Raw genomic sequence first — 72,089 nt, forward strand, 5'->3', positions numbered from 1 at the left:
CAACCTCCCACCTCATGAATATGAAATAGCAGCCACCATCCCCTGGCTACTGAGAACGAGGTAGAGTCCCTCTTCCAGCTACTGAGAAGGTAGTAGAGTGTTTTCGCTACCGAAAAGGAAGTATAGCCCCTCTTCCCACTACTGAGAAAGATGTAAAGTACCTCTTGCCGCAACTGAAAAGGTAGTAAAGGAAGAAGAGTCCCTATTCCCATTACCGAAAAGGAGGTAGAGTCCCTTTTCCCGCTATTTTGAAGGAAGTAGAGTCCTCTTACAGCAACTGAAAAGGAGGTAGAGTCATTCCCCTTGCTAATGAGAAGGAGGAAGAGTCCATCTTCCCGCTACTGAAAAGGAAGTAGATTCCCTCTTCAAACTACTTTGAAGGAGGTAGAGTCCATACCTACGCTACTTACAAGGAAGTAGAGTCCCTCTTCCCGCTACTGGGAAGGAAGTAGAATCAACTTACTGCTACTGAGAAGAAGGTAGAATCCCTCCTCCCACTACAGAGAAAGAGGTAGTGTCCATTCCCTCGCTACTGAGAAGGAAGTTGAGTCCTCTTCCCGCTACTGAGAAGGAGGTAGAGTCAGTCCTTCCGCTTATGAGAAGGAGGAAGAGTCCCTCTTCTCGGTATTTAGGAGGCAGAGTCCTGCTTTCTGCTACTGAGAAGTTAGGAGAGTCTCTCTTCCCGCTATTGTGAGGGAGGTAGAGTCCCTCTTCCCGCTATCGATAAGGAGGTGAAGTCCCTTTTTTCCGCTATTTTGAAGGAAGTAGAGTCCTTTTCCTGCTACCGAGAAGGAGGTAGAGTCAATCATTCTGCTAATGAGAAGGAGTTAGAGTCCCTCTTCCCGCTACTGGGAATGAAGTAGAATCAACTTACTGCTACCGAGACGGAGGTAGAGTCTCTCCTCCTACTACTGAGAAGGAAGTAGTGTCCATACCCCGTCTACTGAGAAGGAAGTAGAGTCTTCTTCCTGCTACTGAGAAGGAGGTAGAGTAAGTCCCCCCGCTTATGAGGAGGAGGAGGAAGAGTCCCTCTTCCCGCTACTCAGAAGATAGAATCTTTCTTTCTGCTACTGAAAACGAAGTAGAGTCTCTTCCTGCTCTTAAGAAGGATGTTGAGTCCCTCTTTCCGCTACTGAGAAAGAGGTAGAGTCCATCTTCCCGCTCTTTTGAAGGATGTAGAGTCCTATTCCCGCTACTGTGAAGGAGGTAATGTCAGTCCTCCTGCTAATGAGAAGGATGTAGATTCCCTCTCCCCGCTACTGAGAAGGAAGTAGAGTCCCTCTTCCCACTGCTGAGAAGGTAGTGTCCATACCCCCGCTACTGAGAAGAAAATAGAGTCCTCTTCCCACTACTAGTGAGAAGGGAGTAGATTCCCACTTCTCTTTAGTGAAAAGGAAGTAGATTCCCTCCTCCCGTTACTTAGAGGCGGGTGTCCAACCCACCGCTACTGAGAATGAAGTAGCATCCATTTTTCGCTAGCGAGGTAGACTTCCTGCTACTGAGAAGGTAGTAGAGTCTTTTCTCTACCGAAAAGGAAGTATAGCCCCTCTTTCCACTACTGAGAAAGAATTAGGGTACCTTTTCCCGCAACTGAAAAGGAAGTAAAGGAATTAGAGTCCTTCCCACTACCGAAGCGGAGGTAGGGTCCCTTTTCCCGCTATTTTGAAGGAAGTAGAGTCCTTTTCCCGCTACTGAAAAGGAGGTAGAATCAGTCCTCCTGCTAATGAAAAGGAGGTAGTGTCCCTCTTCCCGCTACTGAAAAAGAAGTGGAGTTCCTCTTGCCGCTACTGAGAAGGAGGTAGAGTCCATACCTACGTTGCTGAGAATGAAGTAGAGTCCCTCTTCCCGCTACTGAGAATGAAGTAGAATCAACTAACTGCTACCAAGAAAGAGGTAGAGTTCCTCTTCCCACTACTGAGAAAGAGGTAGTGTCCATAACCCCGCTATTAAAAAGAAAGTGGCGTCCGTCTTCCCGCTGCTGAAAAGGAAGTAGAGTTCCTCTTCCCAGTACTGAGGAGGTGGAGTCCATACCCACGCTACTGAGGAGGAAGAATCCCTCTTTCCACTACTGAGAAGGAGGTAGTGTCCATACCCCCCCCTCCCAACCTACTGAGAAGGAAGTAGACTCTTCTTCCCACGTAAGGTCAGTCCTCCTACTAATGAGGAGGTAGAGTCTCTCTTCTCGCTACTAAAAAGGAAGTCGAGTCTCTCTTCCCGCTACTGAAAAGGAGGTAGAGTTCATACCCACGCTACTGAAAGGGTGGTAGAGTAGTCCCTATTCCCGCTACTGGAAATGATTAGAATAAACTTACTGCTACTGGAAAGGAGGTAGAGTACCTCTTCCCATTACTGAAAAGGAAGTAGTTTCCATACCCCCGCTACTGAGAAGGAAGCAGAGTCTTCTTCCCGCTGTTGAGAAGAAGATAGAGTCAGTCCTCCCGCTTATGAGATGGAGGAAGAGTCCCTCTTCCCGCTGTTCAGAAGGAGGTAGAGTCCTCTTTCTGCTCTTGAGAAGGAAGGAGAATCTCTCTTCCCGCTACTGAGAAGGAGGTAGAGTCCCTCTTCCTGCTACCGAGAAGGAGATAGAGTCCCTCTTCTCGCTACCGAGAGGGAGGTAGAGTCCCCCTTCCCGCTATTTTGAAGGATGTAGAGTCGTCTTCCTGCTACCGAAAAGGAGGTAAAGTCAGTCCTTTTCCTAATTAGGAGGTAGAGTCCCTCTTTCCACTACCGAAAAGGAAGTAGAGTCCCTCTTCCCACTACTGAGAAGGAGGTGTCCATACCCCGCTACTGAGAAGAAAGTGGAGTCCCTCCTCCCACTACTGAGAAGAAATTAGAGTCAACTTCTTGCTACTGAGAAGGAGGTAGAGTCCCTCTTCCCGTTACCGAGAAGGAGGTAGAGTTCCACTTCTCTCTAGTGAGAAGGAAGTAGATTCCCACTTCTCTCTAGTGAGAAGGAGCAGATTCCCACCTCTCGCTACTTATAGGCGGGTGTCCAACTTCCTGCTACTGAGATTGAAGAAGCGTCCATCTTCTGCTTGCTACTGAGAACGAGGTAGAGTTTCTCTTCCCGCTACTGAGAAGGTAGTAGAGTCTTTTCGCAACCGAAAAGGAAGTGTAGCCCCTCTTCCCACTACTAAGAAAGAGGTAGAGTACCTCTTCCTGCAACTGAAAAGGAAGTAAAGGAATTAGAGTCCTTCTTCCCACTACCGAAACGGAGACAGAATCCCTTTTCCCGCTATTTTGAAGAAAGGAGAGTCCTCTTCCCGCTACTGAAAAGGATGTAGAGTCAGTCCTGCTGCCTATGAGAAGGAGGTAGGGTCCCTTTTCCCGCTTCTTTGAAAGAAGTAGAGTCCTCCTCTGGCTACTGAAAAGGAGGTAGAATCCGTCCTCCTGCTAATGAAAAGGAGGTAGTGTCCCTCTTTTGCTACTGAAAAAGAAGTAGAGTTCCTCTTCCCGCAACTGAAAAGGAGGTAGAGTCCATACCTACATTGCTGAGAAGGAAGTAGAGTCCCTCTTCCCGGTTCTGCGAATGAAGTAGAATCAACTCACTGCTACCGAGAAGGAGGTAGAGTTCCTCTTCCCACTACTGAGAAAGAGGTAGCGTCCATAACCCCGCTACTGAGAAGGAAGTAGAGTCCTCTTCCCTCGTAAAGTCAGTCCTCCCGCGAAGGAGAAGGAGGTAAAGTCCCACTTTCCTGATATGAGAAGGAAGTAGATTCCTTCCTCCCGCTACTTAGAAGTGGGTGTTCAACCACCCGCTACTGAGAATGATGTAGCGTCCATCTTCCGCTAGCTACTGAGAACGCGGTAGAGTTCCTCTTCCCGCTACTGAGAAGGTAGTAGAGTCTTTTCACAACCGTAAAGGAAGTATATCCCCTCTTCCCACCACTGAGAAAGAGGTAGAGTACCTCTTCCAGTAACTGAAGAGGAGGTAAAGGATTAGAGTCCCTCTTCCCACTACCGAAACGGAGGTAGGGTCCCTTTTGCCGCTATTTTGAAGAAAGTAGAGTCCCGCTACTGAGAAGGTAGTAGAGTCTTTTTGCTAGCGAAAAGGAAGTATAGCCCATCTTCCCATTACTGAGAAAGAGGTAGGGTACCTTTTCCTGCTACTGAAAAGGAAGTAAAGAAAGTAGAGTCCCTCCTCCCGCTACCAAGAAGGAGGTAGAGTCCCTTTTCCCGCTATTTTGAGGGAAGTGGAGCCCTCTTCCCGCTACTGAAAGAGAGGTAAAATCAGTCCTCCTGCTGATGAGAAGGACTTAGCGTCCCTCTTCCCGCTACTGAAAAGGAAGTAGAATCCCTCTTCCCACTACTGAAAAGGAGGTAGAGTCCATACCCATGCTACTGAGAAGGAAGTAGAGTCGCTCTTCCTGCTACTGGGAATGAAGTAGATTCAACTTACTTCTATTGAGAAGGAGGAACAGTCCCTCTTCCCACTACTGTGAAAGAGGTGGTGTCCATACCCCCGCTACTGAGAAGGAAGTAGAATCCTCTTCCCGCTACTGAGAGGAGGTAGAGTCAGTCCTTCCGCTTATGAGAAAGAGGAAGAGTCCCTCTTCCCGCTGTTCAGAAGGAGGTAGAGTTCTTCTTTTCGCTACTGAGAAGGAAGGAGAGTCTTTCTTCCCGCTACTGAGAAGGAGGTAGAGTCCATGTTTTCGCTACCGAGAAGAAGGTAGAGTCCCTCCTCCGCTATTCTGAAGGAAGTAGAGTCCTCTTCCTGCTACCGAGATGGAGGAAAAGTCGGTCAACCTGCTGATAAGAAGGAGGTAGAGTCCCCTCTTCCCTCTACTGAAAAGGAAGTGGAGTCCCTCTTCCCACTACTTAGAATGAAGTAGTGTCCATAACCAGCAACCGAGAAGAAAGTAGGGTCCCTCTTCCCGCTACTGAGAAGAAAGTATAGTCAACTTCCTGCTACTGAGAAGGAAGTAGAGTCCCTCTTCCCGTTACCGAAAAGGAGGTAGATTCCCACTTCCCTCTACTGAGAAGGAAGTAGATTCGCTCCTCCCGCTACTTAGAAGCCGGTGTCCATTCTCCCGCTACTGAGATTGAAGTAGCGTCCATCTTCCGCAAACTACTGAGAGCGAGGTAGAGTCTCTCTTCCTGCTGCTGAAAAGGAAGTAGAGCCCCTCTTCCCACTACTGAGAACGAGGTAGTTTCCATATCCACGCTACTGAGAAGGAAGTAGAGTAGGCCCTCTTCCCGCTACTGGGAATGAAGAAGAATCAACTTACTCCTACTGAGAAGGAGGTAGAGTCCCTCTTCCCTCTACTGAGAAGGAAGTAGTTTCCATACCCCCGCTGCTGAGAAGGAAGTAGAGTCATCTTCCCGCTACTGAGCAGAGGTAAAATCAGTCCTCCCGCTTATGAGATGGAAGAAGAGTCCCTCTTCCCGCTACCGAGAAGGAGGTAGAGTCCCTCTTCCCATTGTTTTGAAGGAAGTAGAGTCCTTTTCCTGCTACTGGGAAGTCAGTCCTCCTGCTAATGAGAAGAAGAGTCCTTTTTCCCGTTACTGAGAAGAAAGTATAGTCAACTTCCTGCTACTAAGAAGGTGGTAGAGTCCCTCTTCCCGTTACTGAGAAGGCGGTAGAGTCCCACTTCCCTCTATCGAGAAGGAAGTAGATTCCCTCCTCCCGCTACTTGGAAGCGGGTGTCCAACCTCCCGTTACTGAGACTGAAGTAGCGTCCATCTTCCATTAGCTACATACAGCGAGGTAGAGTCCCTCCTCCCGCTAATGAAAAGGAAGGAGAGTCCCTCTTCCCACTACTGAGAAGGAGGTAGAGTCCATACCCACACTACTGAGAAGGAAGTAGAGTAGGCCCTCTCCCCGCTACTGGGAATGAAGAAGAATCAACTTACTCCTACTGAGAAGGAGGAAGAGTCCCTCTTCCCTCTACTGAGAAGGAAGTAGTTTCCATACCCCCGCTACTGAGAAGGAGGTAGAATCCTCTTCCCGCTAGTGAGAAGGAGGTAGAATCAGTCCTCACGCTTATGAGATGGAGGGAGAGTCCCTCTTCCCGCTACCGAGAAGGAGGTAGAGTCAATCTTCCCGCTATTTTGAAGGAAGTAGAGTCCTCTTCCTGCTACCGAGTAGGAGTTAAAGTCAGTCCTGCTAATGAGGAGGAAGAGTCCCTCTTCCCGCTACTGAGAAGAAAGTATAGTAAACTTCCTGCTACTGAGAAGGAGGTAGAGTCCCTCTTCCCGTTACCGAGAAGGCGGTAGAGTCCAACTTCCCTCAATTGAGAAGGAAGTAGATTCCCTCTTCCCGCTACTGAGACTGAAGTAGCATCCATCTTCCATTAGCTACATAGAGCGAGGTAGAGTCCCTCTTCCCGCTACTGAAAAGGAAGTAGAGTCCCTCTTCCCACTACTGCGAAGGAGGTAGAGTCCATACCCACACTACTGAGCCACACTACTGAAAAGGAAATAGAGTCCCTCGTCCCGTTACTGGGAATGAAGTAGAATCAACTTACTGCTACTGAGAAGGAGGTACAGTCCCTCTTCCCACTACTGAAAAGGAGGTAGTGTCCATACCTCTTACTGAGAGGGAAGTAGAGTCCTCATCCCGCTACTGAGAAGGAGGTGGAGTCCCTCTTCTCGCTACCGAGAAGGAGATAGAGTTCCTCTTCCCGCTACTAAGTAGGATGTAGTGACCATCCCCACCCCCCCCCCTTACTGAGTAGGAGGTAGAGTCCTATTCCCGCTACTGAGAAGGAGGTTGAGTCAGTCCTCCCGTTATGAGAAGGAGGAAGAGTCCCTCTTCCCGCTGCTTAGAAGGACGTAGAGTCCTTCTTTCTGCTATTGAGAAGGAAGTCGAGTCTCTCTTCCCCCTACTGAGAAGGAGGTAGAGTCCCTATTTCCGTTACAGAGAAGGAGATAGAGTCCCTGTTCCCGCTACCGAGAAGGAGTTAGAGTCCCTCTTCCAGCTATTTTGAAGGAAATAAAGTCCTCTTCCTACTACTGAAAAGGAAGTTGAGTCAGTCCTCCCGCTTATGAGGAGGAAGTGTCCTTCTTACCGCTACTCAGAAGGAAGTAAAGTCCTTTCTGCTACTGAGAAGGAAGTATAGTCTCTCTTCCCGCTACTGAGTAGGAGGTTTCCCGCTACTGAGTAGGAGGTAGAGTTCCTATTGCCGTTACCGAGAAGGAGATAAAGTCCCTCTTCCCGCTACCGAGAAGGAGTTAGAGTCCCTCTTCCCGCTATTTTGGAGGTAGAGTCCTATTCCCGCTACTGAGAAGGAGGTAAAGTCAGTCCTCCTGCTAATGAGAAGGAGGTGGAGTCCCTCTTCCCGCTACTGAAAAGAAAGTAGAGTCCCTCTTCCTACTACTGAGAAGGAGGTAGTGTCCATACTCACGCTACTAAAAAGGAAGAAAAGTCCCTCTTCCCGCTACTGAGAATGAAGTAGAGTCTTGACGCAGCTTCTTTAATGAATTTAGAGTTGGGCAGGATATCTCAGTGGGGTACACGAAATCTAATGAAGTTTAATGTCTCTAAAACCCAGTTTCTACCAATCTCTATCGAAAACTTCTCACAACTCTCGTCTCTTCTTTGACGATTATGTAATTCTATCTCTTGACTCATTGAACATACTTGGTATTACTTTAATATCCACACTATCTTGGAAACCTTACATTACTGGAAGAGCCAACTCTGCCTCTCTCAGAAAGAGTTCGTCCTGTTTAGATTGCACAGACCTTCACTAATATTCATATTATAACCTAATATTTATATTATAAACTTAATCAGATTTCGTCTACCCCACTGAGATATCCTGCCCAATTCTAAATTCATTAAAGAAGCTGCGTCAAGACGAGATGTAGGTCGAGTGAGAGAAGGAGCATAGTTGAAGGATGTGGATGAATGCAGTGTTGAGTCGTCAGCTTCTGAGCTCATTTGATTATTTGTGAAAGAGAGGAAATCGTTGAGAAAAGGAGAAAAAAGTGTAGGGGACAGGACAGAACCTTGAAGGACACAACTGTTGATGGACAAAAGGGTAATAGGAATGGAAGCTGATCCATCAAAAACACGATGATGGATCAGCCAGAGATGAAGCAAGATATGAAGGAGGAAAGTGAGGGAGGGAAGACAAAAGACGGGAGCTTAAAGATAGGACCCCGATGCTACACCCAGTCAAAAGCCATAGATATGTCAAGGGTAACTGCACTTGACTCTCCTAAATCGTTCAGGGATGGTGACTACACATTAATAAGGTAGGAAAGAATATCACCAGTGAATCTCGAAGTACGGAATCATACTGATGATCAGAGACAAGATTATGATTTTCGAGGTGTTTAAGGATATGAGAGTAGATGAGGTATTCAAAGACTTTGGAAACGGTAGATGTCACAGCTATAGGACGATAGCTAGAGGGGTCAGAATGGTCACCCTTCTTTGGAGTGGGATGTATCAATGAATGGTTGGTAAGGATATTCATTGTATATATGAATCATGGTGAAGTGCCTGAGGATCGGCGGAATGCCTGAGGATTGGCGGAATACCCATCTGAAAAATGCTATCTGGTAGTTGACTGAGCCCATAAGAAATAACCGGTGGAGACCCCCATTGCTCACCAACGTGAGACCAAGAGTATTCGATTACATAGTACTCGGATAATCATTTACCTTTTAGAGGCGATCATAGCCTATCGGTAGTGCTCCCGCCTGCTATGCAAGGGTCTCGGGTTCGATCCTGGCTGCTGGAGGTCAGTATGTTGTATGGAAGTCAACGTTCATATGCACTATATTCGTGTATATATATATATATATATATATATAATCATTTATTTATTTTTTGTACTTTGTCGCTGTCTCCCGCGTAAGCGACGTAGAGCAAGGAAACAGACGAAAGAATGGCCAAACCTACCCACAAACACATGTATATACATACACGTCCACACACAGCACATATACATACCTATACAACTCAACGTATACATATACATAGACACACAGACATATACATATATACACATATACATAATTCATACTGTCTTCCCTTATTCATTCCCGTCGACACCCCGTCACACATAATATGACAACCCCCTCCCCCGCATGTGCGCGAGGTAGCGCTAGGAAAAGACAACAAAGGCCATATTCGTTCTCACTGAGTCTCTAGCTGTCATGTATAATGCACCGAAACCACAGCTCCCTTTCCACATCCAGGCCCTACAAAACTTTCCAAGGTTTACCCCAGACGCTTCCATTCCCTGGTTCAATCCATTGACAGCACGTCGACCCCTGAACCCAAATCGTTCAAATTCACTCTATTCCTTGCACACCTTTCACCATCCTGCATGTACAGGTCCTGATCACTCAAAATCATTTTCACTCAATCTTCCCACCTCCAATTTGGTCTTCCACTTCTCATCGTTCCCTCCACCTCTGACACATACATCACTTTTGTCAATCTTTCCTCACTCATCCTTTCCATGTGACTAAACCATTTCAAAACACTCTCTTCTGCTCTCTCAACAACAGTCTTTTCATCATCACACATCTCTCTTAACCTTCCATCACTTACTCGATCGAACCCACCTCACACCACTTACTGGCCTCAAACATCTCATTTCCAGCATATCCACCCTCCTCCGCCCAACTCTATCTATAGCCCACGCCTCGCACCTATATAACATTGTTGGAACGGCTATTCCTTCAAACATAGCCATTTTTGATTTCCAAGATAACGTTCTCGACTTCCACACATATTTAAACGCTCCCAGATCTATTGCCCACTTCCCCACCCTATGATTCACTTCCGCCTCCATGGTTCCATCCGCTGCCAGATCCACTCCCAGATATCTAAAACACTTTACTTCCTCCAGTTTTTCTCCATTGAAACTTATCTCCCAATTGACTTGTCTCTCAACCCTACTGTACCTAATAACCTTGCTCTTATTCACGTTTTCACTCAGCTTTCTTCTTTCACACACTTAACCAAACTCAGTCACCAGCTTCTGCAGTTTCTCACCCGAATCAGCCACCAGCGCTGTATCATCAGCGAACAACTGACTCGCTTGCCAAGCTCTCTCATCCACAACAGACTGCATACTTGCCACTCTCTCCAAAACTCTTGCATTCACCTCCCTTACAACCTCATCAATAAACAAATTAAACAACCATGGAGACATCACACACCCCTGCCGCAAACCTACATTCACTGAGAACCAATCACTTTCCTCTCTTCCTACACGTACACATGCCTTACATCCTCGATAAAAACTTTTCACTGCTTCTAACAACTTACCTCCCACACCATATATTATTAATACCTTCCACAGAACATCTCTATCATCTCTATCATATGCCTTCTCCAGATCCATGAACGCTACATACAAATCCAATTGCTTTTCTAAGTATTTCTCCCATACATTTTTCAAAGCAAACACCTGATCCACACTTCCTTTACCACTTCTCAAACCACACTGCTCTTCCCCAGTCTGATGCTCTGTACATGCCTTCACCCTCCCAATCAATACCCTCCCATATAATTTACCAGGAATACTCAACGAACGTATACCTCTGTAATTTGAACACTCACTCTTATCCCCGCTGCCTTTGTACAATGGCACTATGCAAGCATTCCGCCAGTCCTCAAGCACCTCACAATGAGTCATACATACATTAGATAACCTTACCAACCAGTCAACAATACATTCACCCCCTTTTTTAAGAAATTCCACTGTAATGCCATCCAAACCCGCTTCCTTACCGGCTTTCATCTTCCGCAAAGCTTTTACTACCTCTTCTCTGTTTCTCAAATCATTTTCCCTAACCCTCTCACTTGGCACACCACCTCGACCAAAACACCCTATATCTGCCACTCTATCGTCAATCACATTCAACAAACCCTTAAAATACTCACTTCATCTCCTCACATCACCACTACTTGTTATCGCCTCCCCATTAGCACCCTTCACTGATGTTCCCATTTGTTCCCTTGTCTTACGCACTTTATTTGCCTCCTTTCAAAACATCTTTTTATTCTCTCTAAAATTTAATGATACTCTCTCACCCAAACTCTCATTTGCCCTCTTGCATCTTTCTCTTGACGTCCTGCTTCTTTGTTTTATACATCTCCCAGTAATTTTCATTATTTCCCCGCAAAAATCGTCCAGATGCCTCTCTCTTGTCTTTCACTAATACTCTTACTTCTTCATCCCACCACTCACTACCCTTTCTAATCTGCCCACCTCCCACGCTTCTCATACCACAAGCATCTTTTGCGCAAGCTATCACTGCTTCCCTAAATACATCCCATTCCTCGCCGACTCCCCTTACGTTCTTTGTTCTCACCTTTTTCCAGTCTGTACTCAGTCTCTCCTGGTACTTCCTCACACAAATCTCCTTCCCAGGCTCACTTACTCTCTCCATTCTCTTCACCCCAACATTCTCTCTTTTTTTTTTTCTGAAAACCTTCACAAATCTTCACCTTCGCCTCTCAAGATAATGATCAGACATCCCTCCAGTTGCACCTCTTAGCACATTAACATGCAAAAGTGTCTCTTTCGCGCGCCTATCAATTAACGCGTTATCCAATAACGCTCTCTGGCCATCTCTCCTACTTACATACCTATACTTATGTATATCTCACTTTTGAAACCAGTTTTTCCCAATCACCAGTCCTCTTTCAGCATATAAATCTACAAGCTCTTTACTATTTCCATTTACAATACTGAACACCCCATGTACATCAATCATTTCCTCAACTGCCACATTACTGGATTTGCATACAAATCACCCATCACTATAACCCGGTCTCGTGCAGCAAAACTACTAACACTAACTGAGCTGCTCCCAAAACGCTTGCCTCTCATGATCTTTCTTCTCATGCCCAGGCGCATATGCACCAATAATCACCTATCTCTCTCCATCCACTTTCAGTTTTACCAATATCAATCTAGAGTTTACTTTCTTACACTCTATCACATACTCCCACCACTCCTGTTTCAGGAGTAGTATTACGCCTTCCCTTGCTCTTGTCCTCTCACTAACCCCTGACTTTACTCACAAGACATTCCCAAACCACTCTTCCCCTTTACTCTTGAGCTTCGTTTCACTCAGAGCCAAATCATCCAGTTTCCTTTCCTCAAACATACTACCTCTCTCTCTTCTCATCTTGGTTACATCCATACACATTGTTTAGTGTATTTCAGATTATTGCTAATGACAACTCCTAAATCCTTTTCTTCATCTAATTTAGTGAGAGTTTTCGAATAGTTTGTAGTCGTAGCGTCTATTCTTTTCTCCATAGTTCATAACTTTACACTTGTTTACATAGACTTCATTTGCTATCTGTCTAGCAACTCTGCTAGTAAGTTCTCTCTCAATCATTTTCCAGTCCCGCCTTTTTGCAGCTCTACCTCCTAGTTTAGTATCGTCAGCAAAATTAGAATTCTAAGATATAAGACCAAGTTCTAGGTTATTAATGTGTTATGAAAAGAATTGGGCCTAGGATCGACCACTGTGGCACACCACTCGTTACGTCTAGCCAACCTGAGGCTTTGCCGTTTAATACTACATGCTGCTTCCATATGGTAAGCCAGTTCTGATCCATGTACAGAGCTATCTTCATCGATTCCGTGTGCTTAAAGTTTATGTAAAAGTCTCTTTTGAAGTACTTTATCGAAAGCCTTCTGGGAATCAAGCTATACTAAATCAGACGGTAGTTTTTCGTCCCAGTTTTGATAAATAACATTAGAAAACACCGGCAAATTCGTCAGGCAGGATCTTCTATAGCAGAAACCGTGTTGGTTGTACAATATAATTTTGTGTTCTAGAAACGTGACAGTTTTATCTCGTATAAAAAGTTCCATCGTTTTACCTAACACCGACGTAAGGCCAATTGGGTGGTAGTTTAAGGCACACTTTTTGTCTTCTTTTTCATATATAGGAGTAACATTTGCTAGGTTTCCAGTTGGTTGGCACCTGACCATCCGATAGAGATTTGTTGAATATTATTGTTATGGGGTATATCAGCTGTCTCCTGACCTCCTTTGAAAATCTTGGGGCTAAGTTATCTGGGCCGTTGTATTTGTTGGGTTTTAATTATTCCAGGTACTTAAGTACTTCAGAGCTCTTAATTGATCTAACCTTCCACTTTTCTTCATCAGATTCTTAAAACATTTTCATTGGTTGCGGTATACGAGATGTTTCTTCCGCTGTGAATAAGGAGTTGAAAGAATACTCTAGATGTAGGAGAGTGAGCGTAGATTGTGTGCAGTAAAGGTGGTTTGTGCATGTAACTGATGGTGTAAGCAAAGTGACCTGTACCACAGAAGAACTCGTTATGAAAAGTGAATAACTGAGAGACCCTGTAGCAGAGGACGTGGCTTGGTCACTTCAACTCTGAGCAAAAGTTCAGTATTGTGTGGGCTGAAGTTAATGGCTGCACTAGCATGGTTCTTCTAATGGAACTGAAAGTGGAACTAAAAGAAATAGAAAAAAGAGTTAGATACATTATAACATGTAACTGATTTGGTGAATATATTTTCTACTAATGAGGAATAATTGATTCGGTGAATATATTTTCTACTAATGAAGAATAATCAACTTGTATAAGAGTCCTGGATTGAAGCATGAGGTATCAAAACCGAATTCATATCTAAATTTATGTGTAATGATATTGCTCAATCTTCTCAATGAATTCTGAGGATGTTGTATCTTTATCAAGACTAAAAACGTTCTAAATTCAAAAGCTGAAAACAATCTTACATATATATATATATATATATATATATATATATATATATATATATATATATATATATACAAGAAATTACAAACCCCTCCCCCCTCATATGCGCGAGGTAGCGCTAGCGAAAGACAACGAAGGCCACATTCGTTCACACTCATTCTCTAGCTCTCATGTAATAATGCACCAAAACCACAGCTCCCTTTCCACATTAAGGCCCCACAGAACTTTCCATGGTTTACCCCAGACGCTTCATATACCCTGGTTCAATCCACTGACAGCTCGTCGACCCCGGTATACCACATCGTTCCAATTCACTCTATTCCTTGCACGCCTTTCACCCTCCTGCATGTTCAGGCCCCGATCACTCAAAATCTTTTTCACTCCATCTTTCCACCTCCAATTTGGTCTCCCACTTCTTCTAGTTCCCTCCCCCTCTGACAAATATATCCTCTTGGTCAATCTTTCCTCACTCATTCCCTATATATGACAAAACCATTTCAAAACACCCTCCTTTGCCCTCTCAACCACACTCTTTTTATTACCACACATCTCTCTAACCCTATTATTACTTATTCGATCAAACCACTTCACACCACATATTGTCCTCAAACATCTCATTTCCAGCACATATACCCTCCTCCACGCAACTCTATCCATAGCCCACGCCCCGCAGCATAATATTGTTGGAACCACTATTCCTTCAAACATACCCATTTTTGTTTTCCGAGATAATGTTCTCGACTTCCACACATTCTTCAAGGCTCCCAGAACTTTCGCCCCCTCCCCAACCCTATAATTCACTTCAGCTTCCATGGTTCCATCCGCTGCCAGATCCACTCCAAGATATCTAAAACACTTCACTTCCTCCAGTCTTTCTCCATTCAAACTTATCTCCCAATTGACTTGTCCCTTAACCCTACTGTACCTAATAACCTTGCTCTTATTCACATTTACTGTCAGCTTTCTTCCTTCACACACTTTACCAAACTCAGTCACCAGCTTCTGCATTTTCTCACCCGAATAAGCCACCACATCTGTATCATCAGCGAACAACATCTGACTCACTTCCCAAGCTCTCTCATCCACAACAGACTGCATACTTGCCCCTCTTTCCAAAACTCTTGCATTCACCTCCCTAACAACTCCAACAATAAACAAATTAAACAACGATTGAGACATCACACACCCCCGCCGCAAACCTACATTCACTGAGAACCAATCACTTTCCTCTCCTCCTACACGTACACATGCCTTACATCCTCGATTAAAATTTTTCACTGCTTCTAACAACTTACCTCCCATACCATATATTCTTAATACCTTCCACGGAGCTTTTGTATCAACTCTATCATATGCCTTCTCCAGATCCATAAATGCTACATACAAATCCATTTGCTTTTCCAAGTATTTCTCACATACATTCTTCACAGCAAACACCTGATCCACACATCTTTTACCACTTTTGAAACAACACTGCTCTTCCCTAATCTGATGCTCTGTGCATGCTTTCACCCTCTCAATCAATACCCTCCCATAAAATTTACCAGGAATACTCAACAAAGTTATACCTCTGTACTTTGAGCACTCACTTTATCCTCTTTGCCTTTGCACAATGGCACTATGCAAGCATTCCGCCGATCCTCAGGCACCTCACCATGAGTCATACATACATTAAATAACCTCACCAACCAGTCAACAGTACAGTCACCACCTGTTTTTGATAAATTCCACTGCAATACCATCCAAACCTGCTGCCTTGCCGGCTTTCATCTTCCGCAAAGATTTTACTACCTCTGCTCTGCTAGCAAATAATTTTCCCTAACCCTCTCACTTTGCACATCACCTCGACCAAAACACCCTATAACTGCCACTCTATCATCAAACACATTCAACAAACCTTCAAAATACTCACTCCATCTCCTTCTCACATCACCACTACTTGTTATTACCTCCCATTAGCCCCCTTCAATGAAGTTCCCATTTGTTCCCATGTCATACGCACTTTATTTACCTCCTTCCGAAACATCTTTTTTATTCTCCCTGAAATTTAATGATACTCTCTCACCCCAATTCTCATTTGTCCTTTTTTTTCACCTCTTGCACCTTTCTCTTGACCTCCTGCTTCTTTCTTTCATACATCTGCCACTCATTTGCACTATTTCCTTGCAAAAATCGTCCAAATGCCTCTCTCTTCTCTTTCACTAATAATCTTACTTCTTCATCCCACCACTCACTACCCTTTCTAACCTGCCCACCTCCCACGCTTCTCATGCCACAAGCATCTTTTGCGCAAGCCATCACTGCTTCCCTAAATACATCCCATTCCTCCCCCACTCCCCTTACCTCCTTTGTTCTCACCTTTTTCCATTCTGTACTCAGTCTCTCCTGGTATTTCCTCGCACAAGCCTTCTTTCCAAGCTGACTTACTTTCACCACTCTTTTCACCCCAACATTCTCTCTTTATTTCTGAAAACCTCTACAAATCTTCACCTTCGCCTCCACAAGATAATGATCAGACATCCCTCCAGTTGCACCTCTCAGCACATTAACATCCAAAAGCCTCTCTTTCGTGCGCCTATCAATTAACACGTAATCCAAAAACGCTCTCTGGCCATCTCTCCTACTTACATACGTATACTTATGTATATCTCTCTTTTTTAACCTGGTATTCCTAATCACCAGTCCTTTTTTCAGCACAAAAATCTGCTAGCTCTTCACCATTTCCATTTACAACACTGAACACCCCACATACACCGATTATTCCCTCAAATGCCACATTACTCACCTTTGCATTCAAATCACCCATCTCTTTAACCCGATCTCGTGCATCATGCCCAGGTTCATATGCACCAATAATCACCCATCTCTCTCCATCAACTTTCAGTTTAACCCTTATCAATCTAGAGTTTACTTTCTTGCACTCTATCACATACTCCCACCACTCCTGTTTCAGGAGCAGTGCTACTCCTTCCCTTGCTCTTGTCCTCTCAGCAACCCCTGACTTTACACCCAAGACATTCCAAAACCACTCTTCCCCTTTACCCTTGAGCTTCGTTTCACTCAGAGCCAAAACATTCAGGTTTGTTTCCTCAAACATACTACCCAGCTCTAATTTTTTCTCATCTTGGTTACATCCACACACATTCAAACACCCCAATCTTAGCCTTCGAGGAGGATAAGCATTCCCCACGTGACTCATTCTTCTGTTTCCCCTTTTAGAAAGTTGAAATACAAGGAGGGGAGGGTTTCCAGCCTCCCGCTCTCGTCCCCTTTAGTCGCCTTCTACGACACGTGAGGAATGCGTGGGAAGTATTCTTTCTCCCCTATCCCTGGGGATAGGGGAGAAATTACATCTACATTCATCCATTTCTTTTGCGGTCTACCTCTTCAGTTCGCGCCTCCATTTTTCTTTAATAGATCAACGTTTGGTCTGTCATATCTTACGCATATCCATATAGTTTTACCAGACTTTCTAACTGTTAGTAATTGTCAATAGTGCTTCACACTGCAAACCTTTCTGATATCTAAGATTCATATGCGTGAGGTGGATGTAGTCTTACAAGAATCATGTTAATGGCGTGTATGTGGTCTTAGGATCATCCTTTTCTCCTGAAAGAGGTGTTCAAGGTTTTGTGTCGGTGGATATAGCTTGACGTTGTTGGCCTTGATGACCCTGGCACATGGTAGGCCTGCAGCCCTCCTGGCTATGTTCGCGAGACTCAAAGACGAGGAATTCAATGATAATCAAAGACTGTTCAGAGTAACCTCTACCACACTTGGGTCACTCTTCTTTCTAACGATGATTTACTTTCGTTTCGACTTTTTCAAAAGCCCCAAGTTGACACGTCATCTGGTCTTGATGACTCATTGGCGTTAACTTCTAAAGGTAACTTATGGTCTTCATCATCTTAGTTTTATTTGTTAATAATATATCCTCGACCCTGATGAAGATAACTATGAAAATTGCATGCGGTTATGATACATTTGTGATGTTTTCCATATAACTCACTGAACTGAACATTATACTCCGTATCTGGGCCTCTGCTTTATAATCGTAAATATGTCCCACTTCTATATTTTCAAAACGGAATGTATTTTTCTTCTTACGAATTTGGAAATTGAAGACAAAGTCGTCAAACCCGGAAACGCTTGCAAATTATCCTTTAGAATTTTTGCTGAATCATTTAACATTTCTTTACACCCATGGCATCTCTAACATTCAAAGTCGCTATCATTAAATACCTCTGATTGTATTGTCTGCATCTTATTCGCTTCCCTCATTAGGCTCTCTTATTTATTTACATTCTTGATGATGATTTATATTTTCCTAAAGTCGTCGCACTTGGCAATTTCCTCTACTCTGAAGAAGTCACTTGGCGGCTGCCACTATGTTTCCTGTCACGTCCGGGAGACGTGTTACGACGCTTATTGTCAACTCCTCTATTTTCTCCAGACGTCCCGAGCCAAGTAGAAATAAATTCTAGACTGCCGCTGCTGCAGAGGCAAGCCGTACTAGCCAGAGGCCATGGAGGGAAAAGACAGAGAAGTGAAAGTAATAGAACCAAGTCTCAGGCCGCACCGCTACTGCAAACACTTCCGCCTCCCACCGCCTTCCTCCTCCTCAACATTTGTGGAGAAAACACTGAGATATATAGCTGACAAGGAAGACACTCACACATGTGAATCTTGGATGTCAGAGAGGTTTGCAGTGTGAAGCACTCGTGACAATTACTAACACTTAGAAAGTCTGATAAGACTGTATGGATGTGCGTAAGATATGACAGACTAAACGTTGATCTATAAAATAACGATGGAGGCGCGACCTGAAGAGGTAGACTGCAAAAGAAACGGATGAATGTAGCAGATGTTATTTTTCTTTCCCGTTCAATTTTATTTTACATAAGATTACATATTTACAGGAGAAAGACAGACAATAGGAGGCCTGATTGGCCCACGACTGGGTTATCTGGTAAAAAAAAGATAAAATCAACGAAAAAAATCAAATTCCACTTGGCAATTTTTTAAGCTATTACCGACTCCCCGGTGCCGCACATTAGCCTTTTAGTTTCCCCATTACCGTTGTCGTTTATACAGTTTATTTCTGGCATTTTTCTCAGAGTATTTCTGAACAAATGAAATATTTGTTTAAACGACTTTTGAAGGTTGTTATAGGTTTAGCAGTCACTAGGTCTGACGTTGACTTATTCCAGTGCTCAACACACCTATAGGAAAACAAGTTTCTCTCCACGTCTGTACTACATCTTTTAGCTTTAAGTTTTATTCTATTTGTCCTGGTAACCGTATATTCTATTTGTCCTGGTAACCGTATATTCTATTTGTCCTGGTAACCGTATATTCTATTTGTCCTGGTAACCGTATATTCTATTTGTCCTGGTAACCGTATATTCTATTTGTCCTGGTAACCGTATATTCTATTTGTCCTGGTAACCGTATATTCTACCTGTCCTGGTAACCGTATTTTCTTGTATTTTTTGTATGTTCGTGATTTGCTTTATCGAACTTGTCCAAGATTTTGAAAACTTCGATTAAATCGCCACTACGTCTATGTCTTTTTAAAGAAGAGATCCATCCGTTCTAGTATCTCTTCGTTTGCCAGATTTCTATGGGATAGGATCAATTTTGTCTCGCTTCTTCGTACTTGCTCTAATTTTCACTCGTCTTTTTTATAGTTTGGGGACCAGAACTGGACTGGATATTCAAGGAGTGGTCTTACTAGAATATCATATAGTGTGAGAATTGTTTCTGGTGTCATGTAATTTACGTTCCTGGCTATGAAACTTAACATTTGATTGCCATTTTAGTTGCTGCTCGACATTGTTTAGTGTATTTCAGATTGTTGCTAATGACAACTTCAAAATCCTTTTCTTCATCTAATTTAGTGAGAGAGTTTTCGAATACTTTGTGGATGTAGCATCTGTTCTTTTCTCCAAGGCGCATAACTTTGCACTTCTTTACATAAGCTTCATTTGCCATCTGTCTGGCCACTCTGCTAGTAAGTTCTCCTTGAATCATTTCGCAGTCCCGCCTGTTTACACTCTACCTCCTAGTTTAGTATCGTCAGCAAATTTAGAGATCTAAGATATGAGACCAAGTTCTAGGTTATTAGTGTGCTATGAAAAGAATTGGGCCTAGGATTGACCACTGTGGCACACCAGTCGTTACGTCGAGCCAACCTGAGGCCTTGTCGTTTAATACTACACGCTGCTTTCATCTGGTAAGCCAGTCTCTGATCCATGTACAGAGTATCTTCACCGATTCCGTGTGCTCAAAGTTTGTGTAAAAGTCTCTTGTGAAGTACTTTATCGAAAGCCTTCTGGAAATCTAGATATACTAAATCAGACGGTAAATTTTCGTCCCAGTTCTCATAAATAACATTAGAAAACACAGGGAAATTCGTCAGGCAGGATCTTCTATAGCAGAAACCGTGTTGGTTGTACGATATATTTTTGTGTTCTAGAATCGTGATAATTTTATCTCGAATTAATTTTCCTCCGTTTTACCTAACACTGACGTAAGGCCAATTGGGTGGTAGTTCAAGGGTCACTCTTTGTCTCCTCTTTATATATAGGAGTAACATTTACTAGTTTCCAGTTAGTTGACACCTGACCATCCGATAGAGATTTGTTGAATATTATTGTTATGGGGTATATCAGCTGTCTCCTGACCTTTAAAAATCTTGGAACTAGGTTATCTGGGCCGTTGTATTTGTTGGGTTTTAATCATTCCAGGTATCTAAGTACTTCAGAGCTCTTAATTAATCTAACCTTCAACTGTTCTTCATCAGATTCTTAAAACGTTTTCATTGGTTGCGGTATACGAGATGTTTCTTCAGTTGTGAATACGGAGTTAAAAGAATACGCCAGATTTAGGAGAGTGAAGGCAGATTGTATACGGCAAAGGTGGTTTGTACATGTTACTGATGGTATAAATAAAGTGACCTGTACCACAGAAGAACTCGGTATGAAAAGTGAATAACTGAGAGACGTTGTAGCAGAGGGCGTGGCTTGGTCACTTCAACTCTGAGCAAAAGTTCAGTATTGTGTGGGCTGAAGTTAATGGCTGCACTAACATGGTTCTTCCCATGGAACTGAAAGTGGAACTAAAACAATAGAAAAAAGAGTTAGATACATTATAACATGTAACTGGTTTGGTGAATATATTTTCTACCAATGATGAATAACTGATTTGGTGAATATATTTTCTACTAATGAGGAATAATCAACTTGTATAAGAGTCCTGGATTGAAGCATGAGGTATCAAAACCTAACTGATATCTAAATATATGTGTGTGTTGATGTTGCTTAATCTTGTAATTGACTTTTTGAGATGTTATGTGTCTGTATCAAGAACTAAAAACATATTGAATTCAAAAGCTAAACACAATCACATCTTAGAAAGGGAAATTAGTTAAGACTTTCATTTTTCGCGAGAAAACTTTTGAACTGATTAAATGAAAAAATTCACTTGAAGTGAGAAGTGGAGGACCACATAGTGACCGTGAAGTGTTGCCACGTGCAGTACATCTCCATACCAAGTAACACTGAGGCTGACCTACTGTTTGAGACTATTTATTACACACACTTCGTTTGACTGTATTCTCTGTATACACGTCTGACTTGGGTAACAAACTGCCAGTTTACCGGAGCCCCGCTGCCTGTAGGGAGGTGTATATACCAGATCAACAAGATGGTTTACACAACAATCTCATCCATGGGAACCATATGTGCCAGGCTGAAGTGTCGCTAATGAACTAATATTTTCCCAGATGTCCTGGCGGTATCTTGGTATAGCTACACTACACACGGTTTCAACATTCCTTTACCAGGTTGGCAAAAGTTGGGAAAATATTCAAATTTTGGTCAGTAATGCATATGGTTTAAGATTCTTTATGACGTTCAAGGTAAAGAATGTACGAACTGGTGAAGGATATTTATTTCATCTCGAATTTTCTCGGTTTTTGTCTCATAATTATTTTCGATATATGTCACATTACTTTAGTATTTCGTTATGCATTAGATAAGGCAAAGGTTGGAACGTGCAGACCCTAATATTGACTGAGGCATAGTGCTACTCCATCTAGAACATCTAATTCCCGTGACATGTTTAACAGATATACATATTAGATATACTCTCATCTAGCATGTAACAGAGCTAAAGGAAGCCAGGTGTACTGAATCATGATTCAAACAATACGCAGATGGTGCCGGATCCCTCCTTCCCGAGGTTATACCGGGTGTGAAGAGCAGCCTTTCCTGTTACTAGATACAGCGCACTATTGAGCTCCAGGAGCCTTAAAAAGGTCCTCGATAGCAACATAGGTCTCCCAGATACATCAGTCCTCGTGTAATCATAGGAATATGATACGCTTGCTAAACATTAATCTGTAGAATTATAGATATTAAAATAAACTTCCTTTAAACGTTTCGAATCTAAGTGCAATAACAATCAGCCCCTGACTATCTACACCATCATATATATATATATATATATATATATATATATATATATATATATATATATATATATATATATATATATATGTTTTTTTTTTTTTGCTTTTTGCTTTATCGCTGTCTCCCGCGTTTGCGAGGTAGCGCAAGGAAACAGACGAAAGAAATGGCCCAACCCACCCCCATACACATGTATATACATACGTCCACACACGCAAATATACATGCCTACACAGCTTTCCATGGTTTACCCCAGACGCTTCACATGCCCTGATTCAATCCACTGACAGCACATCAACCCCGGTATACCACATCGATCCAATTCACTCTATTCCTTGCCCTCCTTTCACCCTCCTGCATGTTCAGGCCCCGATCACTCAAAATCTTTTTCACTCCATCTTTCCACCTCCAATTTGGTCTCCCACTTCTCCTCGTTCTCTCCACCTCCGACACATAAATCCTCTTGGTCAATCTTTCCTCACTCATTCTCTCCATGTGCCCAAACCATTTCAAAACACCTTCTTCTGCTCTTTCAACCACGCTCTTTTTATTTCCACACATCTCTCTTACCCTTACGTTACTTACTCGATCAAACCACCTCACACCACATATTGTTCTCAAAAATCTCATTTCCAGCACATCCATCCTCCTGCGCACAACTCTATCCATAGCCCACGCCTCACAACCATACAACATTGTTGGAACCACTATTCCTTCAAACAAACCCATTTTTGCTTTCCGAGATAATGTTCTCGACTTCCACACATTCTTCAAGGCTTCCAGGATTTTCGCCCCCTAACCCACCCTATGATCCACTTCCGCTTCCATGGTTCCATCCGCTGCCAGATCCACTCCGCGATATCTAAAACACTTTACTTCCTCCAGTTTTTCTCCATTCAAACTTACCTCCCAATAGACGTGACCCTCAACCCTACTGTATTTAATTACCTTGCTCTTATTCACATTTACTCTTAACTTTCTTCTTCCACACACTTTACTAGACTCAGTCACCAGCTTCTGCAGTTTCTCACATGAATCAGCCACCAGCGCTGTATCATCAGCGAACAACAACTGACTCACATCCCAAGCTCTCTCATCCCCAACAGACTTCATACTTGCCCCTCTTTCCAAAACTCTTGCATTCACCTCCCTAACAACCCCATCCATAAACAAATTAAACAACCATGGAGACATCACACACCCCTGCCGCAAACCTACATTCACTGAGAACCAATCACTTTCCTCTCTTCCTACACGTACACATGCCTTACATCCTCGATAAAAACTTTTCACTGCTTCTAACAACTTGCCTCCCACACCATATATTCTTAATACCTTCCAAAGAGCATCTCTATCAACTCTATCATATGCCTTCTCCAGATCCATAAATGCTACATACAAATCCATTTCCTTTTCTAAGTATTTCTCACTTACATTCTTCAAAGCAAACACCTGATCCAAACATCCTCTACCACTTATGAAACCACACTGTTCTTCCCCAGTCTGATGCTCTGTACATGCCTTTACCCTCTCAATCAATACCCACCCATATAATTTACCAGGAATACTCAACAAATTTATACTTCTGTAATTTGAGCACTCACTCTTATCCCCTTTGCCTTTGTACAATGGCACTATGCACGCATTCCGCCAATCCTCAGGCACCTCACCATGAGTCATACATACATTAGATAACCTTACCAACCAGTCAATAATACAGTCAACCACGTTTTTAATAAATTTCACTGCTGCCTTGCCGGCTTTCATCTTCCGCAAAGCTTTTACTACCTCTTCTCTGTTTACCAAATCATTTTCCCTAACCCTCTCACTTTGCACACCACCTCGACCAAAACACCCTATATCTGCCACTCTATCCTCAAACACATTCAACAAACCCTCAAAATACTCACTCCATCTCCTTCTCACATCACCACTACTTGGTATCACCTCCCCATTTGCCATATATATATATATATATATATATATATATATATATATATATATATATATATATATATATATATTTCTTTTTTTTTTTTTATACTTTGTCGCTGTCTCCCGCATTTGCGAGGTAGCGCAAGGAAACAGACGAAAGAAATGGCCCAACCCCCCCCCCCCCCCATACACATGTACATACACACGTCCACACACGCAAATATACATACCTACACAGCTTTCCATGGTTTTTTAAGACGCTTCACATGCCTTGATTCAATCCACTGACAGCACGTCAACCCCTGTATACCACATCGCTCCAATTCACTCTATTCCTTGCCCTCCTTTCACCCTCCTGCATGTTCAGGCCCCGATCACACAAAATCTTTTTCACTCCATCTTTCCACCTCCAATTTGGTCTCCCTCTTCTCCTCGTTCCCTCCACCTCCGACACGTATATCCTCTTGGTCAATCTTTCCTCACTCATTGTCTCCATGTGCCCAAACCATTTCAAAACACCCTCTTCTGCTCTCTCAACCACGCTCTTTTTATTCCACACATCTCTCTTACCCTTACGTTACTTACTCGATCAAACCACCTCACACCACACATTGTCCTCAAACATCTCATTTCCAGCACATCCATCCTCCTGCGCACAACTCTATCAATAGCCCACGCCTCGCAACCATACAGCATTGTTGGAACCACTATTCCTTCAAACATACCCATTTTTGCTTTCCGAGATAATGTTCTCGACTTCCACACATTTTTCAAGGCTCCCAAAATTTTCGCCCCCTCCCCCACCCTATGATCCACTTCCGCTTCCATGGTTCCATCCGCTGACAGATCCACTCCCAGATATCTAAAACACTTCACTTCCTCCAGTTTTTCTCCATTCAAACTCACCTCCCAATTGACTTGACCCTCAACCCTACTGTACCTAATAACCTTGATCTTATTCACATTTACTCTTAACTTTCTTCTTCCACACACTTTACCAAACTCAGTCACCAGCTTCTGCAGTTTCTCACATGAATCAGCCACCAGCGCTGTATCATCAGCGAACAACAACTGACTCACTTCCCAAGCTCTCTCATCCCCAACAGACTTCATATATATATATATATATATATATATATATATATATATATATATATATATATATATATATATATATATATATATATATATATATATATATATATATATATATATATATATATATATATATATACAAATATATATATATATATATATATGGGAGGGTATTGATTGAGAGGGTGAAGGCATGTACAGAGCATCAGATTGGGGAAGAGCAGTGTGGTTTCAGAAGTGGTAGAGGATGTGTGGATCAGGTGTTTGCTTTGAAGAATGTATGTGAGAAATACTTAGAAAAGCAAATGGATTTGTATGTAGCATTTATGGATCTGGAGAAGGCATATGATAGAGTTGATAGAGATGCTCTGTGGAAGGTATTAAGAATATATGGTGTGGGAGGCAAGTTGTTAGAAGCAGTGAAAAGTTTTTATCGAGGATGTAAGGCATGTGTACGTGTAGGAAGAGAGGAAAGTGATTGGTTCTCAGTGAATGTAGGTTTGCGGCAGGGGTGTGTGATGTCTCCATGGTTGTTTAATTTGTTTATGGATGGGGTTGTTAGGGAGGTAAATGCAAGAGTTTTGGAAAGAGGGGCAAGTATGAAGTCTGTTGGGGATGAGAGAGCTTGGGAAGTGAGTCAGTTGTTGTTCGCTGATGATACAGCGCTGGTGGCGGATTCATGTGAGAAACTGCAGAAGCTGGTGACGGAGTTTGGTAAAGTGTGTGGAAGAAGAAAGTTAAGAGTAAATGTCAATAAGAGCAAGGTTATTAGGTACAGTAGGGTTGAGGGTCAAGTCAATTGGGAGGTGAGTTTGAATGGTGAGAGGCTGGAGGAAGTGAAGTGTTTTAGATATCTGGGAGTGGATCTGTCAGCGGATGGAACCATGGAAGCGGAAGTGGATCATAGGGTGGGGGAGGGGGCGAAAATTTTGGGAGCCTTGAAAAATGTGTGGAAGTCGAGAACATTATCCCGGAAAGCAAAAATGGGTATGTTTGAAGGAATAGTAGTTCCAACAATGTTGTATAGTTGCGAGGCGTGGGCTATGGATAGAGTTGTGCGCAGGAGGATGGATGTGCTGGAAATGAGATGTTTGAGGACAATGTGTGGTGTGAGGTGGTTTGATCGAGTAAGTAACGTAAGGGTAAGAGAGATGTGTGGAAATAAAAAGAGCGTGGTTGAGAGAGCAGAAGAGGGTGTTTTGAAATGGTTTGGGCACATGGAGAGAATGAGTGAGGAAAGATTGACCAAGAGGATATATGTGTCGGAGGTGGAGGGAACGAGGAGAAGAGGGAGACCAAATTGGAGGTGGAAAGATGGAGTGAAAAGGATTTTGTGTGATCGGGGCCTGAACATGCAGGAGGGTGAAAGGAGGGCAAGGAATAGAGTGAATTGGAGCGATGTGGTATACAGGGGTTGACGTGCTGTCAGTGGATTGAATCAAGGCATGTGAAGCGTCTGGGGTAAACTATGGAAGGCTGTGTAGGTATGTATATTTGCGTGTGTGGACGTGTGTATGTACATGTGTATGGGGGGGGTTGGGCCATTTCTTTCGTCTGTTTCCTTGCGCTACCTCGCAAACGCGGGAGACAGCGACAAAGTATAAAAAAAAAAAAAAAAAAAAAAAAAAATATATATATATATATATATATATATATATATATATATATATATATATATATATATATATATATATATATATATATATATATATATATATATATATATATATATACTTATTTATTTATTTATTTATTTATTTATTTTTCTTTGTCGCTGTCTCCCGCGTTTCCGAGGTAGCGCAAGGAAACAGACGAAAGAAATGGCCAAACCTACCCCCATACACATGAATATACATATACGTCCACACACGCAAATATACATACCTATACATCTCAATGTACACATATATATACACACACAGACACATACATATATACCCATGCACACAATTCACACTGTCTCCCTTTATTCATTCCCATCGCCACGTCGCCACACATGGAACACCATCCCCCTCCCCCCTCATGTGTGCGAGGTAGCGCTAGGAAAAGACAACAAAGGCCCCATTCGTTCACACTCAGTCTCTAGCTGTCATGCAATAATGCCCGAAACCACAGCTCCCTTTCCACATCCAGGCCCCAGACAACTCTCCATGGTTTACCCCAGACGCTTCACATGCCCTAATTCAATCCAGACAGCACGTCAACCCCGGTATACCACATCGATCCAATTCACTCTATTCCTTGCACGCCTTTCACCCTCCTGCATGTTCAGGCACCGATCACTCAAAATCTTTTTCACTCCATCTTTCCAACTCCAATCTGGTCTCCCACTTCTCCTCGTTCCCTCCACCTCAGACACATATATCCTCTTGGTCAATCTTTCCTCACTCATTCTCTTCATGTGCCCAAACCATTTCAAAACACCCTCTTCTGCTCTCTCAACCACACTCTTTTTAATTCCATACATCTCTCTTACCCTTACATTACTTACTCGATCAAACCACCTCACACCACACATTGTCCTCAAACATCTCATTTCCAGCACATCCACCTTCCTGCGCACAACTCTATTCATAGCCCACTCCTCGCAACCATACAACATTGTTGGAACCACTATTCCTTCAAACATACCCATTTTTGTTTTCCGAGATGATGTAGTGGTGATGTGAGAAGGAGATGGAGTGAGTATTTTGAAGGGTTGTTGAATGTGTTTGATGATAGAGTGGCAGATATAAGGTGTTTTGGTCGAGGTGGTGTGCAAAGTGAGAGGGTTAGGGAAAATGATTTGGTAAACAGAGAAGAGGTGGTAAAAGCTTTGCGGAAGATGAAAGCCGGTAAGGCAGCAGGTTTGGATGGTATTGCAGTAGACTTTATTAAAAAAGGGGGTGACTGTATTATTGACTGGTTTGTACGGTTATTTAATGTATGTATGACTCATGGTGAGGTGCATGAGGATTGGCGGAATGCGTGCATAGTGCCATTGTACAAAGGCAAAGGGGATAAGAGTGAGTGCTACAATTTCAGAGGTATAAGTTTGTTGAGTATTCCTGGTAAATTATATGGGAGGGTATTGATTGAAAGTGTGAAGGCATGTTCAGAGCATCAGATTGGGGAAGAGCAGTGTGGTTTCAGAAGTGGTAGAGGATGTGTGGATCAGGTGTTTTCTTTGAAGAATGTAAGTGAGAAATACTTAGAAAAGCAAATGGATTTGTATGTAGCATTTATGGATCTGGAGAAGGAATATGATAGAGTTGATAGAGATGCTCTGTTGAAGGTATTAAGAGTATATGGTGTGGGAGGAAAGTTGTTAGAAGAAGTGAAAAGTTTTTATCGAGGATGTAAGGCATGTGTACGTGTAGGAAGAGAGGAAAGTGATTGGTTCTCAGTGAATGTAGGTTTGCGGCAGGGTTGTGAGATGTCTCTCTGGTTGTTTAATTTGTTTATGGATGGAGTTGTTAGGGAGGTGAATGCAAGAGTTTTGGAAAGAGGGGCAAGTATGAAGACTGTTGGGGATGAGAGAGCTTGGGAAGTGAGTCAGTTGTTTTTCGCTGATGATACAGCGCTGATGGCTGATTCATGTGAGAAACTACAGAAGCTGGTGACTGAGTTTGGTAAAATGTGTGAAAGAAGAAAGTTAAGAGTAAATGTGAATAAGAGCAAAGTTATTAGGTACAGTAGGGTTGAGGGTCACGTCTATTGGGAGGTAAGTTTCAATGGAGAAAAACTTGAGGAAGTAAAGTGTTTTAGATATCTGGGAGTGGATCTGGCAGCGGATGGAACCATGGAAGCGGAAGTGGATCATTGGGTGGGGGAGGGGGCGAAAATTCTGGGAGCCTTGAAGAATGTGTGGAAGTCGAGAACATTATCACGGAAAGCAAAAATGGGTATGTTTGAAGGAATAGTGTTTCCAACAATGTTGTATGGTTGCGAGGCGTGGGCTATGGATAGCGTTGTGCGCAGGAGGATGGATGTGCTGGAAATGAAATGTTTGAGGACAATGTGTGGTATGAGGTGGTTTGATCGAGTAAGTAACGTAAGGGTAAGAGAGATGTGTGGAAATAAAAAGAGCGTGGTTGAGAGAGCAGAAGAGGGTGTTTTGACATGGTTTGGGCACATGGAGAGAATGAGTGAGGAAAGATTGACGAAGAGGATATATGTGTCGGAGGTGGAGGGAACGAGGAGAAGAGGGAGACCAAATTGGAGGTGGAAAGATGGAGTGAAAAAGATTTTGTGTGATCGGGGCCTGAACATGCAGGAGGGTGAAAGGAGGGCAAGGAATAGAGTGAATTGGAGCGATGTGGTACACCGGGGTTGACGTGCTGTCAGTGGATTGAATCAAGGCATGTGAAGCGTCTGGGGTAAACCATGGAAAGCTTTGTAGGTATGTATATTTGCGTGTGTGGACGTATGTATATACATGTGTATGGGGGTGGGTTGGGCCATCCCTTTCGTCTGTTTCCTTGCACTACCTCGCAAACGCGAGAGACAGCGACATAGCAAAAAAAAAAAAAAAAAAAAATATATATATATATATATATATATATATGTGAGAGAGCTTGGGAAGTGAGTCAGTTGTTGTTCGCTGATGATACAGCGCTGGTGGCTGATTCATGTGAGAAACTGCAGAAGCTGGTGACTAAGTCCGGTAAAGTGTGTGAAAGAAGAAAGTTAAGAGTAAATGTGAATAAGAGCAAGGTTATTAGGTACAGTAGGGTTGAGGATCAAGTCAATTGGGAGGTAAGTTTGAATGGGGAAAAACTGGAGGAAGTAAAGTGTTTTAGATATCTGGGAGTGGATCTGGAAGCGGATGGAACCATGGAAGCGGAAGTGAATCATAGGATGGTGGAGGGGGCGAAAATTCTGAGAGCATAGAAGAATGTGTGGAAGTCGAGAACATTATCTCGGAAAGCAAAAATGGGTATGTTTGAAGGAATAGTGGTTCCAACAATGTTGTATGGTTGCGAGGCGTGGGCTATGGATAGAGTTGTGCGCAGGAGGGTGGATGTGCTGGAAATGAGATGTTTGAGGACAATGTGTGGTGTGAGGTGGTTTGATCGAGTAAGTAACGTAAGGGTAAGAGAGATGTGTGGAAATAAAAAAGGCGTGGTTGAGAGGCAGAAGGGGGGTGTTTTAAAAGGTTTGGGCAATGGGCAAAATGAGTGGGGAAGACTGAAGAAGAGGTAATGTGTGGGATGGAGGGAACGAGGGAAGTGGGAACCAAATTGGAGGTGGAAGATGGGGGGTGAAAACGATTTTGGTGATGGTCCTGAACATGCAGGGGGGGGAAAAGGGGGAAAGGAAAAAAGTGAATTGGATCGATGTGGTTACCCGGGGGTTTACGTGCTGTCAGTGGATCGAATCAAGGCAGTGAAGCGTCTGTGGTAAAACTATGGAAGGCTGGTGGTATATATATTTGCGTTTTGTGGACGTGTGTATGTACTGTGTATGGGGGGGTTGGGCCATTTCTTTCGTCTGTTTCCTTGCGCTACCTCGCAAACGCGGGAGACAGCGACAAAGTAAAAAAAAAAAAAAAAAAAAAAAAAAAATTATATATATATATATATATTATTATATATATATATATTTAATATATATTATATATATATATATATATATATATATATATATATTTATAGATATATATATATATATACTTATTTATTTATTTATTTATTTAATTATTTTTCTTTGTCGCTGTCTCCCGCGTTTCCGAGGTAGCGCAAGGAAACAGACGAAAGAAATGGCCAAACCTACCCCCATACACATGAATATACATATACGTCCCACACACGCAAATATACATACCTATACATCTCAATGTACACATATATATTACACACACAGAATCACATAATATATACCCATGCACACAATTCACACTGTCTCCCTTATTCATTCCCATCGCCACGTCGCCACACATGGAACACCATCCCCCTCCCCCCCTCATGTGTGCGAGGTAGCGCTAGGAAAAGACAACAAAGGCCCCATTCGTTCACACTCAGTCTCTAGCTGTCATGCAATAATGCCCGAAACCACAGCTCCCTTTCCACATCCAGGCCCCAGACAACTCTCCATGGTTTACCCCAGACGCTTCACATGCCCTAATTCAATCCAGACAGCACGTCAACCCCGGTATAACCACATCGATCCAATTCACTCTATTCCTTGCACGCCTTTCACCCTCCTGCATGTTCAGGCACCGATCACTCAAAATCTTTTTTCACTCCATCTTTCCAACTCCAATCTGGTCTCCCACTTCTCCTCGTTCCCTCCACCTCAGACACATATATCCTCTTGGTCAATCTTTCCTCACTCATTCTCTTCATGTGCCCAAACCATTTCAAAACACCCTCTTCTGCTCTCTCAACCACACTCTTTTTAATTCCATACATCTCTCTTACCCTTACATTACTTACTCGATCAAACCACCTCACACCACACATTGTCCTCAAACATCTCATTTCCAGCACATCCCCCTTCCTGCGCACAACTCTATTCATAGCCCACTCCTCGCAACCATAACAACATTGTTGGAACCACTATTCCATTCAAACATACCCATTTTTGTTTTCCGAGATGATGTAGTGGTGATGTGAGAAGGAGATGGAGTGAGTATTTTGAAGGGTTGTTGAATGTGTTTGATGATAGAGTGGCAGATATAAGGTGTTTTGGTCGAGGTGGTGTGCAAAGTGAGAGGGTTAGGGAAAATGATTTGTAAACAGAGAAGAGGTGGTAAAAGCTTTGCGGAAGATGAAAGCCGGTAAGGCAGCAGGTTTGGATGGTATTGCAGTAGACTTTATTAAAAAAGGGGGTGACTGTATTATTGACTGGTTTGTACGGTTATTTAATGTATGTATGACTCATGGTGAGGTGCATGAGGATTGGCGGAATGCGTGCATAGTGCCATTGTACAAAGGCAAAGGGATAAGAGTGAGTGCTACAATTTCAGAGTATAAGTTTGTTGAGTATTCCTGGTAAATTATATGGGAGGGTATTGATTGAAAGTGTGAAGGCATGTTCAGAGCAATCAGATTGGGGAAGAGCAGTGTGTTTCTGAAGTGGTAGAGGATGTGTGGATCAGGTGTTTTCTTTGAAGAATGTAAGTGAGAAATACTTAGAAAAGCAAATGGATTTGTATGTAGCATTTATGGATCTGGAGAAGGCATATGATAGAGTTGATAGAGATGCTCTGTGGAAGGTATTAAGAGTATATGGTGTGGGAGGAAAGTTGTTAGAAGCAGTGAAAAGTTTTTATCGAGGATGTAAGGCATGTGTACGTGTAGGAAGAGAGGAAAGTGATTGGTTCTCAGTGAATGTAGGTTTGCGGCAGGGTGTGTGATGTCTCCATGGTTGTTTAATTTGTTTATGGATGGGGTTGTTAGGGAGGTGAATGCAAGAGTTTTGGAAAGAGGGGCAAGTATGAAGACTGTTGGGGATGAGAGAGCTTGGGAAGTGAGTCAGTTGTTGTTCGCTGATGATACAGCGCTGGTGGCTGATTCATGTGAGAAACTGCAGAAGCTGGTGACTGAGTTTGGTAAAGTGTGTGAAAGAAGAAAGTTAAGAGTAAATGTGAATAAGAGCAAGGTTATTAGGTACAGTAGGGTTGAGGGTCAAGTCAATTGGGAGGTGAGTTTGAATGGAGAAAAACTGGAGGAAGTGAAGTGTTTTAGATATCTGGGAGTGGATCTGGCAGCGGATGGAACCATGGAAGCGGAAGTGGATCATAGGGTGGGGGAGGGGGCGAAAATTCTGGGAGCCTTGAAGAATGTGTGGAAGTCGAGAACATTATCACGGAAAGCAAAAATGGGTATGTTTGAAGGAATAGTGGTTCCAACAATGTTGTATGGTTGCGAGGCGTGGGCTATGGATAGAGTTGTGCGCAGGAGGATGGATGTGCTGGAAATGAGATGTTTGAGGACAATGTGTGGTGTGAGGTGGTTTGATCGAGTAAGTAACGTAAGGGTAAGAGAGATGTGTGGAAATAAAAAGAGCGTGGTTGAGAGAGCAGAAGAGGGTGTTTTGAAATGGTTTGGGCACATGGAGAGAATGAGTGAGGAAAGATTGACCAAGAGGATATATGTGTCGGAGGTGGAGGGAACGAGGAGAAGAGGGAGACCAAATTGGAGGTGGAAAGATGGAGTGAAAAAGATTTTGTGTGATCGGGGCCTGAACATGCAGGAGGGTGAAAGGAGGGCAAGGAATAGAGTGAATTGGAGCGATGTGGTATACCGGGGTTGACGTGCTGTCAGTGGATTGAATCAAGGCATGTGAAGCGTCTGGGGTAAACCATGGAAAGCTTTGTAGGTATGTATATTTGCGTGTGTGGACGTATGTATATACATGTGTATGGGGGTGGGTTGGGCCATCCCTTTCGTCTGTTTCCTTGCACTACCTCGCAAACGCGAGAGACAGCGACATAGCAAAAAAAAAAAAAAAAAAAAATATATATATATATATATATATATATATGTGAGAGAGCTTGGGAAGTGAGTCAGTTGTTGTTCGCTGATGATACAGCGCTGGTGGCTGATTCATGTGAGAAACTGCAGAAGCTGGTGACTAAGTCCGGTAAAGTGTGTGAAAGAAGAAAGTTAAGAGTAAATGTGAATAAGAGCAAGGTTATTAGGTACAGTAGGGTTGAGGATCAAGTCAATTGGGAGGTAAGTTTGAATGGGGAAAAACTGGAGGAAGTAAAGTGTTTTAGATATCTGGGAGTGGATCTGGAAGCGGATGGAACCATGGAAGCGGAAGTGAATCATAGGATGGTGGAGGGGGCGAAAATTCTGAGAGCATAGAAGAATGTGTGGAAGTCGAGAACATTATCTCGGAAAGCAAAAATGGGTATGTTTGAAGGAATAGTGGTTCCAACAATGTTGTATGGTTGCGAGGCGTGGGCTATGGATAGAGTTGTGCGCAGGAGGGTGGATGTGCTGGAAATGAGATGTTTGAGGACAATGTGTGGTGTGAGGTGGTTTGATCGAGTAAGTAACGTAAGGGTAAGAGAGATGTGTGGAAATAAAAAGAGCGTGGTTGAGAGAGCAGAAGAGGGTGTTTTGAAATGGTTTGGGCACATGGAGCGAATGAGTGAGGAAAGACTGAAGAAGAGGATATATGTGTGGGAGATGGAGGGAACGAGGAGAAGTGGGAGACCAAATTGGAGGTGGAAAGATGGAGTGAAAACGATTTTGAGTGATCGGTGCCTGAACATGCAGGAGGGTGAAAGGCGGGCAAGGAATAAAGTGAATTGGATCGATGTGGTATACCGGGGTTGACGTGCTGTCAGTGGATCGAATCAAGGCATGTGAAGCGTCTGGGGTAAACCATGGAAGGTTGCGTGGGGCCTGGATGTGGAAAGGGAGCTGTGGTTTCGGGCATTATTGCATGACAGCTGGAGACTGAGTGTAAACGAATGGGGCCTTTGTTGTCTTTTTCCTAGCGCTGCCTCGCACACATGAGGGGGGAGGGGATGGTATTCCATGTGTGGCGAGGTGGCGATGGGAATGAATAAAGGCAGACAGTGTGAATTGTGTGCATGGGTATATATGTATGTATCTGTGTGTGTATATATATGTGTACATTGAGAGATATAGGTATGTATATTTGTGTTTGCGGACGTGTGTGTATATACATGCGTATGGGGGTGGGTTAGGCCATTCCTTTCGTCTGTTTCCTTGCGCTACCTTGCAAATGCGGGAGACAGCGACAAAGTGGATTATCTTGTGGAGGCTAAGGTGAAGATTTGTATGGCATTTCAGAAAAGGAAAGTGAATGTTGGGGTGAAGAGGGTGGTGAGAGTAAGTGAGCTTGGGAAGGAGACTTGTGTGAGGAAGTACCAGGAGAGACTGAGTACAGAATGGAAAAAGGTGAGAACAATGGAAGTAAGGGGAGTGGGGGAGGAATGGGATGTATTTAGGGAATCAGTGATGGATTGCGCAAAAGTTGCTTGTGGCATGAGAAGAGTGGGAGGCGGGTTGATTAGAAAGGGTAGTGAGTGGTGGGATGAAGAAGTAAGATTATTAGTGAAAGAGAAGAGAGAAGCATTTGGACGATTTTTGCAGGGAAAAAATACAATTGAGTGGGAGATGTATAAAAAAAAGAGACAGGAGGTCAAGAGAAAGGTGCAACAGGTGAAAAAGAGGGCAAATGAGAGTTGGGGTGAGAGAGTATCATTAGATTTTAGGGAGAATAAAAAGATGTTCTGGAAGGAGGTAAATAAAGTGCGTAAGACAAGTGAGCAAATTGGAACTTCAGTGAAGGGCGCAAATGGGAAGGTGATAACAAGTAGTGGTGATGTGAGAAGGAGATGGAGTGAGTATTTTGAAGGTTTGTTGTATGTGTTTGATGATAGAGTGGCAGATATAGGGTGTTTTGGTCGAGGTGGTGTGCAAAGTGAGAGGGTTAGGGAAAATGATTTGGTAAACAGAGAAGAGGTAGTAAAAGCTTTGCGGAAGATGAAAGCCGGCAAGGCAGCAGGTTTGGATGGTATTGCAGTGGAATTTATTAAAAAAGGGGGTGACTGTATTATTGACTGGTTGGTAAGGTTATTTAATGTATGTATGACTCATGGTGAGGTGCCTGAGGATTGGCGGAATGCGTGCATAGTGCCATTGTACAAGGCAAAGGGGATAAGAATGAGTGCTCAAATTTCAGAGGTATAAGTTTGTTGAGTATTCCTGGTAAATTATATGGGAAGGTATTGATTGAGAGGGTGAAAGCATTTACAGAGCATCAGATTGGGGAAGAGCAGTGTGGTTTCAGAAGTGGTAGAGGATGTGTGGAACCCGTGTTTGCTTTGAAGAATGTATGTGAGAAATACTTAGAAAAGCAAATGGATTTGTATGTAGCATTTATGGATCTGGAGAAGGCATATGATAGAGTTGATAGAGATGCTCTGTGGAAGGTATTAAGAATATATGGTGTGGGAGGAAAGTTGTTAGAAGTGAAAAGTTTTTATCGAGGATGTAAGTCATGTGTACGTGTAGGAAGAGAGGAAAGTGATTGGTTCTCAGTGAATGTAGGTTTGCGGCAGGGGTGTGTGATATCTCCATGGTTGTTTAATTTGTTTATGGATGGGGTTCTTAGGGAGGTGAATGCAAGAGTTTTGGAAAGAGGGGCAAGTATGAAGTCTGTTGGGGATGAGAGAGCTTGGGAAGTGAGTCAGTTGTTGTTCGCTGATGATACAGCGCTGGTGGCTGATTCATGTGAGAAACTGCAGAAGCTGGTGACTGAGTTTGGTAAAGTGTGTGAAAGAAGAAAGTTAAGAGTAAATGTGGATAAGAGCAAGGTTATTAGGTACAATAGGGTTGAGGGTCAAGTCAATTGGGAGGTAAGTTTGAATGGAGAAAAACTGGAGGAAGCAAATTGTTTTAGATATCTGGGAGTGGATCTGTCAGCGGATGGAACCATGGAAGCGGAAGTGAATCACAGGGTGGGGGAGGAGGCGAAAATTCTGGGAGCCTTGAATAATGTTTGGAAGTCGAGAACATTATCTCGGAAAGCAAAAATGGGTTTGTTTGAAGGAATTGTGGTTCCAACAATGTTATATGGTTGCGAGGCCTGGGCTATGGATAGAGTTATGCGCAGAAGGGTGGATGGGCTGGAAATGAGATGTTTGAGGACAACATGTGGTGTGAGGTGGTTTGATCGATTAAGTAATGTAAGGGTAAGAGAGAAGTGTGGAAATAAAAAGAGTGTGGTTGAGAGAGCAGAAGAGGGTGGTTGAAATGTTTTGGTCACATGGAGAGAATGATTGAGGAAAGATTGACCAAGAGGATATATGTGTCGGAGGTGGAGGGAACGAGGAGAAGTGGGAGACCAAATTGGAAGTGGAAAGATGGAGTGAAAAAGGTTTTGAGTGATCGGTGCCTGAACATGCAGGAGGGTGAAAGGCGTGTAAGGAATAGAGTGAATTGGAGCGATGTGGTATACAGGGGTCGACGTGCTGTCAATGGATTGAACCAGGGCATATGAAGCGTCTGTGGTAAACCCTGGAAAGTTGTGTGGGGCCTGGATGTGGAAAGGGAGCTGTGTTTTCGGGCATTATTACATGACAGCTAGAGACTGAGTTTGAATGGGGCCTTTGTTGTCTTTTCCTAGCGCTACCTCGCACACATGAGGGGGGGAGGGGGTTGTTATTCCATGTGTGGCGAGGTGGCGATGGGAATAAATAAAGGCAGACAGTATGAATTATGTACATGTGTATATATGTATACGTCTGTGTGTGTATATATATGTGTACATTGAGATGTATAGATATGTATATTTGCGTGTGTGGACGTGTATGTATATACATGTGTATGTGGGAGGGTTGGGCCATTCTTTCGTCTGTTTCCTTGCGCTACCTCGCTAACGCGGAAGACAGCGACAAAGCAAAATGAAAAAAAAAAATAATATATATATATATATATATATATATATATATATATATATATATATATATATATATATATATATATATATATATATATATATATATCCCTGTGGATAGGGGATTAAGAATACTTCCCACGTATTCCCTGCGTGTCGTAGAAGGCGACTAAAAGGGGAGGGAGCGGGGGGGCTGGAAATCCTCCCCTCTCTTTTTTTTTTTTAATTTTCCAAAAGAAGGAACAGAGGGGGCCAGGTGAGGATATTCCAAAAAAGGCCCAGTCCTCTGTTCTTAACGCTACCTTGCCAACGCGGGAAATGGCAAATAGTTTAAAAGAAAAAAAGAAAGAATATATATATATATATATATATATATATATATATATATATATATATATATATGTATATATATATATATATATATATATATGTGTGTGTGTGTGTGTGTGTGTGTGTGTGTGTGAATACGTTCTTGTATCAATATCGTTATGAATGTTATCATGGGAGGGTAGTACAGCACATATTATGTAGGTGACAAATGCCGTATTTGTAAGTAAAAAGGAAGTCTGCAGCAGTTCACAATTACCAGGGGAAAAGCTTTTGATGAATCTCACTTGGTTTACACAGTTGTGTTTACTGAAGAGAAAATCAAGTGAATGTGGAAAAATGGCAGGATACAAATTACTTTCATCTGTCTTTTTCGCAGATGGTGTTGGATAGGGTGGCGGTGTTGAGTGTGTTGGTGATGGAGATATTTAGGGAGGTGTAGGTGGTAGGGACAATCGTAGTATAGCAGGTGTTGGCGTCTGGGTTTTGGGGTACTTCAGGGCTATATAAGGCCAGGCTCGGGTGTTCGACCCAACATTCACTGTGAAGCTGGCAGGATGGTGACGGTCTATCTGTTGGCCCTCCTGGTCTCCCTGGCCACGGTAGGTAGCCCATCAATTAGCCTACACCAATACCTATCTTCACCCGAGCGTAAGGCTGAAGGCAACCTGTAAATCAGTTCAGCAGGTGCTCTAGCTCCCGTATCCAGAGCCTGACCGTTAACAATGCTCCAGATCAATTGACTTACACCATAGTTCAGCGTACTGGTGGACCTCATCGGCAGGAACCTATGCTCACAACTTCACTAATATTACAGTATCAGTAAATTTACACTGTTTGTGACCAAATCATTGTCTCCATTTTACCTCATATATCTACACTGTGTAGCTATTTACTTTCTTAAGTTTTTTTCGTTTCTAACGAACCATCTTTTATTCTTCCAGAGGCATGTCTATCAGAACTTGAATAACGGTAAATACCTTTTGTTTTGATAGGCCCAACGTTTATATAGAGAGTAATACCCGTGAATGGTGCGTATCTGGAAAGGAAAAATGACACTTAGGTCATGGTTTAACATGTATTCTATTTTACTCTGATATCAGTGTCTACGTAATATCGGAAACATGACATATACCCTGCAGTATGATGTTTACTGTGACCTGCATTGCTTCTGAAACTGAACATCAAATCCAGAATGCCTTTTCTATAGGTCACATTCTAGTTGAAACATTACATGTATTTTGTGTTACGTTCTACCTCCACGCATTATACATTAAAGAGTGTATAATCAGCCCATAGACTTCTGTTAACAGAGAAATTTGTGCTAGACACAGTTTCTCTTACAATCTGGCTGACATCTGACAGCTGACGGCCGTAATGATATATCTATTCTTCCCTTCTTCTCAAGTTGGTCAAATACCAAACACAGATAAAAGTCTATAAAAACATATCAATAATAGCAAAATAAACATGGCTCTCTCGTAGCATGAATAATACCATCTATTCTTGATACATAGATCTCTCTCTATATCACTTTACTTAACATCAGTCTGGCAAATTCACGGGCCTCAGCTATATAACATATGGGTTTGAAATGACTGACATGTGTACAGACTACATTATACATTTATTAACAGCTTTGTATCACATTCTCCTCTTTCGGCCATTCTTGAGAGAGAGACTTGACCTTGGCCATCTTCCAGTTTCTATACAATTTCTCAAAGAAAAGTGAATAAGACGTAATAGGTAACTATAACATTTATGGGTAATTAGGGGAGATAACTGTAACATCCCCCACCCAAAAGAGACATGAGTCAGCCACTATTTGACTCATGACTAACTGGTTTACGAGACAATACATCAGCTATAACATTATCCTTTCCTCTTACATGCTTAATAATCAAATCATAATATTGTAACAAAAGACTCCACCGTGTTAAACGTTGGTTTCCATTTTCCGTCTTATTCAAAAATATAAGGGGATTGTGATCTGTAAACACTTGGATCAGCCCAACTGCTCCTCTCAAATAAACATCAAAATTATTCGAACTTAAAATCAAGGCTAATGATTCATTTTCAATAGTACTGTAGTTTTTTCTTAGAGGACATTAACTTCTTTGAAAAATAACAAATTGAAAAATCAATATCTTCTTTTTCTCCTTCATTAAGACCCCAACAACCCCAAAATTACTTGCATCTATGTACAGTTTAAAAGGTCTATCATTACTCAGAGTAGAAAGTATGGGTGTACAGACAAGTATCTGTTTCAGTTTCTTAAAGGCTTCATCACAATGATCATTCCATACAAATTTGACTTTCTTTGACAATAAGTTGGTTAATGGTAAAGCAATGATTGAAAAATTCTTACAGAACCTACGATGATATCCAGCCATGCCCAGAAATCTCAATAATTCTTTCTTATTTGTAGGTGCTGGAAACTTTACAATACTTTCCATCTTAGCTGTGATTGGTTTTACACATCCCTGACCAACAACATAACCTAGATATTCTACAGTTGCTCTAGCAAATTCACTCTTTACAAGGTTTACCGTTAAATTTGCTTTGCCCAACCTATTAAACACTTCCCTCACTTAGTGCATATGTTCTTCCCAAGTTTTTTAATACAACACTATGTCATCTATATATAGAGAACAATCTTTAACATCACACAATACTTGATTTATTGATCTTTGGAGAGTACTTCCACTGTTTTTCATACTGATACAAGCCATTCATATTTACAAATGCAGAAATTTCTTTTGCTCTTTGAGTCAAAGGTACTTCCCAATGCCCTTTCAATAAGTCTAACTTAGTACAAATTTAGCATTTCCTATTTGATCAATACAAACTTCTACTCTTGGAGTAGGATACGAGTCAGCTTTAGTTATTCTATTTATCTTTCTAAAATCTGTACAAAATCTGTTGGAAATACCGTCAGGTTTAGTTATCAATACACAAGGTGAACTCCAAAGACTATTACTTTTTTTAATCAGATCATTGTCAAGTATATACTGTGCTTCTTTTCTCACTATCTCTCTCATTTTAGGATTCACTCTATAAGGATGCTGCTTGATAAATGGTGCTTTCTGACATAATTTACAAGTCTTACAATACTGGGACACATCTTTCTTCATACTTGGCCAATAAGAATGAGTTAATATTCTATAATGTGTCTCTCTAACTCCCAATTGTCCAGACAAACAAGAACTATGAGACAGAGCAATTACATGTACTTTATAATTCTTTGGAACTACAATTTGCCTTCTAACCTCCCAGTGATCAGATGCTGGAATATAACCAGGCCTCCATTTTCTCATTAACACGCCATTTCATACATAAAATCCAACTGACACATCATTCTCATTCCCATTTCTAGAAGCTTCACTCCAACATTCTTTCAAACTCTCATCACCCTTCTGTAACTCTGTCAACTCTTTCTTGTCCACAACAAAATCAATCTTTAATTCCACTGTTCCCATTTCCAATTTCTTCTGAATTATCTCTAGTTGCATACTCTTCATTAAATGATTCACCTAAATCATAATCAACTTCTCCTCTCTTTCACATTGACCTGGTCACAACATAAGCTGGATAAACAATTTCAGTACACTGTACGTTGCTATGAATCAGATTCTCTACAGTTTTATCTGTCATGTGGTTCACCTTTACAATAGTATCTACATCAAATGGATTATTGCTCATCATAGGCTCTGGGACTAATTTGTCAGTCAAATCATTCCCCAATAGCATGTGGACTCCAGACGTAGGAAATTCCTCACATATCCCAAACCTTGCACAGCCACTCACAAATCCACTCTCAATATCTATATAATGGAATGGGATAGGCTTGCCTAACCATAACCCCTTTTACATTCATTTTTTCCACAGAGTAAGACTCCTTCATCCACTCTGATACATCTTTCAGAATTAAACTTCTCAGGACTACATTTAATTCCAGATAATCCTTCAGTAATGTATGGTTCATAAACTGCACACTTTAGATTACCCACATTATACTCATTACTTCTTACCTCACTAATATCATGTTTCTGTTTCCAAGCAACATTTAATATTATAGTCTTTGGTGATATTTGGCACTGATATTTATCATGACCAAATTCTCCACATCCCAAACATTTATTTCATCGGTGGTCTCTCCTGTCTACTAACATAAGGGTCATGACTAAACTGAGGTCTTGAATACCTGTATTGTGTTTGTCTTTGGAATATATTTCCTGCATTGTTTTGGGGCTCATAGTTATGTGAACCTTCCACATAATAATGTTGACTAGGCTGTTGAACATTTGAATAGTGTGAGTATCAATAAAGTTTGCCATAATTCCTTCTATTATTCTATCTTGAATAATGTGGATATTCATAAGGTTTATCATAATTCTGTCCGTTACTCTCTTATCACACTTTGTCTTCATGTTATTTATTTCTTACATTATTTGTTAACTATAACTAACTGGTCAGCCATCCTGGCTGCTTCCGTCACATTTTTCACTCCACTCTTGCATATTTCATAATATAATTCAGGTTGTAAACCACTTTTGAACCGTTCCAACGGGATTAGTTGCCCCTGGTCCTCCATTCTTTCCACTTTTACTGACTTATACCACCTATCAAATGTCATTCCACATTTTCTAGCTATCTCCAGGTTTGTCCGCTAATTTTCTTGACGTCCCTAAACCTTCTCCTGTATGCTTCTGCATTCAATTCCACAGTTTGATACTGCTTCCTTAGCAGCCTTATAATCTACTGATTCCATTAAACTAAGACATGATAAGCCTCTCTAGTCTTACCCTTAAATCTACTCTGCACCAACATAGACCAGTCAATTTCATCCCATTCTTTAATAGTTGCAAGTATTTCAAACTAAATAAAGAAGTCCTCAACTTCATCTTCAACAAACTCTTACTTTTTCTTCATTATCTGCAAATTTCCTCCTCGTACCTTTAATTTCTAAGTTTTATTTCTTTATCAGCCTGGATTCTCTCTTTTTTTACCTCAATTTGTATTTTCTTTGCTCAATTTCTAGTCTTAATCTCTCCATTGCAACTTTTTTACTATTATCAACACCTTGAGGTTCCTTCAATATTGATAAAACACCAACTGATCAATTAATTCTCTCTGCATGTCACCTTTGACATGTGTCAGCAGAGAAATTCCAAAATTAACTGCCACCTGTTTCAGTTCATCTTTCTTACACTGGTACAGAAAATGTATATCCTGGGTTTCAATAAACTTCTGAACGTTATCTGCCATGTTTAAACAGTACATTTACAAGTATGAACACTTACTCGCTTGGAGAAATCTTCTCCATGTATTTCAAGAGAGCACAGTAGAGTGCTAACCCACAACACTTCGGACAGCTTGTATTACAGTGCCACAATTTCAGCTCCCTGGACTGTGTTCGCATATTCATATCCTGGATAGCAGGCTCCCATATATTCAGTTCCCTGACGGCAGATTTCACAGTTCACAATCCTAGACAGTAGGTTGCACAGTTAAAGCATCCCAGACAGCAGTTTTCAAAGTTCAAGATCCAACCCGAACGGTAGTTTTCACAGTTCAAGGTCCCAGACAGCAAGTTTCACAGTTCGAGCTCCCGGACAGGCTCCCATGTTACGTTCTGCCCCCACCCCTTATACATTAAAGAGTGTATAATCAGCCCATAGGCCCATTAAAACAGATAACTCTGTTTTAACAGCTTCTGTTAACAGAGAAATTTGGGCTAGACCCAGATTCCCTTACAATCTGGCTAACATCTGACAGCTGATGATAGTAATGATATATATATCTACTCTTCTCAAGCCGGTCAAATACCAAACATAGATAAATGTCTATAAAAATATATTTATAATAGCAAAATATGCATGGCTCTCTCATAACATAAATAATACCATTTATTCTTGATACATAGATCTCTCTCTATATTACTTTACTTAACATCAGTGTGGCCAATTCACTGGCCTCAGATATATAACATATGAGTTTGAAATGACTGAGATGTGTACAGATTACATCATACATTTACCAACAGCTTTGTATCACATTTTCCTCTTATGGCCATTCCTGAGAGAGAGACTTGACTTTGGCCATCTTCCAGTTTCAATACAATTTCATAAAAGGAAACTGAATAAGATATAATGGTAACTATAACATTTATGGATGATTAGAGGAGATAACCGTAACATTTGTGATGTGTGTCACATACGAGGGTAGATGTTATGATACCACGTAGTTGTCTGATGTTCTGGAGGTTATGTAAGCCAACACGTTTGTGTTGTAATGATGTTGATATTTTGTACTGGTTGTTGTTTGGTTCAGGTGGTGCGGGGTGGCGTGGTGAGCCAGGTGGCTCTGGCAGGTCGACAGCTGGGCTCAGGTGACGACCAACCGCTCCAGTGTCAAGACACCATCACGATAGACTTCTCCAGCGGCTTCCCTCACGTCAACTGCTCCTCTCCATGTCAGCAACAACTGAACGTAAGGTTACTCTGCCTTTATGACAACTTCTGCTGGCAACCTGTGTGTGTGTGTGTGTGTGTGTGTGTGTGTGTGTGTGTGTGTGTGTGTGAGTTTGTGTGATAACCAGTTCGTTGATAGGGAAAAGAAGCTTCACATGTACTATTTCTCTACCTAATATTTCTATGACAACAAAAAATATTAAACAACCAAACCATACTCAATGTACTTCCTCTTTGCTCAGTTGGTTCCACATGACAACCATTTTGTTCCTGACGGAATGGTTCTGTCCATTCTTCCTAACATGTTTCTTATTCCTGTTATGTTTTCTGATTTTGTAAGTCCCTTGTAACTCGGGAACTAGTCATAATAAGATTACCTATGCCCTTGAGAACTCTATCCTGTCTCTCCTTCATTTGATTGGGTTGACCAAAAGACTTTTCTTTCTTTTAAATTCGCTTCACAGTATTTTAGCTCTATTCTCACTGCATTCAGTAGCGTGTCTGTTTGCTCTAGTCATCCTCTTAATATGATTTCCGGTAATAAATTCGACCTGTCTTGAAGATCACCTTTCGGGCTGATCCCTTTAGAGTGCTTCTACTAATGCGATACTCACCAGTCTGGTCTATTTTCAACTCTTGTATTTTTCATCACATTCCATTTGTTAAGGACGAGCTATGTCAGTCATTCCTTTATCTGTTTCATTTCATCTACGCCTCTTTACATTGTGTTGCACTCTATATTTCTTCGCACTTCACCTCGTAGCTTGGTCTCAACAGCATACATATTACGCCTTGTTTTTTTATAGGCAAGGTATTTACATATACCAGATCCAGAAGTGGTCATAACACTAGACCCTTAGGGACATTAAATGTTATCCTGAGTCTTCTTGAAAAATATTCCCTGATGTACGGCCTTTACTCTTACTCAATAATCTCTCAATCCTCTCAAGTAATACCCGTAACTCGACACCATCCTGGGAGTGCCTCTCCTTTAAACATTTTCCCTAAATCACCGTATTCAAACGTCCGTCAAGAGCAGTCGAAGACTGTATAATCTACTGCCCTATTTCTCTTTTCTGTAAAGTTCTTTACCCTCTTACAAGATTTTAGTGAATTTGTCCTGCATAATTTTCTACTGAAACGACGTTGTCTCTCATCTACATAGTTCCTATGCGCAAAACGCTCTGCAAACTAACATCCTCAGTAGCTTACAGACTCAAGTACTGATGACACAGGTCAGCAGTCTAGGGTCATATTTCTCTCAGCTTTCCTAAAAATGGATATCACATTAGAATTTTTTTATTTCTTATCGGACAGTCTAGGATATCTCCACTCTTCTTGAGTATAAATGATTATTCTTCCTATCATCTGGTCCGCGAGACTTGTTTAGGTTCAATTCCTTCATTATGTCGATCATTACCAGAATATCAGTCATAAAAGACTACCACTGTTCACATAACCAGCGTCCTCATACACGATCTTCATCATTTTAAGACGAAACAAGTCTGGTTAAGCTTGGCAAGACAATAACATGCGAGGGCTCACTTCACAGTGATGCCTCAGGGTGATGAAGGAACTCAGACTCTCCACATTTGACCATGAACCATTGTGGATCAGATGTTTGTCTCATCTCCTTACACTTTCCTTAATCAATACATGACTCTAGTCATTACATACGGTTAACTGTGTGGGTGAAGAGACCTTGTTAGCAAGAAGTGATGACTGCTGGTTTTCTGAACTTCGGAACAGTGGTAGAGTGAGGTGTCAGCAGGAGGTGGTTAGTGCTGGTCATCAAGTCAATTGAAATGTCTGAACTGTGTCTTCTTGCAGACGTCGGTGGCCGGGTCCGTGTACAAACGAGAGGATCGTCTGGCTGAATATGGTGTCATGTTGAAGCTGGAATACGACCTGGACGGTCAGCTGAACTGCTCCCTGGTGGAGGACCAGCCAGGTCAGTCACGTGTTCTTTACTTGTAATAAACATCACCAACTACAAGTTACTTGTCACCAAACACCTCTAGCCAATAAGTCGCGAGTTTTGACATCTCTTTAAAGTTACAGGTTAGAGTGGTCGTGTCTTTTACTTATAACTACCACTGCTACTCACAACTTCACTCACTTGTTCCCTCCACGTATTCAGTCTAGTTAACCAGGTGATTCACTACCCCTCAGCCTGCGCACAACGTTGCCAGCTGGATGAGTTACCTGTCTTGTACCTTTAATTATGATCACTTTACAAGATAGTCAAAAACTTGCTAATTGCAGTCAGAGCTCTAATAATCTCCCGGGACTTTAGACAGGTTGGGCACTTACCCTCGTACGTAGGTCATTCAATACTTAGCTGCTAACCAGGTCAGTCAATACATAAGTCAGTCACTGCAGAGTTACCAATCAGATCAGTCAGTACACAACGATTAGTAAGGTTGATCCTTTTCGCCTTCCTATACCCAATAGCAACAGCAACTATGAAGTGGCTCTTTCCCTTGACATTACCCATCACATCTAACCAGGTTATCAAAATATCTTTGTTTTTAACAATCACTGTTGGATAGGTCAGTAGGGTTTAACTTAGCCCCGCCATTTTCACCCAGTTAAGTTTCTTTTCCCTTATTTTTACGGGTTTATCAACTGATGTTTACCTCCAGCCAGTTCCTTTACCTCGTTCAGTTATTCGTCTCATCCATACAAGATGACAGATAGCAAGATATTAGAACTACTTCGGGGCAAACATTGTGATGTTTATATAAGTATCAACTCTCCTCGCTCCAGCATGTCCCCTGTACCTCACCAAGCGCTCCTTCACATCCACAGATTTCCATCTTCTGCAAATACGAATGCATAATGAGGCTTGTCATGGAGGCTCAAGCCAAGTTCCTAGCAGTAGCGGCTCAACCCAAGTTCCTAGCGGTAGCGGCTCAACCCAAGTTCCTGGTGGTAGTGGCTCAACCCAAGTTCCTGGTGGTAGTGGGTCAACCCAAGTTCCTAGCGGTAGCGGCTCAACCCAAGTTCCTGGTGGTAGTGGCTCAACCCAAGTTCCTGGTAGCATTAGCTCAACCCAAGTTCCTGGAGGAAATGGCTCAACCCAGGTTCCTGGTGGTAGTGGGTCAACCCAAGTTCCTGGTGGTAGTGGGTCAACCCAAGTTCCTGGTGGTAGTGGGTCAACCCAAGTTCCTGGTGGTAGTGGGTCAACCCAAGTTCCTGGTGGTAGTGGCTCAACCCAAGTTCCTGGTGGTAGTGGCTCAACCCAAGTTCCTGGTGGTAGTGGGTCAACCCAAGTTCCTGGTGGTAGTGGCTCAACCCAAGTTCCTGGTGGTAGTGGGTCAACCCAAGTTCCTGTTGGTAGCGGCTCAACCCACGTTCCTGGCGGTAGTGGGTCAACCCAAGTTCCTGGTGGTAGTGGTTCAACCCAAGTTCCTGGTGGTAGTGGGTCATCCCAAGTTCCTGTTGGTAGCGGCTCAACCCACGTTCCTGGCGGTAGTGGGTCAACCCAAGTTCCTGGTGGTAGTGGGTCAACCCAAGTTCCTGGTGGTAGTGGTTCAACCCAAGTTCCTGGTGGCAGTGGGTCAACCCAAGTTCCTGGTGGTAGTGGGTCAACCCAAGTTCCTGGTGGTAGTGGGTCAACCCAAGTTCCTGGTGGTAGTGGTTCAACCCAAGTTCCTGGTGGTAGTGGGTCAACCCAAGTTCCTGGTGGTAGTGGGTCAACCCAAGTTCCTGGTGGCAGTGGGTCAACCCAAGTTCCTGGTGGTAGCGGCTCAACCCAAGTTCCTGGTGGTAGTGGGTCAACCCAAGTTCCTGGAGGTAGTGGGTCAACCCAAGTTCCTGGTGGTAGTGGGTCAACCCAAGTTCCTGGTGGTAGTGGGTCAACCCAAGTTCCTGGTGGTAGTGGGTCAACCCAAGTTCCTGGTGGTAGTGGGTCAACCCAAGTTCCTGGTGGTAGTGGCTCAACCCAAGTTCCTGGTGGTAGTGGGTCAACCCAAGTTCCTGGTGGTAGTGGGTCAACCCAAGTTCCTGGTGGTAGTGGGTCAACTGGAGGTCTTTCAAAAGAACCGCCGACCACTGTGGCCACAGTATCACCAACTTCCGGCCACACAGACGAGGCGCCAGTTAATCCTGATTGTGGCAACAACGTCCAGGGTCAAGCTGGTGCAGGCAATGCTGTTGCTCAGGAGACTGATGCAACAGAAGAAGCTTCCGACACCACAACCAAGACATTGCCAACGACCGTTCCTACCACAAGAACAACAACCATATCTCTTGTATGCCCTGCTGGATGGGAGCTCTTCAGCTCGTCTTGCTATCACTTTACCACAAAGAGAACGGGAAGCTGGCAGGAGGGAAGAGACTACTGTGCGAGTATCAACGGCGCCTACGTTAAGATCACCAACCTGACCGAGTTCAACTTTGTTAAAAGTAAGTGTGTGGGTTGGTTCCTTCAGGCCTGTTGTGGGAGGGTAATGTTTGCGGAGACCAGAGGGTGAGAAGGTCGGCCGGTACCTGCTGGCTGATGTCTGATTACGAGGAGTTAGATCACAGGTAAACAGAGGGAGGTGGGTACGTAGGCAGCGATGGAGAGAGATGATGGCTAGTGGAGGGTATTTCCTACATGTAGCTGACTGATAGTTACTAGAGAGATGCAGATGTTTGACAACTGTTGTACAGCTCTTACATGGAGGAATACGACGTTCATTGGAGCGTTCTATTTGATGATGTGGATGATGAGAGGAGTTCCTACAGTCATGATGGTGGATGAAGGAAGCTAGAGAATAATCTGGGATGTAGGTGGATAGTGGCTGATGAAGAGTTCCTGAGTGTAGGTGGATGACGGGTGCTGGAGATTGTTGCTCAGTGTAACTGTATAATGAATACTAGAAAGTTGTCTAGCTATAAATGTATGACGAGTGTTGATGAGTGTTTCTAGATGCAGGTGTATGACTACTCTTGAAGAATGTTTCTAGATTCAAGTGTATGACGAGTGTTGATGAGTGTTTCTAGATGACGGTGGATGACTGAGGCTAATAAACTTGTGTGGGACGGGAAAGTGCCATACTGAGCCACCATCATGACCTGTTAAGAGCCTCTGGTTCTCGTCTCTCCTGCAGGTCGGCTGACTGACAACACCTGGATCGGTCTCAACGACCTAGAGAAGGAAGGCGTTTTTGTATGGGACTCCGACAAGAGCCTCGTCTCCTTCAAAAAGTACGCATTGGCTTGTCTTATCATCACTCACAGTTTCTATGAACTTCACTTTTCCAGGAATAGATGTACTGTTAACAATCTCCACAAGAAGTACCCCCTAAAACTGCCTCAATCTTACAGTTTCCAAAATAATTATGTTGCTCATTATCTATGATCAACATCTTCCACAGGATGCACGTGCACATTCTTGACTCGTCTTGTTACTAGTGTCTCCCACGGGATATACTCGCACGCTTGTCTTATTCTTAATATCTTCCATATAGAATACGTTTCCATCTTTTGCCAGGAGACGCAGAAGCTTGCTTGTCTTGCTGTTAACACCATCAACAGATTACACCTTTGCCAGTCTTGCATCAAAATTTCCCATCGTATACGATGTATATGTTCTTATTTATAGCTGCAACTGTATATATCTGCTTTCACGAATGACTACCCCTGTGTCGTACTGCTAACATTACATACAGAGAGAACATACGTGATCTTCCAATCATCAACCAAATATACATGCCTGATTGTTGCAAATATAACGGTCTGTATTATAAGATATGCATAAGTGCCTGTTGATCAGTATTTCTTATGAGACACGTATTCTTCCTTGTCTGACCAAAAATACGGAGAGGGAATTCTGCGCGTTCCCCTTGCGCTCTGATCATTTTCATTTTCCGGTCTTGTACACTTATTCTTGTACCTTTCTGTTGTATCTCGTCCCTTTACCTTTTATCTCACCTTCTCCCCCTTACCTTGTCCCTCTCTGCATCACCCCATCCCTTACCCCTTAATCCCATCTTTTTGCCCTTTGTCACCCACCCCATCTCTACTCTGTCCCATCCCTCTCCCCTCTAACCTTTCCCCTTCCTCCTATCTACTCATCTTCGAGTAGATTCTACGATTACTGGCATAAATCCTCTTCTAAATATGAACAATGTATGACACTGAGTTTCTCTTTGTTTATACTGAGCCTATTTCATTTCATTATTACCCAGACAGTACGTCATTCTTCAATACCATTATCCAATTTTCTAGGAGAGAAAGTAAACGAAAATATTTTTTCCTCCACTTAAGATATCACTTTCTGCAACACCAGCATGTTAGTTAACAAAATGAGGCCCATTTTGAAAAAGAGATAAGCTTACTTTTTGTTTCCTATTCTCTGCATTTACGTTCATTATGTTTAAACAGTTATCATTGCAAATGATCTCTTTAAGTCTCTTTTCATCAACTAATCCTTACTTGAATTAAGGTGGGCAAGCGGAGAGCCAAACGGAAATATGTTCATCGGTGAGGATTGCGTCGAGATGCACAAGGGCAAGAACTATGACTGGAACGATGAATCCTGCGGCTCCAACAGAAGGTAAGATGCTCTGGTGTCTGTCACTGTAATGGTGGCTCGTGCTGTCCAGGCGTCTGGGACGCCAAAAGCAAGACACCCTGGTGTCTGTCATGGCAGGGATGGGATTTCCCTCATTGTCTATCTCGTCATAGCAATCCCACACATTAGAAACTTTGCTGACGGATGTAAGAGAAGAGTCAGTCTAACTCATTTTGGTGTCTCTGGCCATCTTAAGTAGTATACGGTAAGGCTGACAACGTGAAGGGCTGATGAAACATCCAGCTACCAACGAGCGGAGGCTGAACGAACAGCCACAACCCTGTGGTCACACAGTCTCCTGACAGTCTAAGATAACGTTTTCTGCTCTGTTAAAAGTCAGCAGAAAAAAATTCATGTTCCTACCTGCTCTTCAGTGTCAGTCTGGTAACCTGCTTATCATAGCCTATCCTCAATCATCATCAGCTGGTGTTTCTGGAATTAGATGTGAAATGGTTGTCATTATGTGTGTTATGTATTCGAGTTTCATCATTAAAGTGTATCTGACACGGACACAAAACAATATTACCGCTTTGATGGAAACACTTGCAACACAATATCAAATGCAAGTACGCAACAAAAATGAAGCTAGTACAACATACAGAACTCTAACATAAGAAGATAAAACAGTGCTAGAAATTCAGAGACCAACAAAAGAAACATAGATAGCTAGAGCAGAATTACACATAACTACACATAGCAACACATAGCAACACATAGCAAACGATAGAAACACACACAGACAAATAGCATATGGAACAATATCAGAAGAAGAAACATCATCTGCAGAAGCACAAGATAACACTAGAACACACAAAGCAGAACATTACAAGTACAGATAGCAACAATCAAAGCACACAGCGTCAGTACACTGCAAACACATAGTTGACAGTAAACACAGCAAACAACAGAAACACCGGCAGCAACACCAGAGACCAACACAGCAGCATTACCAACTCAGATATCAACGGTACAAGTCTAGACCACAACACAGGAGGGGATGCAGACTTATTAGAAACGCTCAAAGGAACACCAGATTCACGAAGTAACACAGAAACACACACACACAAACAAACTGAGATTTGTGTGTGTGTGTGTGTGTCTGTGTGTGTGTGTGTGTGTGTGTGTGTGTGTGTGTGTGTGTGTGTGTGTGTGTGTGTGTGTGTGTGTGTGTGTGTGCGTGTGCGTGTGTGTGTCTGTATAGTACATTCCCAGCAATAAAGACATAATACATAGTATATACAATATTAAGAAACGGAGCAACACAGGTCTAAACTTCTCTCCCCATAACATGCAAATGGTAATGACACACACACACACACACACACACACACACACACACACACACACACACCAAAATTACTGCCTAACATGTGAGACTAAGTGTTTACTGTTACCATGATCAGGTACGCGTGTGAGAGGAGCGCCATCGTCCTGCTGGGGTAGGTTCCTCCTCCTCTCCAAGTTGAGTGACCTTGCCTGATCCTCCTGATGTCTGCTGCTGGACACCGGACCTACACTCGGCCATTCCTTGTCATCAATCGTCGGTCACTACCCACAAGCTATACATTATCAGCTGAACCTGTTCCAGGACCACATCTGCATCAATCACTGACCGACAAGTTGTCTACTCTTGATGACCTCTGCTTCTCACCCATCACATATGACCGCTGATGACCTGCTCGCTGTATCTTGCCAGAACATCCGGCAACAATTTTGCTTTCTGTAAATTACGGTAGATCTTACCAGCGTTTGGTCAGGGTGAGGTCATGTTGACCTCCTTGATAATGTCGTTCTCCTCTTCAGATCTCCAGTGGTCCAAAAGGAGCGATGATACATTTCCGTTCATGACGGTCTTGTGCCAAGTGTATAACCTCCATCACAATCACATCTCCCAGAGACGACGTTCTACGCCAGGCATGGCTCAGCTGGCTGCCAATCCAGGTAGTCTGTTTTGATCATTCTCAAAACTTGGCCGTAATGTCCTCACGTCTGCCGCCTCACACTGTCACTCACTGGCTGATGAATACTTCATTCTCTCACAACTTGAATAGATCATCTTATCTTCGCAACTGATCTTGAATTGCTTCGGAATATTTTCAGCTTCATCTCAACTTTCTCCATTCCTTGCGTGCACCACAACCTCACAGCAACACAGAGAACCAGGCTGGTACATCAATAAATTTTCACCTTTCTTATCGTCCTTGTGTTTTTATATGCTGTTCTGTATCATCAGATCTTCCCTATTTTTTCAACTCTTTTCATTTACATATGACGACCAGAGTTAACATGGATACAGCGACTGAATAGCAAGCCAGCTCTCAGGCCAGAGCATCAAAGAAGAATTGTATAATAAAGTGTTATATGTTAGCTTCTCTTTCGTATTAAACTACCCAAGCAGAAATACTGCGATGTTTGATTATTCACCTTAGTCGTATGTGTTTGATTATTCACCTTAGTCGTATGTGTTTGATTATTCACCTCAGTCGTATGTGTTTGATTATTCACCTTAGTCGTATGTGTTTGATTATTCACCTTAGTCGTATGTGTTTGATTATTCACCTTAGTCGTATGTGTTTGATTATTCACCTCAGTCGTATGTGTTTGATTATTCACCTTAGTCGTATGTGTTTGATTATTCACCTTAGTCGTATGTGTTTGATTATTCACCTTAGTCGTATGTGTTTTCATGTAAGGCAATAAACTTATAAGTACACCTCTGAGTGTTGCGGGTTGACGCATGACGCTGTTCCCTTAGAGTGACTTGACTACATGACAGTCATCAGTGATACATGACACAACACGCTATACAGAAGACGTTACGTCAATACGTGAAACAAGAGACCATCGGGGAGGCAGGTCGCAAGGAGCCACACGTGATGTGACGCCGCCTGGAACCTCACTAAGTGACGTACATCGTGAGACTTACAGTTGAAGCATCGCACATCCTGGAGTGCCACTTGACACCAGAAACCCGTAGATTTGTAAGAACTGTCGTGTGAACGAAGGAAATAATAAAACCAAGATGATACAACCAGATGTTCTATGATAAAACCAAGATGATACAACCAGATGTTCTATGATAAAACCAAGATGATACAACCAAATGTTCGATGATAAAACCAAGATGATACAACCAGATGTTCTATGATAAAACCAAGATGATACAACCAGATGTTCTATGATAAAACCAAGATGATACAACCAGATGTTCTATTATAAAACCAAGATGATACAACCAGATGTTCTATGATAAAACCAAGATGATACAACCAGATGTTTTATGATAAAACCAAGATGATACAACCAGATGTTCTATGATAAAACCAAGATGATACAACCAGATGTTCTATGATAAAACCAAGATGATACAACCAGATGTTCTATGATAAAACCAAGATGATACAACCAGATGTTCTATGATAAAACCAAGATGATACAACCAGATGTTCTATGATAAAACCAAGATGATACAACCAGATGTTCTATGATAAAACCAAGATGATACAACCATATGTTCGTTGATAAAACCAAGATGATACAACCAGATGTTCTATGATAAAACCAAGATGATACAACCAGATGTTCTATGATAAAACCAAGATGATACAACCAGATGTTCGATGATAAAACCAAGATGATACAACCAGATGTTCTATGATAAAACCAAGATGATACAACCAGATGTTCTATGATAAAACCAAGATGATACAACCAGATGTTCTATGATAAAACCAAGATGATACAACCAGATGTTCTATGATAAAACCAAGATGATACAACCATATGTTCGTTGATAAAACCAAGATGATACAACCAGATGTTCTATGATAAAACCAAGATGATACAACCAGATGTTCTATGATAAAACCAAGATGATACAACCAGATGTTCTATGATAAAACCAAGATGATACAACCAGATGTTCGATGATAAAACCAAGATGATACAACCAGATGTTCCTTGATAAAACCAAGATGATACAACCAGATGTTCTATGATAAAACCAAGATGATACAACCAGATGTTCTATGATAAAACCAAGATGATACAACCAGATGTTCTATGATAAAACCAAGATGATACAACCAGATGTTCGATGATAAAACTAAGATGATACAACCAGATGTTCTATGATAAAACCAAGATGATACAACCAGATGTTCTATGATAAAACCAAGATGATACAACCAGATGTTCCTTGATAAAACTAAGATGATACAACCAGATGTTCTATGATAAAACCAAGATGATACAACAAGATGTTCTATGATAAAACCAAGATGATACAACCAGATGTTCTATGATAAAACCAAGATGATACAACCAGATGTTCGATGATAAAACTAAGATGATACAACCAGATGTTCTATGATAAAACCAAGATGATACAACCAGATGTTCGATGATAAAACTAAGATGATACAACCAGATAGTCTATGATTAATCCATGATGGTACAACCGGATATTCTTTTATGCATTTTTATAGATATTTGCAGTTTTGTATTTCAAGAACGCATCTCTCTGGTTACATATGTTACATCAAACGCAACAGATATCGCAAGCTTTTATAACAATAATGTTTTGATATAAGTAATATCAACAAAAGCAAACATTTCCACATCGCAATCCCTGAAGCCGAGTATTGGGTAGGAAAATCGGTCATCGAATTTGCAATTGGAATACAGAGTATCAAAATTATAATGATGTATGTGCAATAATATGTATGCAAATTTTCATTGGGTTAATAATATACATCTATATATCAAACTTGACCACTCAGTCTCTAGCTGTCATGAAATAATGCACCGAAACCACAGCTCCCTTTCCACATCCAGGCCCCACACAACTTTCCATGGTTTACTCCAGACGTTTCACATGCCCTGGTTCAATCCATTGACAGCACGTCGACCCCGGTATACCACATCGTTCCGATTCACTCTATTCCTTGTACGCCTTTCACCCTCCTGCGTGTTCAGGCCTAGATCACTCAAAATCTTTTTCACTCCATCTTTCCACCTCCAATTAGGTCTCCCACTTCTCGTTCCCTCCACCTCTGACACATATATCCTCTTGGTAAATCTTTCCTCACTCATGCTCTCCATGTGACCAAACCATTTCAAAACACCCTCTTCTGCTCTTTAAACCACACGCTTTTTATTACTACATATCTCTCTTACCCTATCACTACTTACTCGATCAAACAACCTCACACGACATACCGTCCTCAAACATCTCATTTCCAACACACCCATCCTCCTCCGCACAACTCTATCCATAGCCCACGCCTCGCAACCATACAACATTGTTGGAACCACTATTCCTTCAAACATACCTTCAAACATACCAATTCTTCAAGGCTCCCAGGATTTTCGCCCCCTCCCCCACCCTATGATTCACTTCCGCTTCTATGGTTCCATCCGCTGCCAAATCTAATCCCAGATATCTAAAACACTTTACTTCCTCCAGTTTTTCTCCATTCAAACTTACCTCCCAATTGACTTGATCCTCAACCCTACTGTACCTAATAACCTTGCTCTTATTCACATTTACTCTCAACTGTCTTCTTTCACACACTTTACCAAACTCAGTCACCAGCTTCTACAGTTTCTCACATGAATCAGCCAACAGCGCTGTATCATCAGCGAACAACAACTGACTCACTTCCCAAGCTCTCTCATCCACAACAGACTGCATACTTGCCCCTCTTTCCAAAACTCTTGCATTCACCTCCCTAACAACCCCATCCAAAAACAAATTAAACAACCATACCTTCCACAGAGCATCTCTATCAACTCTGTCATATGCCTTCTACATTACTCACCTTTGCATTCAAATCACCCATCACTATAACTAGGTGTTGTGCATCAAAACCACTAACACACTCATTCAGCTGCTCCCAAAACACTTGCCTCTCATGATCTTTCTTCTCATGCCTAGGTGCATATACACCAATAACCACCCATCTCTCTCCATCAACTTTCAGTTTTACCCATATCAATCTAGAATTTACTTTCTTACACTCTATCATATACTCCCACAGCTCCTGTTTCAGGAGTAGTGCTACTCCTTCCCTTGCTCTTGTCCTCGCACTAACCCCTGACTTTACTCCCAAGACATTCCCAAACCACTCTTCCCTTTTACCCTTGAGCTTTGTTTCACTCAGAGCCAAAACATCCAGGTTCCTTTCCTCAAACATACTACCTATCTCTCCTTTTTTTCTCATCTTGGTTACATCCACACACATTTAGCCACCCCAATCTGAGCCTTCGAGGAAGATGAGCACTCCCCGCGTGACTCCTTCTTCTGTTTCCCCTTTTAGAAAGTTAAAATACAAGGAGGGGAGGATTTCTGGCCCCCCGCTCCCATCCTCTTTAGTCGCCTTCTACGACACGTGAGGAATGCGTAGGAAGTATTCTTTCTCCCCTATCCCCAGGGATATATATATATATCTATCTATCTATCCATCTATCTATCTATCTATCTATCTATATTTATATATATATATATATATATATATATATATATATATATATATATATATATATATATATATATATATATATATATATATATATATATATATATATATATATATATATATATATATATATATATATATATATATACATATATATATATAGAAAATGTATATATGCCATCTTACACTCTCCATGTTAGGATTGCTGGTTTTACCATCTGTCAAGTATACAGCTATTCAATTGAGACTTGCTTATTTTCTTCGCATAAGTAATCTTGTCACCTATCTGCTGATCAAGCATTTTCAAGTATAATCATGACAGTCCAACAAATCTATGGACCCTAGTCCCCAGCATCATGGGTTGCTATGATTCTCTGGATTTCCTCCTGACTCTACTGCCAGTGAGGAAGAGGGCTCAGACAGTCGTACCAGCCCCTCCCACTACCTTTCCCTCACTGTAAGACCTTCCTCTTTTCTTTTCACTATACCAATATTCGTGGTCCCCTCTAGTAACCTCTCTTCAGTTGAACACCATTTGTCTAGTACATCTCGTCAGTTGAACACAGTCTGTCTAATACCTCTCCTCAGTTGAACACCATCTATCTAGTACCTCACCTCAGTTGAACACCATCTATCTAGTACCTCTCCTTAGTTGAACACCATCTGTCTAGTATCTCTCCTAATATCTTACTTCTCTGTTGCTTATTCCAACATCAACACACCTGTTGCACGCCTAGAGGAACATGACTCTTCGTACTTTGATGTTATTTGGCTCAAAGCCTGTCTCCCTACTACCACACTCTTCCTCTGTTTCGCCTATTCCTTTCCTAATTCTACAAATCTTATATCCTTCTTCGACTATCTAAACTCCTGCCATGAGACTGTGACATCCTCTCACCTGCAAGCCAAGATCCTCTACTTCGGGGATTTCAACGTTCACCATAGGGAAGCCCTCACGCTCTCCATTCTCAATGATTTAGAGCAAGTTACCTCCCGCCCTATCTTTATACCTGACAGCTCTGACCACTCTAATATTCTAGATTTGTTTTTCACCTCTAGCCGTTCTCGCTCTAAATAAAGAAACTCGCCCCCAGTTGGTTTATCTGATCACACTCTGATAAATGTATCTGCTTTAATGGCACCTCCCCTTCCAGCAGCCCCTTTTAAGCATGAATACTGGCATCTGAACAAGGGTGACTGGAATGATTTACGTAATTTCTTTTCTGACTTTCTTTGGGCAAATTACTGTCTCATATATGGTGATTTTCTGTCTCCGCCAAATGCATAACAGAAGTTTTTATTGCGGGAATGGAAGCATTTATTCCCTCTCCCTCCAAGACTACTTCTTCATCCAATCCTTGATTCAGCCGTTTCTGTTCTGAAGCCATTTAGACGAGGGATCAGGCATATCGGGCTTAGAAAAATCTCTCCTTCCTCTGGCTCCCATTCAGCTTTTGTCACTGCCCGTAATCGCCGCAAGCACGTTCTCCATGAGGCGAAGCGTTCATCTATTCAAAGAAAGTGCGATAACCTATACTTTTCCCACACTTTTCCGCTCTGATGATACTATAGCTGTCTCTCACGTTGACAAAGCAACAGTCTTTGGTTCCCGCTTCTCCACTAACTCCACCTTGGATGACTCTAATATTCCTTTACCCCTTAATGCTCCTTTTACTAACCCTATGCCTCTTCTCGTAATCTCTTTTCAGACTGTCCGAAAAGCACTTCTTTCTTTGGACACAAGCAAGGCTTATGGTCCCGATGACATCCATCTCCGTGTAATGAAAGTGTGCCTCTGAACTTGTACCTGTGCTGCTCGTCTTTTCCGTTTCTATTTAAAACCCAAAACTTTTTCTTCCACTTGGAAACATGCCTTGATACATCCCATCCCTAAGAAGGGTGATCGTTCTGACCCCTCCATCGTCCTATCGATTTGACATCTACCATTTTCAGAGTCTTTGAATCCTCCTCAACTCCTATATCCTAAAAACCTCGAAAATCAAGGTCCTCACTCTGATCACCAGTATGGTTTCCGTAAGGCAGGACCCATAGGTGATATTCTTTCCTATCATACTAATGTCTGGTCATCATTCCTGAAAGATTTTGGGGAGTCATATGTAATTGCCCTTGACATATTTAAGGCTTTTGACAGAGTGTGACATCGGGGTATCATCTCAAAACTCCTCTCTTTTGGCTTCCCTCCCTCAGTTTGCTCCTTCATATCTAGCTTCCGCTCTAGCTGATATATTTCTGTGGTTGTTGATAGATCAGCCTCCCCCTTTCCTTCATCAACGGTAGTGTCCCTCAAGGTTCTGTCCTGTCTCCTACTTTTTCTTTTTTTTTTTCAACGATTTTCTCTCCTCATCCACATCCTTCAGTTTCGCTTCCTCTTCTCTCACTCGGTCTGCATCTCGTCTTGAAGCAGCTTCCTCAATAAAGTCAGACTTTGACAAGATATCTCAGTGGGGTACAGAGAATTTTAAGTTTCATGCCTCCAAGACCCAATTTCTTCCCGCCTTTCTATCGAAAATTACTCACAACTATCGTTTTTCTTTTGACGGCTCTGCAATTCCACCTCTTGACGTAATGAATATACTTGGTATCACTACAGCATTCACTCTTTCTTGGAAATCCCACAGTACAGGTCTGCGTCTAAGAAACTGAGTGTCCTGTTTAGATGTCGAAACTTCTCTTCTGAACAGCTGCTCCGTTTATACAAGATTGATTCGTCCTTGAATGGAGTGCTGCTCTCACATTTGGGGTGGTTCTGGCTCTGTGTCCTTACTGGACAAAGTTGAGTCGAAAGCAATCCGACTTACAAAGTGCCCTAGGCCAACTCCCAAACTTGACCCACTTACCTACGCCGCAATACTGGTTCACTTTCCCTCTCCCATAGGTATTGCTTTGGCTTTTTCTTCCGAGAACTGGCTACTACGTCACATGATTATTGGTTGGCCGTTGGCAACTCAAGAGTGGGCCGTTTTGATACCTGCTTCTTTCCCTACACGTTGAAGCTTTGGAACTCTCTACCTTCTCATGTTTTTCCCAGTAGCTATGCCCTGGCACATTTCAAAACAAAGGTCTTTCACTTTCTCAAAAATTCGTGAATACTTTCCCATGTCTTTTCTTTTTCCGTTTCATAATTCTCTCCACATTTCAATTAATGCCCGGCCATGAAAAAAAAAAGGTACAACAGTTGGTCCAGTAGTAGGCTAGGGTACGATAGTTGCTGTAGTATATGGCCACTAGTCGGTGCAGTAGTTGGCTGGGATACGATAGTCGGTGCAACAGTAAGTTGGTTTATTATAGCTGGCGCAATAGTAGGCTCTGGGTACGAAAAATGATGCAGTAGTAGGTTGGGATATGATAGCTGGTTCCTCTGTAAGCCTTGGGTACGGCAGTTGCTGCAGCCTAGTCGTAAGCTGAGGAACCATTGTTGTTCTGATAGTTGGCTAGGATACGACGGTTGGTGTTGCAGTAAGCTGTGATGCGATAGCCGGTGCAGTAGTAGGCCTTGGGTACGAGAGTTGGTGCAGACTTGGGTACGGGAATTGGTGCGGTAGTAGCCTGTGACATGAAAGTGGTGCAGAAATAGGCTGGGGTACAATAGCTGATGCAATAGTAGGCTAGGCTATGGTAGTTGTTACAGTAGAATGCTGGGGTACGATAATCGTCACAGTATTAAGTTTGGACACGATAGTTGGTGAAGTAGTCGCCTAGGCTACGATAGTTGGTGCAGTAGTAGGCTAGTCTGCGATACTTGGTGCAATAGTGGTGCAGTAATAGGCTGGGGTACGATAATTGTTGATGTAGTAGGCTGGGGTACGATGCTTGGTGCAGCAGTAAGCTTTAGTACGATAGTCGATGCAATAGTAGCCTGATGTACAATAGGTGATGCAGTTGTAAGATGGGACATAATAGTTGGTGCAATAGTAGGCTGGGATGTGAGTGTTCGTGCAATAGTCAGCTTGGGCATGTGGTAGGCTGGAGTACGATAGCTTTTGCAAACTAGGTTAAGATACAATAATTGGTGCAATAGTAGGCTGGGTGCAATTGTAGGCTGTTGTACGATAATTGGCGAGGGAGTGCGATTGTCAGTTGCGTCTTAGATTGGGATACGATATGTTGACACAGCAGTAGACAGTTGTATGCGATCGATAAAACGAAGACAATATGCCGGGAAAACTTGACCCTAGTTATTTTCTACAGCAAGTTACCAGAAGTTAGTTGCCCGGTGTAGTAAAGTGTACTGACTGTAGGGACATTACCATCAGGGTAAACACCTCGACTTGTGGCGTCAGGTTCTGACAAAATCACGAATTTTGTCTGAAAAAAAAATCAGGTTGTGGACCGTCCCGCACCAGCTGCCTCGCTTGTCATCCTGGACAGGAAGAATGGAAGGCAGGTTAAGGCAGAGACGTAGGGAGAGAAGGTCAGAGCCACAGACCAACATCTGGGCCAAGGATGAATCAGGACTGATGATGGACAGTCGACGAATTGCTATATTCAGAAGGTCAGTTAAGGCAAAGTTAGTCCAGGGGCAAAATATATGAAGGAAAGATAATATGTCATGGAATGATGGGAGGATAATATTATATTAATAGAGATGTGGGGTAGAGCGGGTAAGATCAAAGGTCAGTATCAATTACAAGATGATAGCCGGTCTGGATAGTGAAGGTCAGAGGTGAATATCTATCGTTATGTACTAACAGGTCAAGGTAATGAGGGTGGCAGGTCAGTGTTCATCAGACTGGGAAGTGAACGGGTTGGAGATCACAATCTAGTGCAACGGGATCGGCAGGATAAGGCAGGAGGAGTCGAAAGTCAATCTCAGATGTAAGAGGATGACAACTTTGGGAAGGAAGGGTCGGAGGTCATCATCCAGGCTGGCGGGGAGTTTAGGTAAGGTCAGGAGGGACGCAGGGTCTCGACCACTGGCCTCACATCAGAAATATACAAGTGTGATTCCCTCTTCATTTCGTGTCTAAAGTTCGCCCTACGATCATTATGTGATGTTTATGGATGGGGAACACAACACTGTCTTGTGACGAGATTTCCAGACACGTAGAAGACGGGAATGGCTCCCAGCACCAAGCTGAGGCTAAGAAAATGAGATGCAGCATTAACGCAGACTTAAGAACTAAATTCCCGCCAGGAAGATATTATTCATGAGGCCAAGTTTCCCGGCTAATCTGTGGGTCCCAGACTTGTGTCAACCACTTAAAGCTATTTTCCTGATGTATCAACGACTGGCAGGATCTGATAACCCACCATGACGTCATCCACACTGGCAGAGTTACGTAACCCACGATGACGTCATCTACACCGGCAGAGCTACGTAACCCACGATGACGTCATCTACACTGGCAGAGCTACGTAAACCATGATGACGTCATCTACACTGGCAGAGTTACGTAACAAACGATGACGTCATCTACACTGGCAGAGCTACGTAACCCACGATGACGTCATCTACACTGGCAGAGCTACGTAACCCACGATGACGTCATCTACACTGGCAGAGTTACGTAACCCACGATGACGTCATCTACACTGGCAGAGCTACGTAAACCATGATGACGTCATCCACACTGGCAGAGCTACGTAACACACGATGACGTCATCCACACTGGCAGAGTTACGTAACCCACGATGACGTCATCTACACTGGCAGAGCTACGTAAACCATGATGACGTCATCTACACTGGCAGAGTTACGTAACCCACGATGACGTCATCTACACTGGCAGAGTTACGTAACCCACGATGATGTCATCTACACTGGCAGAGTTACGTAACCCACGATGACGTCATCTACACTGGCAGAGTTACGTAACCCATGATGACGTCATCTACACTGGCAGAGTTACGTACGTAACCCACGATGACGTCATCTACACTGGCAGAGTTACGTAACCCATGATGACGTCATCTACACTGGCAGAGCCTGGTGACTCACAATGACGTCATGTACCGTAGGAGAGATGGTGGCAGAGTCTGGTGACTTGTGATCATAACAATTCCAGTGTATGGTTATCCACACAACATGGACATCAGGCTGCAAAGCTTTCATGAGAGAGAGAGAGAGAGAGAGAGAGAGAGAGAGAGAGAGAGAGAGAGAGAGAGAGAGAGAGAGAGAGAGAGAGAAAGAGGGAGAGAGAGAGTTGGAATAGGAAATAATTATACACAAGTTAATTAAGGCATGTGGTTGTCACAGAAATAGAATTTCATTCAAAGTCCAGTCCAACATGTTTTCCCCTGTCCTTCTCTCAGGTATTACCCGTAATATCGCTTCTCTTAATTAACCAGTGAGGCCATTATATGTATATATATATATATATATATATATATATATATACATATATATATATATATATATATATATATATATATATATATATATATATATATATATATATATATATATATATATATATATATATATATATATATATATATATATATATATGTACATATATATATATATATATATATATATATATATATATATATATATATATATATATATATATATATATATATATATGTATATATATATATATTTAGGGGTGGGGGGAGGGGGCGAAAATTCTGGGGGCCTTGAAGAATGTGTGGAAGTCGAGAACATTATCTCGGAAAGCAAAAATGGGTATGTTTGAAGGAATAGTGGTTCCAACAATGTTGTATGGTTGCGAGGCGTGGGCTATGGATAGAGTTGTGCGCAGGAGGATGGATGTGCTGGAAATGAGATGTTTGAGGACAATGTGTGGTGTGAGGTGGTTTGATCGAGTGAGTAACGTAAGGGTAAGAGAGATGTGTGGAAATAAAAAGAGCGTCGTTGAGAGAGCAGAAGAGGGTGTTTTGAAGTGGTTTGGGCACATGGAGAGAATGAGTGAGGAAAGATTGACCAAGAGGATATATGTATCGGAGGTGGAGGGAACGAGGAGAAGAGGGAGACCAAATTGGAGGTGGAAAGATGGAGTGAAAAAGAATTTGTGTGATCGGGGCCTGAACATGCAGGAGGGTGAAAGGAGGGCAAGGAATAGAGTGAATTGGAGCGATGTGGTATACCGGGGTTGACGTGCTGTCAGTGGATTGAATCAAGGCATTTGAAGCGTCTGGGGTAAACCATGGAAAGCTGTGTAGGTATGTATATTTGCGTGTGTGGACGTATGTATATACATGTGTATGGGGGGGTTGGGCTATTTCTTTCGTCTGTTTCCTTGCGCTACCTCGCAAACGCGGGAGACAGCGACAAAGTATAAAGAAAAAAAAAAAAAATATATATATATATATATATATATATATATATATATATATATATATATATATATATATTTCTTTTTTTTTATACTATTCGCCAATTCCCGCGATGGCGAGGTAGCGTTAAGAACAGAGGACTGGGCCTTTGAGGGAATATCCTCTCCTGGCCCCCTACTCTGTTCCTTCTTTTGGAAAATTAAAAAAAAAGAAAAACGAGAGGGGAGGATTTCCAGCCCCCCGCTTCCTTCCCTTTTAGTCGCCTTCTACGACACGCAGGGAATACGTGGGAAGTATTCTTTCTCCCCCTATCCTCAGGGATAATATATATATATATATCTTTTCTTTCTTTCATACTATTCGCCATTTCCCGCGTCAGCGAGGTAGCGTTAAGAACAGAGGACTGGGCCTCTGAGGAAACACCCTCATCCAGCCCCCTTCTCTGTTCCTTCCTTTGGGAAAAAAAAAAAGAAAAAAAAAAAAGAGAGAGGGGAGGATTTCTAGCCCCCTGCTCCCTTCCCTTTTAGTCGCCTTCTACGACACGCAGGGAATGCGTGGGAAGTATATATATATATATATATATATATATATATATATATATATATATATATATATATATATATATATATATATATATATATATATATATATATATATATATATATAACTGGATGAACTGAGAGCAGGTAAGGTGTGTGTGTGTGTGTGTGTGTGTGTGTGTGTGTGTGTGTGTGTGTGTGTGTGTGTGTGTGTGTGCACAGCCAAGATAACAAGAATCGTTTGATGTAAGCATGAGAATCATGCAGGTGTTCAGCCAATCAGATTACAGTATTAGGGTGATGTAGAGGATGATGGTTGTTTATATTGTTCAGGTGTTTTATGACTTAAGTGTCGACGACCAGGAGGCATCAACATATGTGGATGACACCAACTTATCATTGGAGAAACATGTGAGGGCTGGACTCTGAGTGCGATACTGTTTCCCAGGCAACTCATAACCTAACTTGCTTTTATAGTTTTGTTTTTCTTTCAAGATCCATATGTATTTATTTTCATTTTTTGCTGACTTATATTTGATGCATATGTGTACGAAGCTTCATAATGGCCTTTTGTACTAAAGTTCGGCTGCGTCAGCTTAAAACGCTTTCTTGAACTCATATTCAAAGCAGCTTAAAAGCTAAGTTATAATGAATTTGTAATCATCTGTATAACGTCCAACTTTTGCATTAATCTGTTAGTTTCTGAAGTGTTCCATTTAACTTTAACATACGAAAATAAATGGTCACTCTTATTCTCGAAGACTAATCTTAATATAGGTTTCTGTTTAGTATAAAATGTCTTAACTGGACATTAATTATCGACATTATTAAGGTACCAAAACAAATAATTTTCTTTGATATAACGTATGTTTAAGTTTCCCTTTCCTTTATGTATGTCAACACCTCATGTAATTAATTTCTCTGAGTATGATTATATCTCCACAAGTAAGACGAACCATCATCAGTTTCAAGAAGTGTTGTCAGATGCTTTCTGTGAGGCAGCTTAAGCCCCAGAGTATACAAGCAGTGCCCTCATGTACACCATAAACAATATGACTGTGCTCATGTAGTAGTATGACAGTGCTCATGTAGCAGTATGGCGGTGCTCATGTAGTAGTATGATAGTGCTCATGTAGTAGTATGACGGTGCTTATGTAGTAGTATGACGGTGCTCATTTAGTAGTATGACAGTGCCCATGTAGTAGTATGACGGTGTTCATGTAATAGCATGACATTGCTCATGTAGCAGTATGACGGTGCTCATGTAGCAATATGACGGTGCTCATGTAGTAGTATGGCAGTGCTCATGTAGCAGTATGACGGTGCTCATGTAGTAGTATGGCAGTGCTCATGTAGCAGTATGACGGTGCTCATGTAGTAGTATGACAGTCCTCAGGTAGCAGTATGACAGTGCTCATGTAGCAGTATGACGGTGCTCATGTAGTAGTATGGCAGTGCTCATGTAGCAGTATGACGGTGCTCATGTAGTAGTATGGCAGTGCTCATGTAGCAGTATGACGGTGCTCATGTAGTAGTATGACAGTGCTCAGGTAGCAGTATGACGGTGCTCATGTAGCAGTATGACGGTGCTCATATAGTAGTATGATAGTGCTCATGTAGTAGTATGACGGTGCTTATGTAGTAGTAGGACGGTGCTCATGCAATGGTATGACAGTGCTCATGTAGTATTATGACAGTGCTTATTTGGTAGTATGACAGTGCTCATGTAGTAGTATGACAGTGCTCATGTAGTAGTATGACAGTGCTCATGTAGTAGTATGACGGTGCTCATGTAGCAGTATGACGGCGCTCATGCAATAGTATGACAGTGCTCATGTAGTAGTATGACGGTGCTCATGTAGTAGTATGACAGTGCTCAGGTAGCAGTATGACGGTGCTCATCTAGTAGTATGACAGTGCTCACGTAGCAGTATGACAGTGCTCATGTAGCAGTATGACTGCTCATGTAGTAGTATAACAGTTCTCGTGTAGCAGTATGGCAGTGCTCATGTAGCAGTATGACAGTGCTCATGCAGTGGTATGACAGTGCTCATGTAGCAGTATGACGGTGCTCATGTAGTAGTATGACGGTGCTCGTGTCGTGGTATGACGGTGCTCATGCAATAGTATGACTGCTCATGTAGTAGTATGACAGTGCTCATGTAGTAGTATGCTCGTGTCGTAGTATGGCGATGCTCATGCGATAGTATGACAGTGCTCATGTAGTAGTATGACAGTGCTCATGTAGTAGCATGACAGTGATCATGTAGCAGTAAGAGAATGCTCATGTAGTAGTATGACAGTGCTCATGTAGTAGTATGACAGTGCTCATGTAGCAGTATGAGAATGCTCATGTAGTAGTATGACAGTGCTCATGTAGTAGTATGACGGTGTTCATGTAATAGCATGACATTGCTCATGTAGCAGTATGACGGTGCTCATGTAGCAATATGACGGTGCTCATGTAGTATTATGAGAGTGCTCATGTAGCAGTGTGACGGTGCTCATGTAGCAGTATGACGATGCTCATGTAGTAGTTTGACAGTGCTCATGTAGCAGTATGACAGTGCTCATGTAGCAGTATGATGGTGCTCATTTAGCAGTATGACGGTGCTGATGTAGCAGCAAATATCTAAAAACAGCTAAGGCAAATAATCTATCTTTTTTTCCTGGACACGGGATACATCAATGAAAATGAAAAATTGTAAGATATGCGAGCAAACTTTATTGTTACTCGCTGATTAAAAGCTATATTTCTATCAGAAGACAAACCTCATCATTTTTGCATCATATGGTAAAGTCATGGAAATTATTTGGACCCTTTTGGGATAATGGTCCCCTGTGGGATAATGGTCCCCTGTGGGATAATGGTCCCCTGTGGGATAAAGAGAGCCGTATGAATTAGAGAGCAATGTTTATATCCCTGGTATATAAGTAGCTATCCTGGGCCACAGTGAGGGTGTATCTGGGCTTACAGATATCCTAAACTGAAGATGTTAAAGATCTTTCTGTTGGTAACTTGACGCTGACGGACTTCTTGATCCAAAGGGATGAGTTACGTAGAGTTAAATACGTACACATACCACACAAACCCAAGGTCCAAACAAGCGGGGCCTCAATACTACTTTAAAAAGAAATGCAATTCCCTTAAAAGCAGCAGAAGAAAAGGATAGCAAAGTAAAGGCTCTCTCCCCATCCTCTACTACCTTCGGCTACATACAGGCAGGAAAACAGACAGTAAGAAATACCTTGCAGGAGTAATATGCCTAAAGGAAATGTTTATAGGAAAGTCAAAAGATGGAATGAACATGAATGTCATGCATCCCATCACCAACGACATGCATCCATTTAATCGTTTTTTTCTATAATGACAATAGTAAGGATAAACATGAGGTCCAGCCTCTCGAAGATGTTGAGGGATGATACAGTAATTCTTAATTACTCTTCTAAAGCAGGTGACATGGGTTAGTCAATATTAGCATGATACTGCAACATGGCCAGGGAGAGATCAGTGGTTGAGGTCACATGATATACCACTGCGTTATGGTAACTAAGTAAATGAATTATTCAATACCGTAGAGTGACAAGTGATGATCAAGCCTAATATGTTGATATTAAAGGGTGTTGCTTTAAACAACATTTTCTGAGAGCTTATTCCACGCATCATTAGCGTCATCAGTAAAGAAATGTTTCGTACAGTTCAGATTAATTTGGTGACCTGTAAATTTTAGTCCATTCCTCTCGTTGTTAATTCTAGCGCTACTGTAAATAAATTTTCAATGACGAAGTTGTTGCTTCAAGTATTTAAAACATCTTATCAATTTGCACCAGAGACGCCTCTTGCTCAGAGACAACAAGTTTAATTCTCGCAGTCTTTCCTCATAAGGTATTTTAAGCAAGGAAGGAATCAATTTAGTTGCTCTTCGCTGCACTGCTTCCAATCTGTGTCCTTACCTAACTGGGGGGTCCAAAACTGCACTGCGTATACGAGGTGTGGTTTAACTAGGTTTATGCACATCCTTGCTGAACCTCAGACAACTAATCAAACGTTGCAAAACTGAGAGATCTTTTGTTTGAACTGGTACTCATGGCGAAAGCTGACTGCTTTAAGGCGTTTTATCAGGGATAAATGAAATGAATATAGTAATGATTGCCTAATTTACCACATGCTTTCAGTATGTACTCGTGCAATGAAATGGCATTTTGCGTTCGTGTGTGTGGTAATATAAGGCTAAGAAAAAAAAGTGCCATCCAAAACTTATCAAGAAAAACGATTTCATAAGGTATTATATATATATATATATATATATATATATATATATATATATATATATATATATATATATATATATATATATATATATTATTTATCTATTTATTTTGCTTTGTCGCTGTCTCCCGCATTAGCGAGGTAGCGCAAGGACACAGACAAAAGAATGGCCCAACCCACCCATATACACATGTATATACATACACGTCCACTCACGCAAATATACACACCCATACATCTCAATGTACACATATATATACACCCACAGACATATACATATATACATATGTACATAATTCATACTGTCTGCCTTTATTTATTCCCATCGCCACCTCGCCACACATAGAATAACAACCCCCTCCCCCCTCATGGGTGCGAGGTAGCGCTAGGAAAAGACAACAAAGGCCATATTCGTTCACACTCAGTCTCTAGCTGTCAGGTAATAATGCACCGAAACCACAGCTCCCCTTCCACATCCAGGCCCCACACAACTTTCCATGGTTTACCCCAAACGCTTCACATTCCCTGGTTCAATCCACTGACAGCACGTCGACCCCGGTATACCACATCGTTCCAATTTACTCTATTCCTTGCACGCCTTTCACCCTCCTGCATGTTCAGGCCCCGATCACTCAAAATCTTTTTTACTCCATCTTTCCACCTCCAATTTGGTCTCCCACTTCTCATCGTTCCCTCCACCTCTGACACATATATCCACTTGGTCAATCTTTCCTCACCTATTATCTCCATGTGACCAAACCATTTCAAAACACCCTCTTCTGCTCTCTCAACCACACTCATTTTATTTCCACGCATCTCTGTCACCCTTACATTACTTACTCGATCAAACCACCTCACACCACATATTGTATTCAAACATCTCATTTCCAGCACATCCACCCTCCTGCGCACAACTCTATCCATAGCCCACGCCTCGCAACCAAACAACATCGATGGAATGAATACTTCCCACGCATTCTTCACGTGTCGTAGAAGGCGACTAAAGGGGATGGGAGTGGTGGGCCAGAAACCCTCCCCTCCTGGTATTTTAACTTTCTAAAAGGGGAAACAGAAGGAGTCACGCGGGGAGTGCTCATCTTCCTCGAAGGCTCAGATTGGGGAGTCATATATATATATATATCTTTCTTTCAAACTATTCGCCATTTCCCCCGCTCCCTCCCCTTTTAGTCGCCTTCTACAACACGCAGGGAATACGTGGGAAGTATTCTTTCTCCCCTATCCCCAGGGATAATATATATATATATATATATATATATATATATATATATATATATATATTTTTCTTGTTTTTTTATACTTTGTCGCTGTCTCCCGCGTTTGCGAGGTAGCGCAAGGAAACAGACGAAAGAAATGGCCCAACCCCCCCCCCCCATACACATGTATATACATACGTCCACACACGCAAATATACATACCTACACAGCTTTCCATGGTTTACCCCAGACGCTTCACATGCCCTGCTTCAATCCACTGACAGCACGTCAACCCCGGTATACCACATCGCTCCAATTCACTCTATTCCTTGCCCTCCTTTCACCCTCCTGCATGTTCAGGCCCCGATCACACAAAATCTTTTTCCCTCCATCTTTCCACCTCCAATTTGGTCTCCCTCTTCTCCTTGTTCCCTCCACCTCTGACACATATATCCTCTTGGTCAATCTTTCCTCACTCATCCTCTCCATGTGCCCAAACCACTTCAAAACACCCTCTTCTGCTCTCTCAACCACGCTCTTTTTATTTCCACACATCTCTCTTACCCTTACGTTACTCACTCGATCAAACCACCTCACACCACACATTGTCCTCAAACATCTCATTTCCAGCACATCCATCCTCCTGCGCACCACTCTATCCATAGCCCACGCCTCGCAACCATACAACATTGTTGGAACCACTATTCCTTCAAACATACCCATTTTTGCTTTCCGAGATAATGTTCTCGACTTCCACACATTCTTCAAGGCTCCCAGGATTTTCGCCCCCTCCCCCACCCTATGATCCACTTCCGCTTCCATGGTTCCATCCGCTGCCAGATCCACTCCCAGATATCTAAAACACTTCACTTCCTCCAGTTTTTCTCCATTCAAACTCACCTCCCAATTGACTTGACCCTCAACCCTACTGTACCTAATAACCTTGCTCTTATTCACATTTGCTCTTAACTTTCTTCTTCCACACACTTTTCCAAATTCAGTCACCAGCTTCTGCAGTTTCTCACATGAATCAGCCACCAGCGCTATATCATCAGCGAACAACAACTGACTCACTTCCCAAGCTCTCTCATCCCCAACAGACTTCATACTTGCCCCTCTTTCCAAAACTCTTGCATTCACCTCCCTAACAACCCCATCCATAAACAAATTAAACAACCATGGAGACATCACACAACCCTGCCGCAAACCTACATTCACTGAGAACCAATCACTTTCCTCTCTTCCTACACGTACACATGCCTTACATCCTCGATAAAAACTTTTCACTGCTTCTAACAACTTTCCTCCCACACCATATATTCTTAATACCTTCCACAGAGCATCTCTATCAACTCTATCGTATGCCTTCTCCAGATCCATAAATGCTACATACAAATCCATTTGCTTTTCT

At 42.2% G+C, this 72,089-nt stretch overlaps 1 protein-coding gene across 1 annotated transcript; it reads left to right on the forward strand.

Annotated features, from left to right (window-relative positions):
- The first annotated feature begins 38,355 nt into the window (after positions 1 to 38,355).
- LOC139754930 (uncharacterized) lies at positions 38,356 to 53,343 on the forward strand. Its single transcript, XM_071672750.1, has 8 exons — positions 38,356 to 38,480; positions 44,212 to 44,370; positions 46,182 to 46,302; positions 47,163 to 47,390; positions 47,763 to 48,761; positions 49,451 to 49,547; positions 50,788 to 50,898; positions 52,320 to 53,343. Exons 1-8 carry the CDS (start codon positions 38,436 to 38,438, stop codon positions 52,357 to 52,359), a joined length of 1,800 nt encoding a protein of 599 aa, XP_071528851.1. The 5' UTR covers positions 38,356 to 38,435; the 3' UTR covers positions 52,360 to 53,343.
- Positions 53,344 to 72,089: the final 18,746 nt, after the last annotated feature.

This window comes from Panulirus ornatus, chromosome 18 (assembly GCF_036320965.1).
Source record: "Panulirus ornatus isolate Po-2019 chromosome 18, ASM3632096v1, whole genome shotgun sequence".
NCBI classification, from domain to species: domain Eukaryota; kingdom Metazoa; phylum Arthropoda; class Malacostraca; order Decapoda; family Palinuridae; genus Panulirus; species Panulirus ornatus.

Coding starts and splice junctions, on each gene's coding strand:
- LOC139754930 (XM_071672750.1), top strand. CDS start 38,436: ATGGTGACGGTCTATCTGTTGGCCCTCCTGGTCTCCCTGGCCACG. Junction 48,762..49,450: donor CGAGTTCAACTTTGTTAAAA/GTAAGTGTGTGG, acceptor TCTCTCCTGCAG/GTCGGCTGACTGACAACACC. Junction 49,548..50,787: donor AGCCTCGTCTCCTTCAAAAA/GTACGCATTGGC, acceptor ACTTGAATTAAG/GTGGGCAAGCGGAGAGCCAA.